Source organism: Chelmon rostratus, chromosome 9 (genome assembly GCF_017976325.1).
Source record: "Chelmon rostratus isolate fCheRos1 chromosome 9, fCheRos1.pri, whole genome shotgun sequence".
Taxonomy (NCBI): Eukaryota; Metazoa; Chordata; class Actinopteri; order Chaetodontiformes; family Chaetodontidae; genus Chelmon; species Chelmon rostratus.
Window position 1 is genome coordinate 24,348,250 of NC_055666.1, and position 72,089 is coordinate 24,420,338.

At 40.7% G+C, this 72,089-nt stretch overlaps 2 protein-coding genes across 4 annotated transcripts; both read right to left on the reverse strand.

Annotated features, from left to right (window-relative positions):
• Window positions 1–13,570: 13,570 nt before the first annotated feature.
• Window positions 13,571–33,330, reverse strand: npm1b (nucleophosmin 1b). Its single transcript, XM_041943965.1, has 11 exons — window positions 33,256–33,330; window positions 32,855–32,937; window positions 31,561–31,680; window positions 31,233–31,326; window positions 30,132–30,223; window positions 29,743–29,801; window positions 29,521–29,593; window positions 24,124–24,222; window positions 18,395–18,490; window positions 18,229–18,303; window positions 13,571–16,969 (listed from the first exon to the last, which is right to left on the reverse strand). The coding sequence occupies exons 1-11, from the start codon at window positions 33,302–33,304 to the stop codon at window positions 16,916–16,918; spliced, it is 894 nt and encodes a 297-aa protein (XP_041799899.1). The 5' UTR covers window positions 33,305–33,330; the 3' UTR covers window positions 13,571–16,915.
• Window positions 33,331–39,471: 6,141 nt separating this feature from the next.
• Window positions 39,472–51,905, reverse strand: tlx2 (T cell leukemia homeobox 2). 3 transcript variants are annotated; one of them, XM_041944147.1, is made up of 5 exons: window positions 50,776–51,905; window positions 44,338–44,550; window positions 43,352–43,589; window positions 40,315–40,495; window positions 39,472–39,850 (listed from the first exon to the last, which is right to left on the reverse strand). In XM_041944147.1, exons 1-5 carry the CDS (start codon window positions 51,275–51,277, stop codon window positions 39,839–39,841), a joined length of 1,146 nt encoding a protein of 381 aa, XP_041800081.1. In that variant the 5' UTR covers window positions 51,278–51,905; the 3' UTR covers window positions 39,472–39,838. The 3 variants fall into 3 exon arrangements, with proteins under 3 accessions (XP_041800081.1, XP_041800080.1, XP_041800082.1); XM_041944146.1 differs by lacking the exon at window positions 39,472–39,850 and having other exon boundaries at window positions 40,279–40,495; XM_041944148.1 differs by lacking the exons at window positions 39,472–39,850; window positions 44,338–44,550 and having other exon boundaries at window positions 40,279–40,495.
• Window positions 51,906–72,089: the final 20,184 nt, after the last annotated feature.

Sequence of the window (72,089 nt, forward strand, 5' to 3'; positions counted from 1 at the left end):
TAACATGGGTTTGGGTCGCAACGGGGTCGCGACACCTTGACATTGTGGAGGGTGACAGAGAGAGGAGCCAGAGGAGGGAGGGCGCAGCCATCCAGCTACCTCGGAGACCTTTCAAGTATCACCTGAAGGAGAGGGAGGAGGGGGAAAAAGCGGGAAGTGTTTTAGTAATTTGTCCCCCGTCACACGTTGTTTGCATGGAGTCATTAAGGGCCGCTTAGGTTTTGCCTTGAAGGGAAGAGGCCAGAGAATTTGGGTGCGGGTGCTCTTTTGGAGGAGAGGCAGTGGGAGTGAAGGGTGAGAATTAAAGCGACGCTCCTCAACAAATCATCTCTGAGCACCACGGGACATACAGAACATATTAATGTTTCCACTGACTTCAGTTGCCTGTTTGACATTAATGATGATTTGCTCCATCTCATCCAGTGGGGAGTCTGGAGTTGTCCAAAAACATAAACAAAAGTATGGGCTCTCCTGTTGCTAACACGTGGAATAACTTTATGTGACTACATGCATTTTGAAGACATCACTAAACTATTCTTGCTTGGAAGGATTCTTTGGCCGGTGCTCAGCACAGAGAAACTGCCAAAATGTGTCACAGTGCTACAACTGAATAACAATCAGCCGACAGACCCCATGTGTTCGAAGTTTTTGGCCAGTGTTTGACAGATAAATGTCAAGTCTCTTGGACGAGCAGAGGTAATGAAAAAGTCTTGTTTCTGTTCTCAGACTTTCGCTGAACAATATGAGTGCCTTAATGACATAATAAGCCGTCAGAGCTGGGTGGACTGGTGGTGAAAGTTTGGGAAGTAAAATGATGTAAGTGTTTTTTTGTCAGCTCTTTAATTTCTTTTTCCTCCCTGAATTGAACGACCCCATAATTGTTTTCTTGGATTGCCGTAATTACCAAATTAAGGGGCTGGTTGTTTGTAATGTGGCATAAAATTGCTATGAGACTCAAACTGGCCAGAAGGTTTGACTCATTCACAAAAAAAATATGTGATTATTTGACAATTGTTAAAAACACCTAGCCGCCCTGCTGTGTTTGAAATGCATCTTCAACCCTTGAAGAAATGGCAGTTTATAGATCTCGTTAATGACACAAAGTAAATTAAAAAGCAGCTTTGAAAAGGTGATGCTCTGGAATCAAAAGGATGTTGAAGCCCACCAAGAGTGTGACCTGGACTCACCCACATAGCTTGATGAGGACTTTGATTTTAAGTCATTACCTTCATGTTAGGGGCGAGAAGTACTAAGTGAGTGTTCAAAGCCGAAACCTGTCAGGCTAATGTTTATCTGATTACTGAGCTGTCTGAAAAGCACTTCCTCAGGTGCAACTGGTCTGTTGTTCCCTTGTTGTGGCAACACATGAGTTTGGTCTCATCTTGTGTAACTCTGGATCATTTTAATGATTAAAAAGTGCATCGTTCTAACTATTCATTATGTTTCAGATGAACCGTACCGTTCTCACCTTTTGTTAAAGTCAAAACCTGCTTTTTTTATTTGAAGAAAAACATTCTTGTACACACATTTCAGGCTAAAGTTGTGCTGGAAATTAGCAACGCTATATATTTCTGGCCCAGAATCTGCATCATAATGCAGTTTTTTGACAAAAACCTTGACAAAGTGTTTTCTTTTGGTTTCAATCCATCACTTCAACACGAAAAGTGTCCAACAGAGCCTCATAAGTTGGACAAATATGTCGTCTCATTAATTTGGGACGAACTGTTTTACTTTACAGCCAACTAATTTTTTTATTTTAAGTCAACTTGTTCTGCTTCATGGCTGTTTTAAGGTTATAATGGACATTTAAAGGAGCTTAATCCTAACACAGGTTTCAACAGCATCGGGACAGAGTGCCAACGCCAATCAAAGGCAATACAAGGGGTCAGTTAGTCCACCATCGAACTCCTGATGCTCTGCCTTACAATTTAAGTTCAACAATAAGTTGCACTGGAGTGCAGCTGCTGCACACTTTTCCCAGTCACGAAAGGTCCCACAGCAGTTGGAGTGGAGTCCCTCCTTGAGCTGCCTCTGCTCTGGTAAGCTAGCCTGAACCTGCAGTTCCACTCATCCTAATCGCTGAGCCCAATCCATTCCCCTGTCTAGCACCTCTTCAGAGGCCGCTCGCCCCTTTGTTCTGACAATACACAAACGACCATTGAAATGGAGGGACTCTGTAATCAGTGAAATACTAGCCTCTGGGCTTTGTAGGATAGAAAAAAAGGGAGAGAGAGAGAGAGAGAGAGAGCAACATAGAGTGAGAAGACAGAGAGAAAATCCATCCATGACCAATCAACTCTAACTACCTGTCTGGCTTTTTAGCTGCAGATGTTATTTGGGAAAGAGGGGAAAAAATGTGCCCGTTCCAGATGTAAGATGTACAAAGGGAAGGCAGGCTGGTACCTCCACCCACCAAGAAAAAGGCCGGACCCTTCCACACCCATCCAGCTTTGATATGGCTCATGTTGTTTTTGCTCTTGCCTACGCCATTGCCTTCAAAGAAATATGTGATGCATTGCGTCACCTGAAACTAAATTTAGACAGTGTGAAAGATAAAATGAAACATGACTGATGCAGTCTCACTGCTGACATCTTATTGGATCATCTGTTGCTGAATGTCACATGGGAATGTTTCTAGATCATTTATGAAAAAAACTTATAAATATTCATATGAATGGGTTTTCAGTGGGTATAATCCTTCTCTGGAACAGGCAAGATTTAAAAGGCTTTGTTTATTAGAAATTCAGGGCGATGTCTTTTAAGTTATAAACCCTGAATCAGGACTTTCTTACTGGATCAGAAGTCTTAAGACGACAAGTGGATACAAGTTTGCCAAGTCAAAAAGTACCAAGATATATATAAAAGGTTTGCTCTACATTGTTTATATGTGCTTTGCTTTACCCTTTGAGCTGCTGCAACAATAGAATAGAAAGCAAACTAGGCATTGTCTGAAATTCTGAGTGTTGTGCATTTTTTAAGTGTACAATGATGGTTGCTCTGAACCGGGACTAAGCCAGGACTTGTCAGTAAAAATGCACATGGTCAGTCATGCTGGTTGTTTATTGCACAGAGGTTTGGAGGTAACAGAATGCTGTCGTCTGCGCGGTGGCAGATTTTTGTTTCTAATCATAGTCTCGTCTTCACCTAGTAGGATGTTATGCTATGAATATAATATCAGTACAGTGGTATCAGTTATCATGATGGCATCATTCTTTTCTCATTTTAGACACCATACAAATTAACTGATTTGTGTTTTGTGACGTCACTGTGCTGAACAGTTCAATACGTCCATATAACCAATTATTGGATAACCTGTCTCAGTCAATACTGACGAAATCAGTTTACCTTGACATTGAGAATATGGTGAAATTAAGAACATACATGGTTCAAGTTGTGATTGTTAATCAAACCCTCAGACCCACCAGTGGCGATACACTGACATGTCGAAGGGTAAGAGAACAAATGCCACAAAATACTGAACACATTTTAATTTGAGGCAATAAAAAAGGAGCATCCAAGCTAAAATAGAAGCAGCTAAACCAGTAAATCAGGTTAAAGTCTGGTGGAGCATCAGTAAAAGTGTGTTGTAGGTCAAGTAATGCATTAGCTCAAGCCAGTAAAGTGTGGGGTGTTATGCATTGTCAGTTGTAAGTCATCCCTCCTCTATACTCCTGCTGTGAAAACCATTTTTAAATGAGAATCACAAGTCTGTAGCCCTGCAGCTTTGCCTTCCTGTGCAGGGGAGATACACGTTTAAGTTGGTGTGTGTTTGTGAGTGTGTGCTGGGATTTCAAGGTTTAGAGAGGCACTTAGAACTTCTATAGGTTCGAACACTTATCTCCTTGTATCCTACTCCTGGATTTTCCCCTACCTTTGCAGGGAAGGACTCATTGTATGTTTGGATAATTTGTAATGTTTCCTCACCTCTCTTTCTCTTCTGTTTCAGTAGCAGACGGAGAAAGCCAACCAATCATTGTAGCTGTTGTGATTTACTTTAATTACAAAATGGTGGCATAACCTTGTTAAAACCTTGTTGAGAATAAGCTGGAAAAGACATTGATTGCGACAACATGCAAGGTGCATAACGGCCTCACAGAGCTCGGGGGCTTAAGTCATTACAGATATCAGCTTTTTGAAGTTTGGGGACTGACAAATTACCTTCTTGTAGCACACTGGTTTGAGTGAAGCATGTCTGTCAAACATATGATAAAAGTGCTGCCTGAGGCTGCTGTTGATCTTGGACAGATAAATGTGCGTTCAGGAGAGTAAACTTGTGTTGTAGTGATAAATTAACGGGTAAGTTGAATGTAAACTTCTGGCTGTGGTCACTACAAGGTAACTGTCTCTAGTTTAAAGAATAAAAACTCTCAATCTTAATGGCTAATGCATAATCTTAGAGCATATTTGTTATCACAGATTTGATCATTATTTCTTTCCAGTAGATAACATGTTATTCACCACTTAATTGCTGTCATCTGGTGATGCGGTGACATCCGTTTGAATTTAGTCCTTTATGGCAGCACTATAACTGATATTTTCTATATAAGGAGAAACTGAGCAGAGTGTCCATGTCTTGGTCTGAGTCGTGGTGAAAGCAGGCTTAAATGGAAGAAGAACCCAGTGACTGCCTGCACCTCCTCCTGAAGGGCAGATCTAACGGGGTTCAGTTTAATAAAACCAGCAGAACTATATGATTAGTGAAAAGCAGGTTTGGATACATCCTGACAAAACCTTTCCAGAGGAGGCTGAGAAATGTGACACCCCAATAACTGGAACACCTACTTGTTTTATAAAGATACAAATCACCACCTCGGTCTAGCAGTCCATAGACCCTGTCCAGACTTCAGTACCCTCTCCTGACTTCAGTGCAACACTGGAAAGGCATGCTGAAGCTCATGACTTTCCTGGCTCTATCCCCACTACAGAGGCCTACTGGTCAGGTAATACTCTGAAGATATCAGCAGTCAAGGCAATTTGTTCTCCTCCACTGAGAACCACAACTCCACCCACCTCTGCAATAGAGGGTTTGAACTTGCAGTTGAAGCCCTTGTGAACGGGGGGCTCAGCCATGCACAGCGGCTTGAAAATGACCCAATCATTCTCCAGGGAAAACGTCATCACAGCAGTGCTGAAACAGGACCTCATCAGATCCATGTATGCCTGAAGATCTCATATTGGACAACTCCACAAAAGGAGAGAAGCCAGCCCCTTAACCAGGAGTTTTGTTGTGGAGCCTGTGGTGTTTCTCCATCTCTTGTACTAGCTTTGACTTGATCACTACCAGAAAAGTGACATACCTCCACTCCACTGTCTGGCTCCAGGAATGGGCCCAGGTTTCACTCTTAGACTGCATCCTTACAGGGGCCAGTTTACATGGGAAGACCCTATCAAGTGCTGTTGCCCTTGACAATACACCGCATGGCATCATACAGTATGATGAAAACAGGTGTAATCCAGCAATTGAGCCCAGACATCCTGAACCTGATCCAATCCAGTTGCCACAGTAAATATTGGCAATGTATGTTCTGTTTCTCAAACCACGGGTACTTTAAAATTTTACGTTCTTCTTTTTTACATTCAAAAAAGATCTTCGTTTGTCAGGTGTACATCTGACAAAACTTTTTCACTTCCATTTTATCCAGGCAGCTCTTCACACGTGCCTTGTGAACAGCTATAGCTTCTTAAATCGATGGGATTATGATGGCCTGATGGCCTCCTTTGTGGAAGTCTGAGAGCATTTTCTAGTTCAGTATCTAGTCTATCATTATGGATTTTCTAGGAGTCTGTTCTGTCTGACTTACACTCATAAAAATAACATTAATTTAGTCAGAAAGTGAAAATATTTAACAATAATAGCCTAATTAGGCCTTTAAAAAAATCATAGTCCAGCCTCCACAGTGTCTGATAGCAAATTCTGGCTCTTGGACAAGTCCAGTCGATGACATCTCAGATTCAGATTCAAGATTCCAAAAAACTTTATTGATCCCCTCTGGGAACTTGCTTTGTTGCTGAGCAAATTGCTCAACACACAGTTAGAAAGAAGGATGAAGTACTTGAAAAGGTGTTCTGGGCTACTGGAGACATGGTTGTGTAACATGGCAGGCTCTGTGGAAGAGGACCCACTCCCTCTATAGATAGAAAGCTAAGCTAACAAAAAAAACATAGATTAGCTTCAGGTGATTATACACAAATGAAAACATAATAATGAATACTATATTCTATTTCAGCCAATAGATCCCCCCAAATCCACACAGGTCCTTTAGAGCAGTGCATTGTGATGGTTACCAAACCAAAACCAAACATTGACTCATATAGATTTTGGCATGTCCCTGGAATTTTTTTTTTGGAATATCAGATAATCTTCTGAAAAAAAGATGAGCTGCATAAAGCCATTATTACTCTTAGTCATGCCCTATCTAGTTCAACCTTAACTGAACAGGTAACAGAAATTCCAACATATTGCTTCAGTACAACCAAAGACAGTTGTTGTCTCTGCCACTATCAAGTCAAATGTCAAGTAAAAAAGAATATTTTCCAAAACGCAATAATCTAGACAGATGACAATGTGGGAGATGAGGTCCATAACAAAGTCTAGGTGAGTTTTCTTTAGCCCTGCCTGAGCCCTCAAACTCCCCCAGATCTGAGCCTAACTCTCAGAAGCCTCTCCTCTGTGTTAGGGGAAAAAAGCTCTGAGTTTGTGGGCAGAGGAATGCAGCTCACATCTTTGCCATAGCAGCCGTAGAGGTAATGCGCTCGCGTGTTGGCGCTTGTCGAGGTGAGCGCACCTCCCTCTTCTGTATTAATAACCGCATGTCCTATTGCTGTACCAACTGGGCTGTGTTTTACTGGGCCAGGGTTTGCTTACGGGAAGATAGATGATGAACTCCCCCACCTCTTCCTCTAATTTACACAATTACTTCCCCTGATGTCTGTTTCGCTGAAGTGTTCCCAATCCCTGGATGAACATCCCCGCCCTGTCACATATTCCCAATGCCAAGAGCAGACTTCAGCAAATAAAATAAAAAATGAATGCAGCATTTATAAAAAGTGCACAACAGAGTGCAAGGACTTCATTTATGACTGGAATAGTCAAAAATAACTCTGGTTAGTATTAACACTATTCATGATGATGCCACAGAGTTCACAAATCCTGACAGGAAAAGAGCTGCCTTCTTCTTCTTCTTCTTCTTTTTGTGCGAGGAGAAATGTTTACATAAGTGCATCATCCGTGACAATTGACTTATACATAGAAGGAATTGTTATTAAGATACAGTCAACTGTCAAAATCTTGCTGTGAAAGAGAAAATCACTGGTGATGACAATGATGGCTTCCTTTCCGTCTAATATAAACATACCAGCATGATCACTTTTTTCCCCCAGGGCAAAGTCATTGTTCCATTTTGAAAGCTCTCTGTGAATGCTTGAAATGTTCCCTTGATATTTTTTCCCTCTGCTCGTTTATTTGCTTGTATCCAGGTGATGTGCCAACCTGTCACATCAAGCACAGACGGCCTTATTTCCTCAGAGCAAAGGTCAAAACAATTGTCACGGGAGGGAAGGGTGTGTGTGAGGGGGGATAAACCACACTCAGTAGTTTTAGTTTGATGCACAAAATCCCCGAGGACAGAGACATTGTAAACAAAATCACTCAAACATGTCACGTGACTGAGTTTTTGTCATTTTGGAAGGAATTTTTTAAAGAGATCTGTGATTTTTGTATGAAAATACAGCATTTGTATGAGTCTAAATCACACACTGTGGCCGCACAGGGACGAAGTTGATTCCTTTAGCAGACCGTGTTTTGTCATATTTGTGTAATAAATGGAATTCAGCTGGTTTGTAATCACAACATAGAAAAAAAATCTACTTTGTGCATCTGTCGAAATCACATTTTGTCACACTTCATTGCTAATGAAGGGTAATTAAGTCCAAAAATCTGAGTTTTCTTTCACTGCCACTTGGGGCCGCCAAAGAGCAAATCTGACAGCACAGCCTGAAACAGAAAGCTTCTTCTTCAACACATCTGCATGGCCCAGTTTGGAGGACAAATACCGAGCCGCTTTCCAACCTCACCCTTTCTTAATAACAACACTTATCACCAGTTACAGCACTGACCACATTCTAAACCACACAATTATTATATAGCATTAACATGTGTTAACAACACCTGTTGTCGCGAAGAGAGCTTTTTCAAACTAGACGCACAGATGTGTTTAAAATCGCACATCCCTTTGGGTCGTGAGAAAAAAGAGGGCGGAAATGTACATGCCTGCAGAGACATGACCTTACATTTCTTTCCACCAGAGATGAGCATGAAAATATTGTCCTCAATTAGATGTCCTGCAGGTAAACCCCAGAAAGTCAATTTGACTGATAATGCATGCTTTCACTGAACTTCTGCAGAACTACTAGACAAGACCAAACAAAAAGTTAGAGTTTATACTAAAATAGATATATAGCAGTACTATCCAAGGTGACGCTACTTTAAAAAGCCTAATAATTAGACGGTTTAGTTGCCACCCACCACAGCTTTCAGCTATCAAAACTGGAGCAGTAAAAATGCAGGCTGAGGCGTCGTGAGCGGACCGATGCAGTCAGTCTGACAGTAGTGTTAGCATTCCCTGAAGGCAGTTTAAAGAACAGTGTAGGATGAGGTTGCATAATCTGTGCCTGAGATTCATGGAAAAGAGTGCCTGGTCTTTGAGAAAGATATACTGACACTTCCAAGACGTCTGGAGAGAAGCATGTGGAGCAACACTCTTGGCAGGAACACACGTGATTGTATCAAATGGAAATTTGTAGCTTAATTGATGCTAGTCGCTACAAGTCGTACTAACAATGCAGGTGATGATGTGGTGACAACACACATCTGAATTTAATGTGAATTTGAGTTTGTTACCTCAAGATTATGCAAACAGATTTTTGATCATAAATGATGAAAACCGCAATGGGCTTTGACCTGGAAACAAACTTTATGTGACATTTTTCAACAGATGTCATCAATTTGTATTTTGTTGTTGCTGGTTTCACACGATTCTGCTGAGAGGCAGCTGTAAGATGCAAAGAAATGCACCAAGAAAGGCAATTCTGAAGCAGACTACAAGCCAGCAAGCATGGATGTAAACAATGCACGATTAAAAATATGATAAATATCGACTTTGCAAATGTTTTATGAGGAAGATAATGCATTCAGCATGTTTGTTAGACCTCAAAGTTACACAGAATGTATTCTGATGGGAAACCCTGAATGTAAACTGTTACATGTTTAGAAGAAAACTCCACAGGGCTCCTTTGATTTGAAATGGATTTTCAACTGGCAGGCTGCTGCACCTGCAAGCTGAAAGAGTTTGAACATTATTACTGCAGTTGAACAGGAACGGGTTAAACCGCAGTAAAGGACCCCGTGTCAGTATATAAGTCCCAGAAATATCCTGGAAGATATATAATTCTGGATTTCATCTGTCAAAAGCCTTTTGCAGCCTTGACATTTGCATATTTTGCGGCATCAGCGCTGAGTGTTTCGCAGAGTATTCTGCCACGGCTCATTGACCAGGTGAATCCAGGTGAAAGTTGTAACATGTTGTTTTCATTTATTAAATCCACTACAACCATCACGCAGAAGAAACTGGAAGTGCAACCACATATAGATAGATGGTGTAAAACAAGGTGCAGATGAATTTTAGCTTGAAGATGTTTTATTTTGAAAACACTCAAAACCAACATTCTTAAATCCAGATACTTTGATTTGGAGTATAACTGACATATTATACGCTCCTCTTATCCATTATGCTTCACAGTAACTTTGCTGCAACAACATAAATAGACTTTCCCTGGAAGCTGATTCTGATATTTTATTCACACTTTGTAAATTGGTCTGTTCTACTGTCAGTCACTTGCAGTGTTGGCAATAGAGCAGCTCACTCAAGTTTTTGTTGTAAGGTGTTTATTTTGTTTACTAAAACTACGACTATGACTTTTTTCCAGGACTAAGACGAGACGATGACGAGACGGCACCCTGGTCCCTTTGCTGCCATTAAAATAAAAACCCCAGACGCTTAGTCTTTGTTTGTTTCTTTTCTACTTCTTGGGCGTAGCTGAGTACTAGTGGAAGTTACCTAAACCTACGCTTGTGCCTGTGCACATGTGCAGCTCAGCTAACAAGATGGCGGAGAGGACAGCCTTTACGTTGTGGAAGTATTCGCACTATTTTGAACTTGTGAGTGAAAGGGACAAGAACATGACAGTGAAACGCAAACTGTTCCTGGGTGATAAGTGTCTGTCAGCCGCAAAGAGCTCCGCCTCAAATCTGAAGAAGCAGCTTCAAGCTAATCACAACACTCAGGTGCCCTCGGTTTCTAAACACTACACGTCATGTGAACTTGTTAGGCTACATGCATTAATCAAACCCAATCATCAATAAAGAGCTGTAAAGGGGACATTGCTTCTGTTATTCCTGTTATCATCTTGCACAGTTACAGATTATGGGCTGTAGACAAGGCTGTGCAGTCACGGTAGAGTCAGTACAGTCAAAGGTCGACGTGAAGAAGGCTACGCGCCCTCTGACAAGTTACTTTACTCAGTAGGCAAAACCATAACATAAGAAGTTACTTTTAAGTGGCAGTAATATTGTTATGTAATAAGTTACTTTCAAGAGTAACAACATGACGTGCTGGTTCTTATGAGAATCAAGCTCTTTTAAAAGTGTTTGAATGACTATAAAAACGTGTTTTTTGCTGCTTTTCCAACAGATTGTTTGAATGTACAAGAACAGCCTGAGCCTATTAGATGTTATCTACTGTACCTCCCCCCGGCCTGCATTTCACTAAGAATTGCTGTGAAAACTGTTTGTGTGTGATCATGTCTGGTTTGCAGTTGTTTGTGTCTTTAAAGTTACAATAAACACAACATCCCCGGAGCTGCGAGTTTTTCTATTTCAATGTCGGAAAAAAAAAATCAGACGCAAATTATGTTTTGTTTGTGCTAAAATACCCGTGAAGAGTACAAATGATTCACTGTGGATGAAAGATTATTTAATCTATCCCTCCCACACACACACGCACGTCGCACACGCTTCAGGCTTTTAATAAGGCAGATGGTTGAACAAGCTGCTTTTACACAGCACAAACTGGCCGCCCTGTGCTCCCCTCACACGTTCTTCACGGGGGGCACAAACACACTCACAAACAGAACACACCTGTTCCCCCTGTGAACACACACAGGTTGAAGAGACAGTCCTCACATGGAGGCACAGTTTATGACTGAGAACAGACTGCCATGACTGTACTGTGCCATTTCGTGTGACTGCTGGATTAGAGAAAAGGGCGATATTTCCCTAATGGCCTAATGTTGTGTTTGGCTGCCACACGTAGGGAAGTGATACCTGCAGCCTCACATGGACACGACAGCGCACCTGCCTTATCCCTGTGTGGTTTATAGTGAGGCGCTAGCCCTGCCAGAACAAGGAGTACCATTTAAGGGTCAGTTCACCCAAATCACAGAAGAAACATATTCTCACTTACCTCTTGTGGCATCCAGTCTTATATTTCTGCCTCCATCCAGAACAATAATAATGATAATTAACAGAAATCTCTGTTTTCTATACTTTCTACCAAATAAAGTAGTTCTAATGAGAAGTTAGCAATATCTTCTGTGGATTATCCAGAGAAAGTCGACATTTTTAAATGCAATGGCCAAAGACAGCCTTAGAATAAGTGAGCTGTTCTGTTGTGGTTGTTTGTTGGGTTTTTGGGTGAACCCATCTTTTTAGCAGCATGATCACACCTGCAGTTCAAAATCAGTGCAAATCTTACCATTATTGCATTTTGTTTGTATTTTGTTGCTTAAGTTCACACTGCCCAAAGACGGATGGAGCAAGACTATAAAGTTTTTTTTTTCCTTTTTCTCTATATAAACAAGATTGTAAGATTGCAGAAATAATGTAATGCAAATGTTTTCCCGCGTTACCTTTTGTGCCAAGGTTTTTGCTTACACCTCTTGCTGCATTTTGCCCATTACTACAATCACAGCTTCTTCTAACCTGCATCTACAGGGGACTTTTGCACGGTGTTGATGTAGCTTTTCTTCCTGTAGATACCCCTCCTCTCTGTTAACTCCCACCTGATTGATGCTTGTTTTATTAGATATTAGTCGTTCAAAAGGAATTAAATCTGCAAGCTTCACTGTTTTATCTCCACTGACGTACACAGGCAACTTGCATGCCTACCTTTATAAATATGTGTGTGTGTGTATGTGTGCTTTGAGATTTTGGTGTGTGTGTGTGTGTCAATACCTCCAGGCTGGTTCAGTCAAACCCTGGACTGGAATTCAAGTCAACCACAAAGGGGGGATTTCCACGTGCCTCTCAGTCGTCTTGTTTGGAACATAAAATTGTGCGTCATCCCGTGGCTGCATCCGCTAGTGCGCCTCACTTCCTCGTGGCTACGGGGCAAAAAGTGTTCAGCTGGCAGTGAAGTAATGCCTGACTCACACTTCAGGTAAAAGCTTAATCAATTTATATCATTATAAAGTCTCGCTTTGAAGTTAATGCCTGGACTTCAGTGCCACCCTGTGGTGACAGCAAAGATGGGTGGTTGTAGCAATTAAAGGAAAGGTTCACATTTTTTTCAACTATGTCTTAAACACTCACACGTCCACATGCAGCCTGAAAGCACTGCTGGTGGCTTTACTTGTTCCTCCTGTCATTGGTAGATGCAAAAAGATTCGTCTTACAGCATTTTAAACATATGACCAAATCCATAAAACAGGTTCAGTGCAAAGGTTAAGTTCAGCCGAAGCTAATATGAGTTTTTCAGCCAAATCAGGTCAGTCCTTACATTATTATCCCTCCGCCACAGCTCAGCCAGCAAACACTGACTGTGGAACACAAAAAAGGGAATTTGGCTCTAAAAACGCTGTAACTTTGGACAACAACCGCTTGATTCGCCAAACTCAGACTGGTGACGCCTCAAATTATCTTTATCTGAACTCTTAGTTATTTTAGCACAGAACAAGGGCTGTGGACCTTTTCCCGCTTCACTTAGATTGAATTTACATAATTAAGGAATCTCTTCACAGCCAACAATAACAGCAACCAGTAATGCTTTCAATGCACATATAGGCTTGCAAGCATTGTTTTAAGACAGACTTTTTCAAAGTGCAGAAAAATGTCCCCTTCGACTGTTATGAATTATTACATTATTATTACACATGCATTCATGTAAAGCAGGTTTTTGATGTTCTGTTTGGTTGAGCTAGAGCTCATGTTGAACTACAAACAGGACTGCAACTGGCAGTGGAGAAGTAGACAGTGGCATGAAAATACTCAACTCGAAATACCTCAAATTTGCTCTTAAGTACATTACTTGAGTAAATGTACTTCACTACATTTCAGCATGTAGCATCAGCTGTTGTTAAGATCTGCCTCTTTTCAAAGGGGAAAAAATAACTGCCTCTTAAATGCAAACATACTTCAAATCAAATATTATTTCACAAGTCTCTGTGTTGGACATTAATGCTCAAGCCGAATTCACAAGTGGCTGATCGACGGGTAAAAAACTTCAAACTGCGTGGCTCAAAACCAGCTGGGATTCACTTTATTCAGGCAACAATCACAGGTAGGATAAAAAAAAAATGGATGGATGTGTTCATCTCAACAAACATGAATGGATGAATATCCACCATGAGGAATCATGCATGAACTAATCAATAAAGTTTGACTAAATAGACAAAATGCACTTTTGACACATGTTGAGTCATTCCCGCCATCATTGACTCGAATCAGTTCAGATTTCACAGAAGCACAATGTATTACAGTTTGACTTGCATCAACATATCCAGCAAATACCTTGTTCCTGGTGAATTCTTACTGAGGATGGCTCTCACCACATTCTGATGTTCTGCAGCAGGTATTTCAGGTTACAGACACAAGGCAATATTATGGATAGAGGGAGTACAGAGAGAGTGGCTGGATCAGTCAGAGTTAATCTCAGAGCTACTTCAGTCTGATACAACGGTTGATTCTTACTACTTGATCTAAACTCAATGTTTTACCATGCTAGTAGCTTCATAACAAGGAGATAAACTACAGTGTTCGCTGCATATTCTATTTTGAAAGCCAAATTTCAATCATGTTGCTGTTATTACTAGCATGATTAAAAATAACAAAGATCATAATCATTTTTTTTTACTTGGACATGTTTAGGTACTGGTTGAAGAACTACAATCAAAGGAGGACAACTCGAAGATAACAAACAGGAATAAAAAGTCAAAAAATAGACGACAGTATTTTAAAAGGAGGGGTTATACTCAACATAAAACACGTCCAAACTAGAACAAAACATTTTAAACAAACACAATGACACCAGATCCAAGCTGCAAAACCAGCTACGAGCAAGGGCGGATTAAGCAAACACGAAAAATATAACTGTTCAGCTGCCGTACTTGTAAATAAAAGCAAGAGATTTATTTACAGAAAAAGGTTCATTAAGTTTGATACGAGTTAAGTATTAAAAATCATTAAAGAAGGACTCTGTCATGAATTTAACATGCACACCAAAAATAAACCCTAACAATGGCAACCTGCTACTTCTGAAGCCTTAATACAAAGAAGACATTACAGATATTTCAAATGTAATATTTATGTCAATTTTTAGGGTCACTTTAATGATATAAATGAGTTGAAGTAGTACAGTTCACAGCTGTGGAATTTCAAATATCCTCTACAGACAACAGGAAGGTTGGACTAAGCAATTTGATTGGTTAAAGATGGTATCCAACTGCCAACATTTGGCTCATAAAAAGGTATTATACAGGATCATAAACACATTATAAGCACAGAGCGGGTGTATGCTTGTTGTCACCCGAGCACCGACATACAAGAGTGCAAACAATTATGGGGTTGAGTTCTTTATGGGGTTTCTGTAAATGACGTCATGTTATTCTGATGTCATTTTCTGATATCTACCTAATGATTATGTTACAATAAATAAGATAATCTGAGTTAATCATAGGCTTGCAATCTGTTTTTAGTGCATTAGAGTACGTTGAAATACACTGAAAACAGTGTTAGTGCCATGCTGTAAATACGTACACTCCTGGAGCACGTTAATGTTGTTTTTAACTTGTCGAGCGCGACTTGTATTACTTTAAAGACTAAACATTTTAGTCAGGGCATCTGCTGTCGGTTTTATGGAGCTCACATTACTCTTAAGAATGCTTTCTGTAATGCTCTTATGATCACGTTTGCCACAGGTGAGTTTTGGCTTTAATGCCGTGCGTACCCCCCTCAAATAACGACAGATGTTAATAGCTTTATATGAATCCACACTCCAAAAAACGCCATCTTAAATGTGTCCAGGTTCTGCAAGTTTAGATGACCCCAATATAAACTTAACTCCATTTGTATTGAAAGTATTTAAAATAAAATTAAAAACATTATGAATGATACTGCTCTCATCCAGAAATGTCAGGTGTGTTGCTGGTAAAAACACACGATGAAACATTTCTTGTTTACTCAATAGAGTAGCTGGTCAAGATATGTAACAGTAGCAAGGTTAAGGGTTTATAAACTGTTGAATCTTGTTGCTGATTTGCTTTAATCACTGCAGGAAATAAATGGTAAACCTTGGTGCTGTTTGCCAAGTTGTTAAAAAATGCAGTTACTGCACGTTCTGCTGCAGGAGCTGCTGTGATCAAACTGAGTGACATAATTTAAGAAGAAAAAAAACCTTCTTATTCTCTACATACGCTGACGACTTTCTGTACAATATGTATGGAGCAGACAAATCCATAGTACAATCTGTAAGCGTGTTTCGCAAGCTAATAATGCTTCACAAAGCCAGACAGAACCTAAAATAACAAAACACTGTACTGTCACTGTCCCACTGTATCAGCCGTCTTTACCATCCTTGTTAACAGTGATCGAATTCACACACATTGGGACTCTGATTTATCTCAGTTTACAGTAGAGATATTTAAAGGCACATTCTGCAATATCTCCTATTGCATTGTTGACTTAACGAGGACACACAGTGTCATGGATGCGAAGCACCTGAAACCGAGCTCAGCCAATAGCATCAAATTGCAGTTTGAAACCAGCTTTTCAACGCAACACACGGTAACTACACATTAATGAAGTAAGTTGTAGGCAGCCGATCTCACCTTCTACAGGCAGGGAAAGAAACAGCTTCTGTAATTTGACAGTTGCACCACCTGCGGTTATTGCCGTTTTTACAGGCGTTGTTTGACCATTCATATTTTGCATGGATGAGCCCTTGTGTGTAGAATCTGAAAATGTATGTAGTATCAAAAAAAAGATACTGTAGCTAACATCACAGCAGTTTTTTTATGTGTAAAGACAGGTTATGACCCAGAGGCCATCCAAAAAAAAATCAGCAATGACTAACTTCACTCGGTTCTGTCTGGTCTCTCTTTGGCTCCAACTTTGTCATTACTTAATAGTTTACATATCTGTTCTTTATTGCAGCTATAAAAATCTGCAGGTGCAACATTTATTGCCTGCAGGTGGCGCAAATGTTAGAATTGCAGCAGCTATTTCTCTCCTGCAGGAAAGCAACACGGACATCTGCAGGTCCTACTTGATGTTGCTATTACTTTCCTTCCCCATAGGTGGTGCAGATTGGCACGCGATGGAAAATCTGCAGTCTGCCAGCGTGAATGAGTGAGTTTGTGAGTGAATTGCGAACTAGCTTCAGGAGGTGCTTCGCATCTAAAAAAAAATCTGTGACACCTGAATAATTAATGGCTTTACTAATTTTCAGCTCTCTGTCCTTCTGTTCACTCCAAGTCAGACTCAGCAATGATGACATCATAAGGCCAAGTAGGAAATCTCGCTGACTGTGCCTTTAAATGTCTTGCAGGATGCAAAACATAGAAATGCTTTAAAGTACAAGGTTTGTTACTTCTTTTCAGTCTTCAGTGTTCGTACAAAATTCCAAAGGTCCTTGACCACCTGAGGAAGGTACAGAGGGGGGAAGGAGGGGTAACAACAGAATAGAAGAAATAAATTATAAATCATCCAAATGAAGTGCTGTACAGCATTAGACACATGACTCACTTTTACTACAACATGCTCTTGTGCGTCTCGCCTGTGGGAACGCTGAGTTTAGATGGGGCTGTTGGGGAACGACGAGGGGTTGGGTGGGGGCAACAGTACATACCAGAGTATATGACTAGGTGCTCCAGGTCTGACAGATCTCAGCCTTGGCTGATGAAACCAAAGCACTTCCACAGATGTTTCTACACACGGGGATCGACAAGCTCCCCATAACCCAACTCCACCCCCACTCTTTTCCCTGTCCAACCGGCCCATGCATGGGTCTGAAGAGCTTTCACCTGCTCTCATAGCTGTACACTTAACATTGTAACACTATAATGCAATCACAAATGAATGTCCAAATAGACATTTTCAAGTGATTGCCTTCTTACAGATGCTTTGATACAGAAAAAGCAACTAATATAATTTAGTCTGTGGTGATAATGTAAAGGCTTTTGGGTGATTAATTCATGCTCTGCGATATAATGCGCAGGGGCTGTTGTTTTTCTTCTGAAATGACAAGCAGCATTAGAAAAGATTTAAGTCCTGCATTTAGAAAAAAAAAAAAACTTTTTTGGGCCTGGTCAAAGGCCTTGAATGTGAAAGAGACTGGTACCATCCACATACCGCCAGTCCCTTCATTAAGGCTACAAAAGACACACAATCCAGTAAATCACTGAGAAAGAGTTTGTCTTGGCAGGTATACTCCCATTCCATCTCGAAAGAGCTCGCTGACACAAAATGAATATAATTCAAAGAGAACACGCTGTGCTGGAAAGACGTCTGAGGCATAATGGACAGTGTAAGGTATGAGGACAGCGTGAGGAACAATAATGCATTCCTGGGTATCTATCATGGCAAAAAGCTCTTAAAGCTAAAATGAAGTTAGATGTAAATGTGCCCATGGCTACTAACACCCAGCAACTGGAATATTTCTAGAAAACAAACAACTCCCTGTGGCTAAGTGTTCATGAGAACAAATACAAAGACTGCAAAAGCAGAAAAAAAAAAAAAAAAAAAAAAAAAAAAGCAGGGAATTGATATAAATTGCACATGTGATGTAAGAGCTGAAAATGTAAAAACTAATAAACAAAGAGCTCATAATCATGGCTCTCAAACCCATGTGCAATCAATAAATATACACATAATATATCAAATGACTCATGATGACTTACTTTTTTGTCTGAGATCTTAAAAGAACTCCTCACGAAATTCTCAAACTTCTGCTCTGTCTTCGGTAGTGGTTTTCCCTGATGAAAAAGGCCATTAAATCATCAGCTTAACCATGCCTCAGACATTCAATTAAGAGTGGTAATTTGCAAAAGAGGATGACAGCCTTACCTCCTTGGCTGCCGTTGACAACTTGCTCTTAATCTCAGTCAGAGAGGGAGATTTAGACGGGCCAGCCTGGGCTTTGTCTCTTCCTGGGACAGGTGTCTTGAAAAAATATACCAGCAAGATAAGAAACACTGATTGATACATCAAATGGAGAGATCTACAGCTTTGTTATAAATAAAAGATAACTTCATAAATTACGACAGAATATCTCTTATTTTCAAGTTCAGCTCCTTGAGGTCACCTTGTATTTTCTGTGTCTTTGTTTGAACAGAACAAAAACATAGCTACTTCTAACTTATTGGTGATGAATCTACTTGCTGACCATCAGCAACAGCCGGTCTGGACTACAGACCTATCGTGACCCATTTTGTCTGGGTCTGAGTTTACAGGCTTGGCATGAGCAACCAGCTGGAAGAAGATAAAAGCATCAGAAAGGACAACAAATTCTAGCCTAATTACACAATCTTTTTGTCTTCTTTTTTTTTTTTTTTTTTTTTACAAATACATAAGGTACAAATTATGCTTTTATTGTTTGCAAGCAGGAGAGGGCAAGCCCTGACTCTCCAATGAGTAATAGAGATTGTTTGTGAATGTGTTTTTCCCTTGATGGTAAATCCCAAACGACTGAACTAAAGAAAAAAAGGTCAAAGTGCAGCCAATGTTCTTGTGCTTGGTTCTCAATAAAAGTTATACTGACAAATCAAATTAATGAGTTCCACAAGTAAAGATGGCTCTTCTGACTCTTCTGTTCAGCATTTATAGATGGTCAAGGCTCAAACAATACTGTCACAAGCAATCCATCTTTATCATGTTTGGTGCTATTTTAACACAGTTAGTTCCCTGTGTTTGTGAAGATGAGAGTAGTGTGAGCACTGAACTAGCCGGCCCACAGGTGTGTCCAGACCTGGGCAGTCGAGGCCCCAGAGGTCCTAAATTAGAAGTGTATGAATGTGACACAACAACAACACACACCATATGCCGTGACTGCATGTTACACAAGCCACAGAGCTTGTCCCTACATGCAAAGCTAGTGTGGAATCCAGTGAAATTGCAGGGTTTCATTGATAGCCAGAGACACATTTGAAAGAAGAGGGAAGCCATGTATAAAGCAAAGTTTTACCCTGTGAGTCAAACGACAGCGAAACCTCTCGAGCAAATGGACGGTTGTCCAGTAGTTGTTTCTGTCTGCGGTTGTAAGTAGGTTTGGGTATGTGTTTTTTGTTTCAGATTTTATTTATTTGGATTCAGGTTTCTACTTACTGGTCATAATACTTGAGTAGGACACTAAACCGAAACATGTTGAAAGCAAAAACTGTGTATTTTCAGCTAATTTCAGGCCCAATCAGACAGAGTGCTTTTTGCAGGTTGCAAAACATGAGCCACCAAATGACCTCATACATGAACAGGCAAAGGGCACTTGCTATGATTGAGGGTAAGAGGCTACTCCCACATAGTATGCTGGACACAGAGAAAGAGAGATTCCTTCTCCTTCTCTGTTTTCCTTGCTTTCTCTCAATTCATTTCTCTCCGATTGGACAAAAACAAAAATGACAAAGCAATGGTCTTCCTAGAGTTTTTTCTCAATGCCATGTGTTCAGAGCTCTCCTGCAAAAACATTAGGCACATAAGCAGCATGCAAAACGCTCACTGCCTATAGGAAACAAGTGGAAAGACGCCTCTTACTGCGCTCTGTCTGATCGGGCCCTTATGCTGCCGTAAACACTGATGTGTCATAAAGGACCTGATATTGTATGATTTATTTGAGTGGACCGCCCTTCTGCACAGCAGCTCCAGTACGCCACATACAGTACGCCTCAGACCACTGCACATGGTTTTGAGACTTGGTAACGCAGATGTAGGCAAAAGTGAAGTAGGTCAACATTTTGGATTCCAGAAGGGATAAGTGGACTAGAAAAGCAGGCTTCTAAACAATTTCCCACCTCTTACACAATTAGAATTGGTTGAAATTCAGAGCTAGTTCTCCATACCTGACCTTAATGGTACAGATCTTAAAAGCAATCAATAAATGCCATGTGTTGCTACTATACTTCAAACATTTTCAGCAACTCCAGGCTTTGACAAAAGACTTGTAATGGTAAAAAACAGGTGGAATGATCTTGAGAAAATAAATTCTCTCTCCAGGTTGAAAAATGCAATTATCTGTCCCTGTCCCCAAGAGATCTGCATTTTATGGCACAGATCAAAAGGTATAAAATGACACACATATGCTGCTGGCTCCTGGCCAGACAAATGCACTATGTATTTATTATTTATGGGCAGCTCTCTACTTCCAAAGGACAGCTGTGGCCCTGAAACAGCTGATAAACACACAAAGCCAGCAAGCTTTTTCATCTGGGCCAGACACTGATTACAGATGCCACGAGACATGGAACTTAATCACAAGCACGCTATCATTTGATGCAATCTCTTGTCTTCAATCCAGTGCAAACACATGGTTGTGACACCTTTGCTCGTCAGGTCTGTCCGGGGATGGTAATTGTCATTTTGTCGGAATGAGAGCCTTGGAGGTTCACGTCTGGGGAAACGTCAGGTCACAGGGAACCGTGACTCTAATCCTATGACTTGTATGTGTATATGTAAGCAAAGTCTTGAGGACATTTTTCATGCACAAAAGGTCTGATCTATAGTCATGGTTAGAAGCAAACATCCTTACACTCATGCTATAAAGAAATAAGCGCTAACAAGACAGGCACCTGCTGCATCAGTCGCAAAAACAATGACTCACACGCTTTTGGGAGAAGCCTGAGTGAAGTGGTTAACAACTTTACGACTGTGACGTGTGCTTGAAAGCATCAACGTCTCCAAACCCATCAATCAAAAGACACCAGCTGCAAGATAAAGTTACTTCAGATCAGCACAACTCGAGTTAGCTGGTTCTCGTTTCCAGCCTGTTACGCAAGAAGTTGCAGCTACATGCTGGGCTGCGAGAGGTGAGAACTGCGGTACTGGCAACAGATCTGACAAGCCAATCTAATGACCAGTCACCTGCGTTTAGTAAAGAAAAAACAGACATCCACGCCCGCTTCCTTGCTCCTCAGGGGCATCTGGAAGCGCAAGCTGCACCAGACATCAAACGCTGGTAATGAGAGCAATTGGGAGAAGGTGTGTCCAGGAAGTGAGGGGTGTGAAGAGGTTGTAGAGAGGGAACAGTTGTTGCGTATAAGTGGAGAGGGGATGGGGGCAGTTGAAGCTCCACGGGCTTGAAAGTTAAACTGGCGGGATGGTTTCGGCGGTTCAGCTGCCCGTCGGCTAATCCCCCAGAGCATTTCAAGAGCCACCGTGTTATGTCTGGACACGGCCACCACAGAATTAGCTGCACTCTCCCACACACCAAGAACGCTGGCCCTGGGGGGAATCTCTTTCTCGCCTCAGGAATTTAGCAATCTTGTGGCTCAGTGTTTAACATGATAAGAATTACACAGCGTTCTTTCAAGATGTCAGACAAGAAGTGACAATGTTCTTGTGTGCACTGGGTGCGCAGGTGAGTGAGACGGTTTGCCTTAAGCATAAGCCACATTTTATCATTATCATACATGCATGCATGCCAACAAATAATCCCGTATCTAGTCATTTTTATCACCACAGTACCATGCTTTGAGAAACTTGTAAACATGCAGAGAACCCTGCCAATTTCTACTACCTGATGTGTATGTGTGCTACAGGGGGTTGGGGGGGCATCAAAAGGTGGCTGCAACACAAGACGGCGGGGTCAGGCCAAGGGGTCGCGGGTTTAAACCTTGCCCCAGGAAACCCGTTTAGAGGTCAGGTGTGTTTGCTTAAAGAGCGGCAGAGTTCAAGCTTTGGGTTTTGAGAGGCGGCCGTCCAAGACATTCCATCCAAGAAATTAACTATCAGGTTGAGCTAATTGCAATGCGCATTTATCACATTCCTTGGCGGTGGAATGAGGCAGCTCTCCAGTTTTTTTTGTTTGTTTTTCTTGTTCTTTTTTTTTGGCATGTTTAATTGAGAATGCCAATAAATGTAAACAATCACCCCTGGTCATAGACAGCTTGTGTCTTCTCAGGCTGAGGATTGAGCAGAAATAATTTAACACAAAGAGATCAAGTTGTTTGTACAAGTTTTTTTTTTTATGAACTACATTGTGTAATGCATTTTGCTCGCAGGCCTCATCAGGCTTTGACTTCAGACGTACTGTAAGTATTGGGAGGTCCATGTCTGTGTGCAAAGGAGGTTTTTGTTGCTCTCCACTGCTTTAATCTATCCTGAGATCATTTATTTTCTGCATATATTGTGACAAATCACATTAAATGGCACAGTATCAAAGTTGCTTCTTAATGGCTTAGTAGGTAAATGTACACGTCCGTTTCTGTCTTGAAAACTCCCATTTTCATTATCCACCATTCTTTTGCATACCTTTGACAGTGACATTAGGAATAGAGTTGCTGGCTTAAACCCTGGCGTAACTTAATTAATCAGCTTTCAACACGAATCTAACTACAGCACATTATTTCTGAATAAATTTAACAATAATATATTCAAGGAAACAAAAAACCAAACCTATGACGGGGGTAAGAGGGGAATTTAATATGGAGAAAGGACCTGAAAAAACAAATAGCTGACCATTTTTTCTACCACATAATCACAGGTACACATACATTTTTTTAGTCAGGCACTCGGGTGAGTACCAGGAGATGGTGTTTGGTACTCAGTTCATATGTGGTGTGGTCCTAATAAACTTAATCATCCTTGCTGTCCTCCTCTCAGTTTAGCTGTCTCCATTCACAGGTAAACAACTGGCTTTGGGTCAATGTCTCTGTGGTCATCTTTGATGTGAATCAGGACTGAGAGACGAGGATGTGACAGTACTTGGTCCTTATTCTGTTGAGATGTGAGAGTCCCCTCTCACATGCTGCACTGCTCAAAGACAGTGTAAGAGACAATCAATAACCTTGTTGATGTTGGAGTAACAACCTGGACTGCTTGTATTTACTATTTGGACCAAGTCACACACAGAACATGCTGCCAAGCCTTTTCCTGCTTGCTTTAAGAGTCTCCACAGTGGACTCTCTGTCAAGTTGCACGGTGGCCTCATATTTCTGAAGAATGGTGCACATAATCGTGTTGCCAAAGCAGTGGAGGTCTTACATTTCATTCACTTGTATGCTGCTTCAATAAGCAAAATCTTCAGCATAGGAAGAGGATGTTTACCCTTAATGAAAAAAAAAACCATAGTTGTTCTTCATTTACCTTATTTCTCCATTTAGCAAGTGGGTGACTGGACTTTTCAGCTCGACTAGCTTGTTTGCTAGCATTAGCTTGTGCCTCTTACTCTTTTCATGCTTATCATATAGTGGATGATTGGAATTCTTTGAGCTTGTAAAACGCACCTGTTTTATCTGCTAGAAGTGGGTGCGAACGACATCTGTTCTGGTTCGGTTTGATGTTTCTTCGTAGGGGCAGAGCCCCAAAGCAGCCGCTGTCGCTTGTTTTTTGGACATCACTCACAGTAGGTGATTTCACTGGGTCAAATTTAAGTATGTAGATGAAAAATGTGTATTGATGACCAATGACTGTTGCTGCCTGGTATGCAACGACACATGCTAAACAACTGAAGTTGCAGATTTCTGATTTTTGTAACACATGTGTACCTCTGTACCAGTTATGTGCACCCGTAAGCATAATGGCTGTTAGCTAGTTAACTAAATAACCACAAGTAAGTAGAGCTGAGGAGGTGATAAAGCCTTTCCTACCTTAATCTGTGGTTTGACCGCTGATCCTGATGGTTTTCCTGCAGGGCCATTTTGTTTCACCGGAGTCTTGTTGAGCTTCTTTGCTGAAGACTCCAGGCTCTAAGAAAGAAACACAACCAAAACTGATATATGATAAGATGATTTAGATATCCCAAGTCTGACTTTTCAGTATTTTTAGGAAACACGTGGGCTTTAACCATCTGAATTTACCAGACTGCTTCACTGGCATGCTCAGATAACATGTTAAGAAAGACAACACTGTCTTTGCATTAAAAGCTCAGGCAAGCAGCTGAAAATTTTGTCAACACTTCATGAAAAAGTGCCCTGACTAACTCTGAAGTACCCGAATGACAAACTCAGAAACTGCTGCAATGTTGGCTCAGTTTAGATTGCTGGCCAGCTGCAGATACAACAATCCCTTTGTGTATTTTATATATTTATCATCTCACTGTTGGTTAATTTAAAACTGCGACAGTGGTTCCTTTCTGTCAATATGGACTTATCACCTGTTCCTCCTCATATTTTATGTGGTGAAAAAAATAGCCTATTTGGGGCTGTAGTAGTTGTTGTTGTCGTGTTGTTGATGTTGAAAACTCCCATATCAAAGCGCTAATTGCCAAGCCTCTTTTATAGCTGACAAATTATAATTGGCCTGTAACATAATGCGAACCACATTTGTAGAAGTACTTGCAATTGTGGTTAATTTTCTTCAGAGTCTTTTGCCATGAGGTGTTCACGTTGTTCTCTCTCCCCCCTGTATGGTCATGATAATATCAATGCCGCATGTGTAGGCTGTTTTTAAAAAAGCATTTTAACCCAAGAAGACAAAAAATGTACGATCTAAAACCAGAGAGGATAGCAGCATACTGCAATTCTGAGACCTAAAGAAGTAGTGGCAGTATCAATGTTACTTTATTTTGAGTAAAAATGTTTGTCCATCTACAGGTTGTACTAAAACCATGACTGTAACCAAATCAGGGATGACATGTAACCAAAACTGAAATTATCTCCAACCATCAGCACTACATGAAATTACAGAGGAAGGATAAGACATACTTGATAATTTGTCACTGATAAGACACTTAGTATCCCAATAACCTGTCATTGTTCTTCTCCACACTAGAGGCCTTCCCGTCAGGTTTCCATTGCTCTCAGCCACCTGTGTAATTACCTTGTAATAGCCGAGGCAAGTACCTGCATTTCCTGAGCACCAACCCTTTCTTTGCAATCACTGGTGTTCATCTCGGAATGGGCTCGAAGTGTAATTGCCTGTGTTGACATAACTGCTTCAAGGCAATTACACATGTTATTTCCTAGAGCAATGCCTGGTAATACAAGATGCTGTAAGGACGTTCCAGTGTGGTTGCAATGCTTTTTGTTTGAAATCAGAGAGCTATTAATGCACAAAGGGTGGAACTCAATCAAGTTGAGAAACACTGCGTTCTTCAAACCCTTCATGAATGCACCTGAGTGTACGTGATTGGTATTTTGAACTCACTATAAAAGAATGATAATAATAAGCCACAACGATCTGCCTGTGTCTGTCACAGTGAAGATCTGCTTGTTTGACTCCTTTATCAGATATCCACACTGAAATAATTAACATATAAGCTAAAGCCCTTTCACACATGTAGTGTATTCCTAAAATGTTCCAGAACATTTCCCACACGGGGTCGTGTGCGAATGGCAGCAGGCATTACCTAGTTACCACATATATTCTATTATCGAATCACACATGCTAGGCTGTTGTGCAAATAGCCTATGAAGTATCACTGTGCAGTGGCAGTAATTACAGTTACCTTATGTACTCTGCTAGCAGCTGCCTGGATTGAGCTCTTTGGGTCTGTCCGACAGGGTGACAGGTAAGTTTGATTTAGTGGGACACTTGAAATGAAACATTTCAAAGTGAGAAATAATAATAGAAAAGCTCTGACCTACCATGAAATACACTTCTTTACAAGAAGTACCATAACATAAATATATATTCAGAATTAACAGATAAAGAACAAGGTAAAACCTCAACAAGTACCGGCGTGCTAGCTACACATGTAAGTCCCGAGAAAGTCATTTTAAGTTTAAACTTTATGATGGACACATGGTTTTCATTACAACAGATTTTAAAGGATGCTATAGCCCCTTTAGCACCCCAAATTCCCACGTCCATTATGAGGTCATCCACTGAAGGCGTAATTAGCAGCAAGTGGCGGCATTCGTGGTGTGATGAGGTCGATCCAATGCGTTTCCTTGACAACAAAAACACAATTTTTCCTTTTTGATTCTTTCTTAAATTTGTGACTTTAATCTCATAGAATTTCTGATTTTTCTTCTCTTAAATTTGTAAGTTTTTTTTATCAGAACATTATTCCCCTCTCCAGGCTCCGTTTTTCCCCCCTACAATGGCAAATACGCAGTCGTACTCTCTTGTTCTCTCTCGTTTTTACTCAGTTATTTCCTTTTCTTAACTTTGGTTGTGCTTTGTTCTCAGTGCCAATACTGGCACTGCCAGACTGCTCTGTTGCCAAAATTAACGTAATTGTCTCGAGTGATGATGTAAGATTTACTTGTCGTGGCTCTGCTGTTAAATTACAATTCAAACATCTAAATGCAAGTCAAATGTAGGCCACATGCCTCAGGATCTTATTTTGTAACACACTAATAAAGTGTTTGCTCTTCAGAAAACATCAAAATCATGCTAGAAAAAAACAGCACAGGCCCACTTTCAGCTGAGTGAACCTAAAATCAAACTCCTATTAGGGCATGAAAAAATTAGTTGATACCAGTGTCAGCATGTAATCAGTTTCACTACCAATTACCGAAAAGACGCCTATTTACAGGAGCAATGTGTAGGATTCAGTTGCATCTTGAAGTGAGGTTGCAGATTGCAACCAACTTAACCCTCACCTCACTCATGCGTAACCTATGGTGGCTGCAAAATTGCAAAAAAATGTGAAAGGAGCTCTCTAGAGCCAGTGTTTGCTTTGTATGTTCTGGGCGACTGTAGAAACATGGCAGTGCAACATGGCAGACTCTGTGGAAGAGGACCTGCTCCCTCTGTAGATATAAAGAGCTCATTCTCAGGTGATTATACCCTAAAGAAAAGACACTAATCTTACTTCCTTTTATACTGAATAATGTTGTTTATCGCAAGTACATACTAGAACTCTGACAGTCTAAAATACAGCTAAACTAGTAGTAGTAAACTACATTATAGTATCTGTGTCAGACCAAGCATTGGTCTTATAGATGCATTTTGGTTGGTACTTAAAACAGTAATCAGGTTTGATACCACAAAAAAGGGGAAGAAATTATAACATGTTGCTTAATTAGCAGTCAAAAAAATAATAATTGCTCCCAGCCCTACTCTCTGGAGTTTTGTGCTTTCATTATTAAAGAATGAGACGGGATAGGCATGGAGCTAAAGAGAAGAAAGGTGAAGAAAAGGATTAAGGTCATGGAGGGGAGGGGTGTGGGGGGCAGGAGGTGGAGGAATTGGAGGAGAAGACAACAGAATAAATCAACAGGTGACAGAAATGCTCAGCTGTCATCTAACCCCGAGGCAAGAATCGGCGCTCACATCGCAGGTATGCGCATCTGCCCTGCTTTGATCTTTTGCCTGGCACAGTTTGCACTGGGATGGCGTGTTTAAAAAAAAAAAAAGTAAGAAAGAAAGAAATCACAAACAGACACCGACGTAAAAATGAGGCAGATACACACATGCACCCACACACTTGCAAATGATTGTGGTAACACGCAAAACAAGTGTTCAAAGGCAAAGGCCAGGTGCAAAGCTGAAATGGCATGAGAGACGATAAAAAGGAGCAATCATATTAACAGTGGGATGACAGAGGGACAAAGATATGCAGTGTTACAGAAAAATGGGAGGAAGATGTTTCCCATAACTGGTGTGTGTGTGTGTGTGTGTGTGTGTGTGTGTGTGTGTGTGTGTGTTTTGTGCATGTGAAATTGTATGTAGCATGTCCTTCTCTGCAGATGCACTGTAGATATGTGTTGCTAATGTTTGCAGACTGTGTGTATTTTTGCAAGTATGCATGTGTACTTACACATGTCTACATTACAGTGTGCATATACCTTTGAGTGTGTGTGTGTGTGTGTCTGTGTGCATGTCTGTGTGTGTATGTATGGATAACATAGTGCCGTCTTGTTGGTGAGACAGTGAGAATTCTAGCAGATTACAGAGGAGAAATCCGATCATTACGCCACACAGACCCTGTGTTTTACTCGTGGAAAACAGGTGGGTACATGAGCGAACAGGAAGAAAAAGTTCCACGTTTTGTCTCATACAAAAAAGTGGACGGTCAGTGAGTGCAGGAATGGGAAGGGCCTGCTGAAATGAAATGCTACTATAGGGTACAGTCTGTGGGAGTTTAAATGATGTGGTAGAAACAAAAGGGGAGCGGGCGGACTGCAGCAACGCAGAGAAATTCCTTTCACACAAAAAAACTGAGGGCTAGCCCTTGGCTACCCTGACACCTGGTGGACAACATGGGATTGGAAACACCCCAAAGACATTTAATTTACTGTACAAATTAAAGTTTGGAGGCCTAGGATGCCAGGAAGATGTCTCACTTGATAAGACTGAAGGTAGCTCTCTAAACACACATCTCAAAGGACAAATAACTAATCTCATTCTGGTTTATTTAACTTTATTCAAACACAGTCTAATACTATTAATGATCTTTAAATTCTTTGGTGTTTATAACCTACAAGAACAGATGAAGAAGTAGCTAAAAAGACTTTAGGCTCACTGCAGGCTTTTAAAACAAGTAGTGCCTATCAAATGTAAACTATCATCCTCTTATACTCATAATCATTTAATGTTCAAGTTTCATATTTTGTTCAACAAGAACAGAAACATGGTAAATACTAAATTGGTGCACAGAGGATTGGCATGTTGCATTTTCAATAAATTCCAGTTTCATGTCCTGGCAGTCACACTGGCTCTTGTAAGTGATAGATTGGTGATACTGCAGAAAGCAACGGGTGATGTTTGGTTTCAAGTTAATATATTGTATATGTATAATGCAGCGTGCAATGTAAATGAGAATGTATCCTGCAGTAAAATTATATGTTTCAGTTCCCAGATCCACTTCATCATTACACTACAGATATTTCATTTATTGAACCATAACTGCTGTTTTTTTTTTCATCTACAGTAGGGACTTTGTGGGCTCCCGCTGACAAAATCGAGACAACTGCACCTCCCCAAATTTTTTACTATGATCTCTACTCGCATTTATGGAATTGATATCCTTGGAAAGTGTAAGTTATGCTCAGTCTAAAAAAATGTGTACCAAGTCTGTGTGCCCCCTGGAGAGGTGCGTCTTCGCTACCTGTCTGAGGTTCAATTCAATTCAATGCAATCAAGTCCAGTCTTACTTTTTTGAGCTCTTTTCCAGCATTCTTCTGAGGCTTCACATCATTTTCATCACTGTCATCATCTTCATCATCACTGCAAAAGGGAGGACAAGAATGAACATTAACTCGGGTAAAAAAAAACAACAACAACATGACAGTTGTCTCTGAGCAAATGCTAGAAAGGAAATGTGGTGAATAAAATGGTGCGTTTTGTTATTTATGTATCTGATAAAAAAATCATACTCGTCATCGTCCTCGTCACTTTCGTCTTCATCATCGTCAGAATCCATCTTTAGTTTTTTCTACAAAGGAAATGAAGCATAATTTCATCAAACAAACAAATCAAGGCTTCACAGAGGGTCTGAATGATCATTATTTGTATGGGTATTAGTGTAGGGTGACTTTTTGCGATGGCATGTTATCTCATTCACTGAGTGTGAAAACAAGCTGTTTCCTCTGTATTTGTTCAGTAGGGCTGCGGACTTGAAATAAGGCCCACTGGTATATAGAAGTTTTTTTACTAGCCATATTTAATTATTAAAGGTTAAAACTCTTAATTTGAGATTATTTTTCCTCACAGTTGAATGCAGCTCTGTAGCTACATGAATTCACAAACACACTGAGGTAGCTACCAGTGGAGGCTTCTTCCCCGACATCAGGCTTGCAGGCCGCTTCACCGGTGATGTGTTGTTCTCCTCTTCTTCATCCTCTGAATCCTTCACACCTACACAACAAACGCTGGTTACTGGCACTGCACAGTGATGAATTCTGTTTAATTCAGATTTATGATTTACATTTATAGATCTGCCTTTGTATAGACTTTTAAAACATTATTGTAACAGAGTGGTATTGGTGGCACTGCATTATAATCCCACACAATTGTGGAGAAGATATTAAAACAGGGGCATGGTAACACTTCAGAAAACCACAGGTGGTAGACACACTTGGTTGCTGCATCTACTGTACATCTAAGAGTCCACCATGGAAGGCAAAAACCATATATCAACACTCGTGTTATAGAGTAACATTTGCATTTTGGAATATAAAACAACCTTAAAAGACTCAGACTCAGAAATGTGGCCAGTTGCTCTAGCTTTCAGAAAACATGGTGCAAAAGAGGTGTGTGTGTGTCTCTGTCCAGCCAGCAACACACTCTGCCGCACCTAGATTGCAAAATGTAGCTAAATGTTTTCATTCAGTGCCTTTATATTCTGCATAAAATCCTGTTCACGTGTGTATTGTTTCACAAGCATAATCTATGATGCATCACTCCACACAGACAGTAATATCGTAAAGTAGATTAATTTAAATTTTTAATTTAAAAAGCCAGTAACCAGTTATGTGTAATGTCTGACATTTTGAAAGCAGCTTTTTTTCTGGTCATAGCAAAAAGAGTGGCACGGTTTTCTCATTATTCATTTGTCCTTTCCCATGAAAACAAAACTGTAAAAAATTAAGTTCTTTAGAGCACATTCACCTCATAATGAAAATCTGAAGAAATATGATGAACATTTTATGTTTTATGAGTCTGTAAAATGATGAGGATCCATTAACTTCACTGTCAAGGAAGGTGGGGACAACTTGCTACTTGTGACTGAGATACTATAGTGTGGAGTAGATAAGTACTTCATATAAATGATGACAACATGAGTCATATTTTGTTTTTGCATGTTTGTAATTCTAGAAGAAGAAAAGGAAATGGCAGCACTGCCAACTGCTGCAATAATACTCACTGACAAAATGCTGCCCACTGATGTGAACTGGTCCAGAACCAGACTGAAGATGGAAGGTAACTGGAGGCGTAATCTCAAACCCACCTAAACTCATCTGGACAAGATAAAAAAACAATCAGGACAACAAATTAAACAATGCACAAACAATTAAAATAGATTTATTTCCTTTATGTTCCATGGTATGAAAGAGTTTTCTTTCACTTTTATTATCACTAGTTTAAAAAAGACAACAAAACTACATATTATTGATCATATATATCGTTTAATCTATATGTCTTCACTTAATTTCCATTGAGTAGCCCTTTAAACAGGTATGGTGTTCACTTACAGAGGGCAGGACGGACGGTTTCAGGACGACCAGTGGCATTTTGGTCCTTTTTCCATCATACGTGAGACCCTCGACTTCCACCATGTGGAACTTATCCTCAGCCTCGGCTCCCAGACACACCTGGAAAAGCAGCACAGCTGACTCAGTACAGCACCACCTCCCTGGCTTAGCATCATCATGCTAACGTTGCTCCTGATCCCCTTTGTCTGACTTTTTTCTATTACAATTCTCTCTAGTAAGATTACTGCCTCCATTGTGCTGAAACAATTAGCTGATTACTTTACCAAATGATAACTATTAGCTGCTAAAGTAATTTTTCCAGTACAGGTACCATGATTTCTCAGGGTCCAGCTGTTAATTCATGACTTCATCAGTCAGGATCTAATTTTAGGGTTAACAAGTCTTTGGTTTTCTCTGTTTGGCATTAAAAAATACCCCCTTTTCACTAAGGCAAACATATACTGCAGCAGCCACAATTACTTTGCAGCCCAGTGTAATGAAAAACTATACAGCAGGTTTTGATTTTCAAAAGAACTGAAAGAGGTTGCTGTAAAACATCATGGAAACCACCACAGAACATATTTACAACAACTATCACCTGTCCATTAAAACAAAGAGACAATACCTCTGTATGTGTCCACAAGGTTAAACTATTCAATCAATCTATTCTTCATACTTAGTTATGATAAACTTTGTTTTGTTTAAGGGAAGGACAAGAAAACCACAAGACTAGCAGCTGGGTTTGTTACCTGCTGCCACAAAGTAAGACAGAAAGATACCAAATACCTTGTCAACATACCCTGCCTTTAAAAACATATGCATGTGGATCATGTATTAAACGTGTGTAATGTATGAAATCAACATATATGATGACCTGTATAAGTACAATCAGCCTGGATGTTAATCTTAGGAGGATAACACACGAACACAGGGTGCACTGGATTTCTATTCAATGTCTTTAATGTTCACTGCTGGTAACTCTTCCCTTGTATAGCAGTCATTTCTTTTTTGTCCTCGATTTTCTATTCCATGCTTCGACAGCACAGATGCATTTAAGATACATTTCATGCGAGTAAAGCAAATTGGAATTGACAGACACAGACGGACAGATGTTCAACAAAAATAGGACGAAGTGCATAAACGTTTGCCCCAATGTGACCTAAACACTCCGTGCAAACAATCTGCAGCTTCCTGTATCTAACCCTTCTCATCTTTTCCTTTGAAACATGCGTTACAGTCACATTATTAAGCTGGAACGGGCTCTACAACGTGCAATAGAAAGCGTCTGCCTTACTGCTTTGAGTGACAGCTGTTGCTCCGTATCATCGTCGTCTACGTCAACTTTGAACTCCCGTTTGTCCGATTTGAGGGTACAACCTAGGGAAAATGATACGAGTAGCATGTAACCAACCTTCTGCTTGCACTGGTCTTCAACAACAAACACAGATGCATTAAACTGTTTGAGGTGCGGGGGTTTACTCTTTGCTATAACTATGTATCTCCATGCCTTGCTCGGCTAACAGTTAGCTAACAAAAGAGCTGAATTGGCGCGAGTAGGGGCAGGCAGGTTAGCCAGCTAACTAGCTAATATCCTCCAGCTAAATATGTTAAATGGCAATGTGTGCCTGATAACATGACATTAAAGCTGATTGTGCGACTAAAAAATATTAGGTTTGTCAGAATAAGCGAGCTCACCAAACAAGTACATTTGTGGTCTGCTCAAATCTGAGATATCGTCCTCCATCTTTGTAGTGGGTGGTTACACTTCCGTAAACCGGTGTGACAGACACATCACAGAGCCAATGGTGAGGCAGAACGTTCCCGACATTTTTAAAAAAGTGAGCCAATGGAATTGGATACTGGGCGGGGCGAATGAAACAGAACGTTCTAAGAGATGAACACTAGATAGAGCTGTCGTGTTATACATTGAGGTCAACCTACAAGTAAATATTCAACTGTAAACATAAATATCAAGAAATTAAAACCACCATCACGATCACAATTTTAAAAATTGAAGTTATGCGTAATCTTTTAACAGGGCTTAGTATTAGAGCATTATCATTATATAGATAGAAAGCCTACAAACATAGATACGTGCACCAGTAAGTAATAAAATACATGGTAGTTAGTACAATCTATACTCAAAAAAGAATATTAAAAAATGTACAAGAAGTTAAAAACATAAACTCATCAAGACAGAGAACGAGATGGCAGCTGAGAAGGCAAATAATCTTCACATGTTTAATTGTCTTCCTACTTCGTAATGGATTCCTACAAAAGGCGTTACAGCTTTTATATTAAGATTGGGATATTCTCCCTTATGTCTGTTGCTTAATGTGCTGTTTGGACTAAATAAAAGAGGCCTTTGGCCAGTGATATTAAAAGTCCAGCCCAGGGGGCAGTTGCAGCCTTTGAAGAGTCTTCTGTGGTTGTTAAAAATATTGATAATAAAATGGAGAGCCATTGCAGTCTCAGTTATTACAGAGAAGAGAAATTAACCAAAAATGAAACTTTCCAAACAGCACAACAGCAGTAATTTTATATAATTTATCAATACCACAGTCTATTTTAGGCAAAAAGACAATTTTAAATGCATATAATCAATCATCTTCTAAGGACCATAATATAAATCAGATGACTAATTATATAAGTTTCTCAAAGGTCAATGATGTTGCAATATTCCAGTTATATCATAAGCATGTATTTTTATTTTTGACACCCTGGATTCCTTGTCTTACTCTCACCATCAAAAAGTGAGGTGAGGACTCACAGTTTTGTTGAAGGGCACGGCAGACAGGCTCTTGCAGTCACAGGGGCCTGAATTAAGCCTGCACTGTGTGCTGCAGGCCTCTGACCTTCCAGCTCAACACCAGTAGAGCTTTTCCTGTGCATAAAAACAGCTTTTCACCTTCACTCCCTGGCAGCTGGGCTTTAGTTCACGTCTGTTGTAATAGAAAAAATCTCAGGGCGCACAGGCATCTAGAATAAAATGCCTGAAATCTCTTTCTAACCTTAAACAACGCCTCATAGTGTGTTTGCGGCCGGCCCGTATTGAGCAGGTGTTGAGTCACTGAGCCGCAGTACCAGTATCACCAAAAAGGAATGAGTCGTCTTCATGCATGCCTGAAAGCTTGAGAAGGCTTTAATGTGTCACGGACTGCCAGGACACGTGTGCAGAGCTGTTCTCATGGTTGATATGTCGTCGTGACCTGTGGACTTACTCAGCTCATTTCACTTACAGATTCCTGAAGATGTGTGGATATAAAAAAATTGCCTAATTATATGACTAGTCATCTTTGATCATCTGTTTAAAATAAGGTTTACATTTTAATATTCTTTATCAAAATGTGTTCCTGTTTGTTTGTTGTTTCCTGTTACACTAGAAAGTTTTAACACCACATAAAATTTACTGCCAGCATCAGAGCAAACAGACTCATTATTATTGGCTCACCATTTACAGTACTTACACTCTTCTTTGCACTAGTCTTAATAGCAAAATGGTCAAATTTGCGTGTGCATGTGTGCTTTTTCTTGTGTGTTTGTGTGTGAGCATGTGCATACTTTCTTTTTGTCCCTGCGTGTACTCTTTTTTGCAAAAATGCACATGTGCAACCGTGTATGTGAGTGCGTACGTGCATACAGTACGGGGGTGTGTGTACATGCGTGTAGGCGAAAGAAGGAGAGGATCGTGAAAGTGTGTCATGTCAGCAGGTTGAGTTCGCAGTGAAGTCTCTGTCATGCTGTCAGACTGCAGAAAGAGTTCTTCATTCTTCACTTGACTCAGCTGGAAGTGACTCGATGCTGCAGGATTTTCCTGCTGCAGCAGGCAACAGTTGTTTAATAACCATCAGTTCAAAATATGATGACTTACAGAATGAAAAGAAAGCCTTGTCAACATTGTTGCCCTCCCCTTCTCTGTCATGCAGACTCGATGTAGATGCATATGAACATTTTGTTAAATGTCCTCTTTGAGTTCAAATTGTCTTGTGTCTTGTTTGTGGATATTTGCATAAGAAGCGGCCTGAATTAAATTTCTCTTGAGAAGTTTAATGTAAAGTTAAAGGCATTAAAAACATTTTTACAGGCAGGTCCAGTCACTCAGATTTCTGTCTTAATCTCCTTCAATCAAAAACAAAAAAGTGAATCTGTCAAGCCAAACCAGTTACCATCATTTCAACCACTCAAGAGGTTTACCTCAGTTCAATTAAAAGACACCACAGGACGTCACCAAGCAGCGATGCATTCAAAACAACAAAATAAAATAATATGGAACTATTCCATCTATCACCGGATTACTAATATTGTTATTAATGTTGATTCAGTGAAAAAGATCAAAGATAAATGGCTGTGGGAAAATCACTTGTGAAATACCCGTGATGTACACGGTTTTTATTTAGCTGAGTGAATACAAAGCTGACGTGAGTCTGGTTCAAACTTTCCATCAGAGCTGAAACCAGTTCAGAAAGTCAATGTGTTCAGTTTTCCACATCTAGTGGAGCAAAACTAGTTTGTGATTTTCATTCGTGCCCACTTCGAGGTTTTCCCAACCCTGGTTTCACACACATGCAAAAACCTGTTTGTGAGTCTTTATTGCAAGAATACTTCATTCTTGACCAAACATTAGAGGCAAACTGTGCAGATCAACGCACATCATGATGTTGTGTTATTACTGTAGAATTCTTCATTTAGAGCCGACAACACAGTACTGGTTCCTCCACAACAGATTTCATCTGCAATGAGCAAACGTTATTTTGCCAAGCAACTCAAGCTAACGGACCGTGGCAGTATTTTAAAGTCAGGAACCATAAAAGCCTTTTGTCAACAAAGCCTCACATGTCAGCACATTAGCAGCAATCTAATAGACTTTGGCAGTCTGAGTCGGCCGTTGCTTTCCCACAAAATCTTGTGGCTACAGCAGCTGTCATGGCCTGAAAATGGCTGTTAGGACTGCGGAATGATATTATTACATCTGGTACCAAGCTAAAAAAAAACAAAAAAAAAAAAAACCAGAAAAAACCAAAATGAATTTGTTATCACACACACTCGTGCTCGTATTAGTCATGTGTTTGTGTTGCACAGTTGTGGATGTGCTGCACAGAGTCCCACTAAATCTAAGCCACCAAGATGCAGTTAAATAAACGTGTTAAATAAACAAGACTCTTCAATAAGTGCAACTAATCTTTGTGCTAACAGTTTTATCCTCCTGCTCTTTGCTGTGTAAAGCAACAAATGTGTCACTAAAGCAGATACAATGAACACTGAAAATCTGGTTTGACTTGTTTATCGTATATAAACCATCTTTGCTGTAGACGTCTCAGCTGAACTCTCATAACATAAACTGAATATATGTCACAAAGGCAGGACCGTGAAATAAGAAGTTCATGGTTTCTGTAACAGAATGCAGCAAATGACAAATTATTGAACACCATAGTTGTTGTTACCTGAAAATCTGAGATATTTCTGGATAAACTGTACTCTGTTGCAAAGCAGGGCTGCAACTAACAACTATTTTCACTTTTCATTTAATCTGTGGATTATTTTCTTCGTTACTTCATCAGTTGTTTGGGCTTCAAAATGTCAGAAAATGGTGAAAAACATCAATCTGTGTTTCCCAAAGGCCGAGATGACGTCTGCAAATGTCTTGTTCTGTCCACAACCCAAAGATATTGCATAATACATCATATATTATATTACTGTCACAGAGGAGTGAAGAAACCAGAGAATATTCACATTTAAGAGGCTGGAATCAGAGAAATCATTCAAACTGATTAAGTGATCATCTAAACTGTTGGTAATGTAAAGAAAGAGCAAAGAGTTTACAGCTACTTGATTCCTTGATGCATCGTTGCAGCTCTATTGCAAAGTGACAATTTAATGTAAAATATGACATTTGGTGGGGGTCCGCCAGCCTCCCACACCAGGCAGCGGTCGCCTCACTGAAGCTACAACCGCTGCCTGACAATGACTTAAGTGTTTACTGCGTTTCTCGAGGATGGAAACAACTGATGGGAGCAGGCGGAGCGTGACTCAGAGCACCACACAGCTTATGTGATGAATAGTTTTTTTTTTTTTTTGGTGCCTCTGTTCAAAACGGAGTGCTTGATAGGAAGTCTGATATACCCTGAGCCTCTTGCTCTTGTTCATCTTGTGTGGTGACATTTTATTGGATAAGGACAGGGCTGTTTGGCGGCGAGAGAGAGGGGGTGAGAAAAAAGAAAAAAAAAAAACAGGGCCATGACAAGAGAGGAGAAAAATCTTTAAGCACCTGTAGTAAAACACAATGCACGGTTTAGAAAACAGTAAAGGTAGGAATTTCTCTCGAATGGGCCAAGTCACGTCTTCAAGGCATCCGAGACAGAGAGATGAAAGCTCCAGGGAGCGGAGGAAATGGGGGTTGAGGAGGCGTCACCTGGAGGACTGCCTGATGCTGACAGGATCCCAACCAGGCAAGACGCCCTAAAAACTGACTAAACATAGGTGCTGTGTTTCCAGAGAAAGCGCAGGGTTTTTGGGGGTGGATGCAGTTGCAGACAGCTGTTTCGAACCAGATCATCAACCTGCTCTGAGCAAGAGCGTAGAAGCTCGAGCTGCCAGATGCTGTTCCCAACAAAAGGTGCAAGATGTTGACCCTGGAGTTTGTTATAAAGGTTTGTGATAGGTTTGTCAGCAGCAGGCATGGCCGAGATTAACAAGAGGCTGACATTACGCTCGCAGCGCAAAGAAACGAAGCGATTCGCTGTCGAGGAGGAGGGGAGGTGGGCTCAGCAAGAGCCATTTCCTGTGACATTCATGGTGGTGGAGGATCATTTACGGGCAAGGAACCCGAGCGATGTGTTTACTGTGCTTGCAGATGGGTCGTTTTTGTTATGACTTGCATGATAAGCATTTGCATGATAGGGTGGGTACGGTGATAACGAGTGTTTATGACTGTCTGGTGTCTATGTGGCCGTGATTCACAGAGACAACAATGGAGGCCAGTTCCAAAAATGGTGTGCAAGCTAGCATCCAGAACACACAATGCTGGCGTCATTTCGGATTGTAGCCAGTGTGCACACTTGGCTGACATTTTCCCTACTTTATTTTTGCATCTTTTCAAAACTGACTCCCAACTGAAAAACATCCGCCCAAACAAAAGACATATAGATGTGTTGATAAAGTTTGTCCGGTGACAGGTATCTGACGGATTGTTTGAGGGTGGAGATTTCCATTCCTCCTGTCGGTGTCAGCCGATTGACTGGAAGCAGAGCGCAACGTAATGCAGAAAACAAATGAGCTTCAGACCGCGACTGATCATCTCACTCTTGCGAAAGGTGTTTTTCACACTTTGCAAGAGCGAAAGCAGCAAAGGCCTTCTTGAGTGTGCGAACTCCCGAAAGGTGAAGGACAAGTGACGCAGACTTCAAAGCACGCCATCCTTCACGGTGCTTTTCGGTTTCCTGCTGCACTAAAATCGCTCGAGTGAAACAAACATAAACACAAACCTGACAGCTGCATTTCAAATGTTCACTTGGCAGCAAACACAACTTGTGCTTTCTCCTGCACTCTCATTCTAATTTGAGCTGGCATCGGTTTTCAGACCTTTATTTATCCAGGGAGGGTTTTGCTGAGCACGCTCGCTGTTTTTCGGCAACGCCCTCCTTCACATTCACACCTGGGAGCTGTAGTCATCAGTTTTTATGGATAAAAAAAAGGTATTGCGCTGTCCTTCCGATACAGTTCGATGGTATCTTACCTTTGGGTGGTTTGAAACTTTAATGTGTAATCACGGCTAGATCCCGAGAGGCTAACTGGCTCGCTAAAATCATAAAGTATTATTGCATGATTTTCATTATGGTGACAAACAACAAACAGGCAGTGAGTGAAAGAACCCGACGCGACAAAGGGAGGGAAGAAAAACAGAGAGGTTTGTCATCTTTTCAAAAAGTCACAATATCATTTAATATAAAACACCTTTAAATTGAACATAATGAGGAATTCGCCAGCAGGAGTTCCACCAATCCACTACCACTTGAACACCGCAGTCCACCTGGACGGCAGCTGACTTCAATGGTACTTCCGAGTTCACACAGAAAAGGGTTGAAACATGCATTTACTACATTGTACAAAGTCAAAAGCGAAAAAACAGGAGGTCTTTTTTTTTTTGCCGTTTTTGGCAGAGAGTCTCTGCTGCCTCGTGAGGGATCCAGAGGCAAAAGGGGGGGACAGTCTTGATAGTTGGGCATGTACAGAGGTGTCCATTTGTTTCCCGGCACTTACGGATAGAGTGCCCTCCTCTCTTTTAGACCGTCAGCTGAAGGGAAAGCGGAAACTTGGTGTAAGGCAGGAAAATGACTCAACACACTTCAGATATTTAAGATAACAGTTGCAGACTCGCTTAATTTTTGACAAAGAGCAATGTCAGTCCGCACACAGTGCTTTGTAGGTCTTGGCAGTAACAGAGAGCTGTCTCTCTCTACACAGGCTCCCCCACCACGTTGCTGGTAACGATCAATGAGTGAGGAAGCACAGTGTCCATTCAATGGACTCAGTGGTGCTGCGTTTTTGAACGTCAGACACGTCAAAAATAGACTGAAGAGATTCCTTCCTTTTGTCCATTCTGACGACACTTTGATAAGCACATTTCATTCCCAGCTTTGTCCCTCCCTCTGTCTCTCCCTCCCTCTCCTCTACACACACACACACACACACACACACACACAAACACACACACAGGCACACTCACACTACAGATGCCACGGAGGTGACGGAGGTCACCTTATTGTCTTCTGCCCAGGGCTGCAGGTTCTGCAGGGCGTACAGGGAGGAGTTGTGCAGGCAGAGCGGGTCCGGCTGTAGAGGCTGGCTCAACGTCTTCTGGAAAGCTTCCTGCTGAAGCTGCAGCATCAGCCGGTTGGCCTGCTGCCTCTCAGCTTCTCTCTCCTCTGCAGTCTGTCTCCTGGGTGGATGGAGGAGACAAGGGGGACAGAGGAGGATATAAGATCTATAGAATGTTTAAATTTTATGGAGCACTTAGACAAGATTGACTAATTTTGCACATCATAGCAGTGTTCCCAATGAACTGTACCATATCCTAAAAAGGAAGCAATGTAACTTTCTTTCACAAATACTCAGGATTTTATTTGAGCAGTTACCCAGTTAACTCTGAGGGGTTGTGATATAATGCATATTTTTCAGATTTTCCATGCGTTTTTTTCTGTGTTTTTTTCTGGATAATTTTATTTCCTCGAACCTCTAAAGAATATCTTCACGCAACACAGAAAAACATTGTCATGTCTCATTGTGTTTCTTGAGGTTTTGGTCACTGGCGTCATGTTGTGTCTTGCACTTCCTGTTTTATAGTGAAACCTTCCCTCTCATTTCAGGTCCCTGACCCTGGTGTGTTTCCCGCCTGTCTGATTGTCTGCCCCGCCCTGATTGTCTCCACCTGTTGCTTGTTACCTCGTGTATATATTGTCTGCGTTTCCCTTTGTCCTGTGCCACAATGTCTTGTACGACCCATGGTTCACATCAGTCTTGTCTTTGTCTCCTTGCCTTGTACCTTGCCTTACTAGAGTCCAGCCACCTTGTGCCTGAGCGCTCTGACAAACATCACTTTTTGGTTTAACTGGTCACAACAATATGCAGCCAGTGACAAGAGCAACACAATTCATTATAAAGCACTGCATGACAGGACATTAGACTAATTCTGTGCTGTAGCACCTCTTAAAAAAACTCTCGAAATAAATGATTGCCGGCAAAATAACAACACAATAAGAAAAGCAGCAACATGCAACCTGTCAGAAATAGACTGAACCCAGCCTAAAATTGGATTTTCAGTGTTGTTTGTGATGTTTTAGTGGGTTTTTCTTTGGCAGGGAAGTCAAAGAAAAGGGGTGAAAAGAAAACCAGTTCAGTTGTACGTGTCTCAGAAAATTTCCAAATGAAACCTGTTCATTTGCTTTCAACATTGCTTTCGCTGTATGTTTATTCAACACCTGTGCCAGCAACTGCAGCTTCAGGCCAGATGACAGCTGATCAGGGTGAGTGACAGGTGTTAGACAGGGAACGTGACTAACCCAGCGGGAGGAGGCACAGTACACTTCCTGCCTGAAGGTGAAACATTACATCTATGTCTTCCTGTGATGTGTGTTTCCCTGGCACACACGCAAACAATATGTTTAAAATGATGCATCCTCTTAACGGAAGGGTTGTTGCAGAGTTTATGCTGAAAAGTAACTCTGCAGGATAACAAAAGTAGAGCTGAGGAGATGAGTGCAGCGAAAAGTAGGAAAATGTATTAAGAATTTGTGAAACCAAAGTCCCAAACTGTGCTCCCACGCTGATTCAGAGTAGATAAAATGCTGCTTTTCTTGATCATATTTTTCTTCTCCTGAGCTGAAGTTTCTTTCATATTCAAATCAACTCTCCTACGTTTTAATTAGGACATTTTCTCCTCTGCGTGTGCTAATTTAGCCAAAAAATGGTCTGAACGGTCCTCATCAGCAGCACAGATTAATGCACGATGAAGAATTTTCTAGGCTCTTTTGAAATTATGGAGGTGTTGCTAACATCACAAAGCATAATGAGCAAATGATCGGCATCAGAATCAACAACAAAATGCAAATGGTGGAAATCGCAGGCGGAAACACACCTCTAAAACACTCTTTCATGCACACCAACCTCCATCCATTAGCCACACATTATTGTTAACAGCATTATGATAATATGATTCCCCAGCTGTTGATTTGATCATCCTCTTGTTACTAGCGTAGTCGTCACGCAAAGACATCCCTCATGCTCATCCTATCAGGTGCACACTACAGGGAAATGGCATAAATCTCTGCAAAACTAGGAAATCAGAAGAACGAGCTCAGCCAACTCCCTCGTTAGTCGTGACGTGCCGTTTGTTTTAAGTAAATTAATAAGTAAAAACATTTTTATTCCATCCTGTTGTGAAGAGTGTGTCCTGGTTTTTCACTGCTGCTGGATGTGACTGTTTTAAAATAAATGCACCTTTTTTTCTGTTTTTAAAAGGGAACAAACCTTCAATATCAAATATGATGTCTGAGACAGACAACTGGAATTTTTTTAAGTGTCTTCTGTGTAGCTATTGAATCTAAAAAGCTTTTAAGCATTAAAACCCTAAGAGGTCATTTAGTTGTTTGTAATGCGCTTTTGAAATATGTGTCCTGTCCCTTTAACTACAGGCAGGGCTTCATAATTTGATTTCCTACTCATTTACCTCCAAATGGCTATAAACAACAGTTAGAATGAAGTGAAGAAGTGTGTGTGTGTGTGTGTGTATGTGTGTGTGTGTGTGTGTGTGTTTCTGGCAGCCGGTTCCTCCTGTGAGTGTTTCAGTATTGCTTTGGACAGCAGGTTTCTAAAAGGCCTTTCAGGAGGCTCAGGAGTAATTGTGCTTGGTCAAGCGAACTGGCCTCGACTGGCAGCTAGGCTAAGCAAAATAGGTGTTGTGTTGTACGACGCCTCCAACGCTTCAGCTGCGGGCCATTCTGCTCGTGTAAAACACCAGGAAGCATCTCGGATCCAAGAGCAAAACACGTTTTGGTGCTGTTGATTTATTGCACTAGAAGAATTGGAAGGAGTGGCTCCTCTGCCCTCATAAAGACAAACAGCTTGTGAAAAAATCCACCACGGACTCTTTGTTTTGCTTAAGTAGGACATGAGGGAGAAGAAGTGAGCCGAATACAGCAGAGGAAGAGATTATCACTCTCTGCTTTCACACCAGTAAAGGACAATGAGCTGCACCAGATAGCACTCAAGGTGGAGAAGCACCCTGCTGTGGGCTTACCGCCATTTTGTCCGTCTGTTCTGGAACCAGGTCTTGACTTGTGCGTCTGTCATCTTCAGGGCCTTGGCCAAGGTGGCACGCTCGGCCGACGCCAGGTACTTCTGCCGATGAAAACGTTTCTCCAGCTCACAGATCTGCACCCGGCTGAAGGAGGTGCGAGGCTTTTTCCTCTTGGGCGGCGTCCGGTTCTGGTAAGGGTGGCCGATACGACGGGTCACAGAGAAGGGCGAGAGGGCGGCTGAAAATGACAAAATAAATAAATAAATAAATAAAATTATTTCACTTTGTTTAATGATTCTCAAGCATTTTTACTTTCACTGAGGTTATTGTAAGAAATGTAAGTGTTCAGACTTAAAGGGTTCAAGATTAATATTTGTTAGTGTGAGCAGTTATTTCCATTTCTGAACTAGAATGATCTGTGCTTCTGAAATTTAAACTTATTTCCCTTGAGGTTTTCTTTGTATACGCTCATGTTACAAACACAATTTTGTTTTCCAGTCCTTGAGTAGATAAAATTATTGTCCATTTCGTCTTAACTCTGGAAAAGCCAGTGTGTTTGGGGAGTCTAAGAGAAGGCCCAGAAGCTGCCAATTGCAGAAGATAAATGTAATTACAACTAATATTCCCCTGCCAGATTCTGAGAACCAAACAGCATGCTGGTTTGTACAGAAAGGAAGTCCAAGAAGTCATAGAGAAGACGTTTAGAAAGCTGGGATATGCAGCAGCAGTTCCGAAAACTATTCAAGAAAATATATCACTTGCAGCTGGCAGTAAATTTGCCTCCTGCAGTAAAATTATGGAAAAAAAATCTGTACAAATCAAGATTTAAGCTTCTGCTTAAGCATCACTTTTCATTTTTTCACAAATAAATACACAAAAAACTTTCATTATCTCAGCAGCACACATGAGGGATGCAGTTAAAAATCAGCTGTGTCACACATGGGTGAGGTAGGGGAGGTGGTTGGTGGGCGGAGGGGGTGACTCACCTGGGCAAGCCCCCTTTGGGAAAGGATAGTCTGCTAGAAGGCCATTGCCGTCTCGCAGGTGAGCGAGCTCGGGGTAATAGCATTTGGCTAATGTCTCCACAGTGCTCCAGACGGGGACCCTGCTGATGTCTCCCTTGGGGAGAGGACAGAGGGACCCGGCGGGCCCCGGCCCCCCTGTGGCCTCTCCGACTCGGCTCTCCTCTGCCTGCTCCCCTAAAGGAAAGGGAGACACAGTGAGGTCCCACATCTGGAGCACAGCAGCAGCGGCGGCCGCTGTGCAGGCGCCGACGCACAGCAGCTAATCACATGAAGGCAGCCTGAATGATGAGCAGGGTCTACTTTAACATCATTTACTGCTGCTTTCTTAAGTTAGCGTTTGGAAAGGTTTTGCTCCAAAATGAGATATCTGCCATTTAGAAATATAAGTGACAACTAGCGGGTTTACAAAGATAAATCAAGCACATACAGGTTAGCCAATCAGGGTTATCCACTGACACTGTAAAGGTCGCCACTTGCTGTCTAAGTACCAATCACACAGTTTCAACCTACAGTACAATTTTTGTAACATGGGGGGATTTTTTACCATCAGACAAATTAAATTCAAAGATATGAAATTTTTGCACAAAAGATCTTCCATACACCAGTAAGCATCTGTCAATGAAACTCCTAACAATAACATTACATGGGTTGATCATGCACAATAACACAACTTTTCATCATTTTTGCAGAATAGACCACCTTTGTTTTACAGCTATTGATAATAAAATTGAAGCAATGATTTGTTCTTTTAAATAAACGACACCGTCCATGCATCGTCCGGACTGTTCTGGAACTGTGTCTCTTCAGAAATGTGAATTATGAGCCTGCACTGTGTTTTAGTTCCTTCTGTGATGGCTCACTTTCCCATATCGCCGAATCCGGGCATTAATAACAACTTATCTTCAGCATCATAAAATATCTATGAATCCTGTCTATTTTGTCAGCCATGGGTAAACAGAAGATCGATAAATGTAATGAGATCGTTTTTGGCCATAGATCCACTCCCCAGCCACATTCTCATTTTGAGGCAGAATAGAAATCAAGAGAAAACAAATGATTTCTGTCTCTCTGCGTCTTTATGTCATTCCTCCCCAGCAAGCTGTTTTGCCTCCTGTCTTACAGGGTGTTTATGTGTTTTTGTTTTGTCCGGAAAGCTCACCAGAAGCCAAAATGAATATGAAAACATCTGCATAGGTGTCCCCGGAGGGCCACGTGCTGCTGCTGCTGCTGCTGCTGCTCGCAGACTTTCAGCGACCTGAAAATTCATTTGCCACACAGATGATGACAATTTGGATGGAAAATGGAACATGAAGCTATTATGTGCTCGGCAGTCGTTTCCAGGGAGCTGCCGACGTCCCCTGATGGTGCTGAACACGAGTGGCAAATAGAGGCGTACATGAGCAAATGATTTGTAAAGTAAAGATGAATAGCTGCGATGTGCTGTTACAGTAGGTCACATGAAGTTAACATTACCTGAGTGGAAATTAGCAATGCAAATTTAGTGTCTGAAATGAAAACTTGCTACCTTTTATTGTCTTTTCTGCTGGATTTATAATGACCATGTCTTCTTTTTCTTCCTCTAATTATTACTTTTAATCTCCTATGGTAATATTGCTATAATATTATTATCAGGTTTCACATAATGTGTTGCTCTGATGCTCAGTAGTAGTATAAATGGTAATTGTATCCCTCTAAAATTCCTTTTGGGACTTAGACAGGCATCTGTGGTATTTAATCATGAGTTTATAGTGACAAATTTCCCATGATGTTTCTGATATTTCTATAAGGTACTCACAGGAAGACTGCAGCACCTCTGTGGCCCTTAACAGTGAGTTTATAGTGACATTATTGCATTAATCATATGTTTTTAAAGCCTACATGATTCCCAGTCTTATTCTTATGGCGACTTTTCTATGATTTTCTCATATAGATGCATTTAAACATTGCAATTGGTCCTTCTCAGTCTGCGTCTCGTTGGCCAAAAGTAGCCTTACGGGTCACATGCTGAGAGCGAGCAGGCCTGTTGTTGCTCCCAGCGGCAGGTCTGGCTAAATAATACTGCATTAGATGGCTATTTCAGGCCATCTGTGGGCTAACTAATGGACCAGGCACATACAAGCACGTTCAGAGGCAACCCAAGTGGAACACAACATGCAGCAGGAGCCTTTGGATCTGCCAACTGCAGAAAAGCTCTCCCTCACAGTGTGCAAAATGCTGATAAATACACGATACAGTGATACTATGGATTCTGCATCAGTCATGTTTAATGTTTTGACTGGAGGTGTAAGGCGGAGACAGTTCAGGAATCAGATACTCTTTCAGATTCATCCACTGCTATTATTATCAGGACTGTAAGGTAGAAATGCTTGAATCTGTGAGCCTGTGTGATCCTAAAAGCACAATCGAAATGGAAAGGCTCCTGCTCAGCTGCATCAGTCTGAATTAAATTCATGAATGAAAATTAACCACAATATTCCCTCTATTCTTGTATCTACGGCACTCAAATCTGTTCACTGAGCCCTTACGTTAAGCCAGTTTTGCTTTAAAGCAGGGAGTTTAAAATGACCCTACAGTATCATACAAGGTAAAGGTCAACCTACAGAAAAGGAATAAGGAAACATGATAAAACCTACATATATGTTTTTAGAAAAAATATTTTTTTTGACACTAATGGAGGAATAAAAGCCAACATATTAAAGACAGCTAATTGTAGCTCATGGAGCATTTCTAACAATATAATATTGGAGATTCAGTGCCCACTGAATAAACTGTGATGGCAGTGAAAAATGTAAAGGCATCCATTAACCCTAACAGGTTTAGATTATTAGTATTAATTGTGTTCAGAAAGACAATAATTAGCCAATAACAGCCTGGTATAACAGCCATATTTAAAATGGTATTGCAACGTCTATGTGAAGAAGGTGGAAAATTCTTTACTTTAAAAAGGGAGAAAATCTTGTTCCTATAATAATAAAAATAAATCCTGAAAAAAAAGAGAAATATTACTACATAATTTGACTTTTTCTTTCCCTTCGTCAATTGAAAAAGAAAATATGGGAGAATACCAAATCTGCTGCCTGGGTAATACAATTTAGCATAAGCACATCAAAAAATAAAATGCTACCATGGAGAATATGTTTCCCATAATAAAACCATCTATACTTAATAACACTTCTCGGTGACAGCGCCTCCCTTCCCCACTGCGGATATTACCTTTGTAGCAATCTAATAAATATATCCGTGAAGGATTCTAAAGGGGATATTGAAATATAACATGAACATATATTGCTATTTATTACAGTATACGGGACAAAAGGCAGGGACACTGTCTTCTGTCGCACCGAGAAGTACGAGGACGTTAGCAGGTTCAACACGGAAATAAAACCACATTTTTCTTCTCTGCTGCCATTAACTCACAGACAGAGATTCAGAGGAGAGAGAAAAGGGTTTAATTAGGTTTTTTTTTTATTACTGCTGCGCGGCCTATAGAGCCACACATGCTGCATGATGGTTCAGTTTAGTGTCATTATTATTATTATTATTATTATTATTATTATTATTATTATTATTATTATTATTATTATTATTATTATTATTATTATTTTTGTTGTTGTTATAATTATATTATTATTGTTGTTGTTGTAGCAGTGCACGTTTATAACAGCTGCTTTTGGATTGTTGGCCATCATATATTTGCACATTTATACGAATTTAAACAGTCCATGACTTTACGGTTTTATGCATCCTGTTTTGTAAAACCCTCAAAAAAATATTATTGATTAAATAAATGTTTTATTCTCTATTATGATAAAAGCTGCAACTTAAGTTTTATGTTTTGGAGTTTTTAGTTCTTTTTTTTTATTATTTGTCTTAAGGTTTCATAATAAAAATCGTTGCCGAACGTTGACCTAAATTAAATCAAAATAAAATAAGGCAGCCAATATACTACTATTACCACTTCTACAGCTACTACCACTACTACTACTACTACTACTACTACTACTAATAATAATAATAATAATAATAATAATAATAATGATGATGATGATGATGATGATAGCACCGTCAAATGTGCGATGAAATTTGAGATAAAATAATTAAAGAAGTAATTAAAATGAAATGAACTTTCTGCCCCTGGTGATCAACATAGACCCACTGGTATATAAACAGGTCTTATTTGCTTAATCCTCTGCGTCAGCCTGAAACAACTTCTCATGATTTATACCACAAATTTAGGCCATAAGGACGCACGCCGGGCTGAAAAATGCGAGAAGTCTGTCGTGCAATTTAACAGGATTCGTTTACATCCCTGCAAAAATAAAAAAATAAAAAAAAGCCTCCCCCGGCTGCCAGAGCTGGAGTCTTTGGCAACATGTTTAGCTGTTTAAAGCTGCACGAGGCCGTTTTTCTCCTCCGGTTTCAAGCTGAGAAGCCAACAGAAAAACGAGAGACGGAGAGAAACATTTAAAATGCTGCTCTGCCCATCAGGATAGATGATAGTCCGTTTGATTTACGGCCTTTTATAGGAAGCAGAGCAGGCTAAATCTGGATGGTGTGTGTGTTTGTGCGTGTGGGTGTGGGTGTGGGTGTGTGCGCGCGCCCTGCTGATCTTTGGCTGATCAATACAGTGGAAAGATATAAGCAGCGAAATAATTACAGCGACACAAAGCTGAGAGAAATTAAACGAGAGGCCCTCGGTGACTATGAGTAGAATTGATAAGCCTATTTACACTGGATCTTTTTGCAGCTGACATATCGTCCCCCAGTATTTAATAATTGATCAGGTAGAAAGGACGGAATAGTGAATATTTAATGCGTGGAGAGGTGGGGGTTGCGAGGGCGCGCAAACCCGTGATCATTTTCATCTTCATCACGATGAGGTCATGAGAAAACAACAACAAAAAAAAGACCCTCCGAAAACTAAATTAATAATAAGAGAATAAAATAACGCGCATAAAATATGATGATGTAAAGCCTAATAAGCAAAGCAGAGATAATCCCTCAGGTTGAGATATTCACTCAAGATCTATTTTTTAAAGCTGCATCTTAATTTATGATAATGCAACACAGTCTGTGTTTATTTGAATTTACTCATACAAAGACAAAATTCACCATCTGACCAGCAGTTGATTAAAAATTAAACATGGCCGTAAAAAAAACGTGATTACTTGTTGTTGCAGGTAAAACACAAAAGCACTATGAATAATAAGAGTGCATTAAAAATACTGTAGCCTTAGTATGAAGCTCGGTGCTACATCAGAATGATATCTTCTGAGCAGGAAGCAATAGCAATTAATTTGGGATTATGTAACGCAGATTATTTGCTCTGAAGACATGAGATCTGCTTGTGAAAAAGCGCCAATTTCTGTTAATTTGAAAGAAGAAATTGGTTATTTGACACGCTTTTGCTTTTATTATCCAAGAAATTCTGAAGGTTATTAAGTTAAAAATAAACTTTGAGTCTCTCTAGTCTTCATTGCTTATTAATTGGCTATTATTGCTGTGTCATTACTTACTGCAGTCAGTTGTTAATTTTTGCTTTTCCTCCAGATTCAGTCTTGCACAGAAATAAACGGAGCATCCAAATTAATACTAATAAGAACCTGGCTTGTCAAAGACCTCAGTCTGGGCTCCGTGAATGAACCAAATTAAGAGTTTATATGAATTATGCAGATATATTTTGACACATTTGCTGCACATAACGGAGACGTTGCATTAAGGTGATGAGAGTCTGTAAAGTAAAATAAAAATGTATTATTCGTAGTGGCAAATATTATGAATGCACAATAATAATGATGATAATAATAATACCTGACCTGTTCTCGTCCACTGTTACAATAGATTTTAAGATGCCATATGTTATTACTATTATGAGTCATCTTCCTGCTTTCTCAATTGGCTCACAGACGAGAAAAAAAAATTCATTCATCCTCATGAAAAGACGGGGAACGTCGTTATCCGTCATCCGCTGCAAATGGAGAGTGATGGTCCAATACTGATTCATCAGCATGTCCATGTCAATTTCTCCTCTCGTTTATCAGACTGCCCTTCCAGCATAATAAAAGCGACTCTGTGCGCGCATATACGATTCGTTATAGATTACAACCTAAAGATGAAATCAGCTCCACTTTGTCGAGCCTATTAGGCCCGATTGAGCCTCGGCGTTCAGGGCCTGTTTTTAAGCACAAATGTCAGGATATTTACAACTCACACCTGTGAGACCACGAGGCAGTCACACAGTAATACTGCCACTCTGCGCAGGAGTCTGGGCTCATTTATTGTGGTGTGAAATGCAGGTGAACGTGCATGAAGATCATAGAGTCATCCGGTTTGCAGCTGTTTAAATGAAACACAAGTCAGACTACAGGTGTTGCGGGATCACTAAGAAACTCTTTTTACCTGTTAATCTGTCCTTGGCAAACCTCCTACTGCTCTCCATCCACGGGAAGGTGAAGTTTGCCGCATTTCCCATCCCCATCCCGGGCACCGAGGGGATGCCCGGTCCGATGCCCGGCGGATGCGTCGAAGGGGGCGGATGCGGCGCAGCAGCGGCGGGCGGAGGCGGCATGGGTCTGTGCGCGGGCACCCGGATCACACCGCCGGCGCCGCCTGAGTTCACGTTAACGTTCATGTTCATACTGACGTTCATGTTCATGTTGACGTTGTAGGAGCCGGCCAGACCCGCCGCCGCCGCCATGGAGCAGGCCGGGTTGTAGACGCTGTTGTACCCGTTGCTGTAGACATTGGAGGACAGCGCGTAATCCGGGTCGCTGGTCCGGTTGGGCAGCATGCAGCCGCTGGATTGGTCCGAGCTGTTGAGGATCTGGTCGATCCCGAAGCTGATGGGCTCATGCTGCTGCTGGTGCGTCTGGTTCACCTCCTCGATCCCGGTGTGCTCCATAGTTTCTTGTTTTTGTCGGTGATGTTTGTCAGTATGTTCTAGCAGTGCTCGGCTTTATTTTTGTCATACAGTAATTCACGCCTTGGGAAATGAAATGTTTGTATGTGCGCTGCAGTACTGAGCTGTTTTTCTCTTCTCAAGCATCGACACAGGCCTGCTCTAATCCCAGGAAACCAACAACGTGTCCGGCGCTATCCAAAATCTTGCCATTATTTTTGCCCGGCACTTGGATCGGGTGTTCCCTAAATTAAACGCCTATCCATCGGGCTAAGAAAAAGCGTATCCATCTTTAACAGCGCGTTCTTTCCCAGTGAACTACACCCAAGGCAGCCTAACGACAAGAAAAACGGCCGCAGATGGTTATCCTGAGTACTTACAGACAAAAATCCTGGATTTTGGGGGAAAGGCAGTTCTCTGGAGAGGCTTGATGAGCTTTGTTCGCCTATTCTGGCTGAGACGATCCATACGCAGAGGGCATGGTAGGGTACCCAAGCTCGTCGCATCAGAATAAAGCAACAGACAAAACAAAACAAACCCAAAGAGGCGAAAAGGAAGCGCTGACCTCGCAGGCGTGGATATTAATTGGAGGTGAGAGCGAAAGGTAGCTCTGTTGTGCTGAATGGTGAAGTGCGTTTCAGCAGGTGAGACAACCCTCTGCGTAAAAGCTGCCATTCGGTCATCCAGCCAAACCTCCCTCCCTCTCTCTCTCCCTCCCACCCGTCCTCCTCCCTCCTCCTCCTCCTCCTCCCCCTCCTGTGTAGGGCAGTTGTTTTGCTACGATGTCTTAAAGAAGCCGCAGCTTTCTTTATTTCCTGCAGCTTTTTTTGTAATAAACAGGAGGTTTTGTGCCTTTTAGTGGTGCGAGAGGTCCGGGTCAAGTGGTTTCCAAACTGCTTTGCGTCAGCGCGCGATTACATGTTTAATATATATATATATATAGAAGTTAATCATTTCATTCAGTCATTCAAGATCAATCATTGAGAGCATGAGGTCAGAAAAATAAAAATGTCTCTCCTCATGTCAGAAAAGACACAGTTTAACTTAAAAAAAGAGACTTTTCAGATTTGTTTTCTCTTTCATGGTGCGTCTGTGTGAGTCTGTCACTGCTCAGCTTCATTTCACATTTTCCTGTCCATCTTTTCTCTGACACTCCTCATACTAGCTTTGCTCTTTCGTTGACTGAAAATGTTTAAATGGAAGCCCAAAGTGATGCGCTGGGTCGCAGCCGTCCAGGCCCCTGGAGAATCCTCTTGGACAGGCTTTTTTTGGGGGGACGTGATTTGGTACAGAACTTGACAGCAGGTCCGCAGCACTTTGTTTTCGAGGCAGCAATGAAACCTGGCTGTCTTGTGCGTGTGCAATTAAACCAGCCACATATTTAACCATGGACCCATATAACTCGTCTAAGGACCCCTAGAGTTTCCCGCAGCACCAGTTTTGGGACCACCAATATTCGGATCAATGAGCAATGAGCGACTGAGCGAATATAAGACGAGGGTTGCAGATCACGATAATGAGCCTTATGAGCCTTACTCCAAAAGGCAGGTTACATCAGCACATTATGTCCTACAAGAGACAACAAATACTGGACCATATCTGTGCGTGTATGCGGGGGGAGGGGCCGCACAGTTATACACAATGAAGTCATAAATCCACTGTTATTGACGGGAAGTGTGCAGAGTATAGGCCTGATTTGAAGGCACTGATAGGGCCATTCCAGCGTACATTATCACAAAGTAATGAAATGTAAACCAACCGTAAGCCATATTTATCCTGTATGAGAAATAACATATAGGCCCAAGAGTCGAGTAAAGCCTTTACATCTCCAACATGAAGAGGATAGATAGATAGATAGATAGATATAGATAGATAGATAGATAGATAGATAGACAATTAAACAAATAAATAAATAAAAGCAGCTGGAGTCACATCATGAAGCCAAACGTGAAACGCGGCATTGCTGATTTGCACAAATTATTTAACCTTTCTCCGCCCGCAGCGACGACGCGGATCGCCGGGGTCTCAATTCAATAAAGATGAAAAATGACTCATAATAAAAGCGCGACACGGGGAAAAACGAATTTAATATATCACCGTTTTATTACGCACTTATTTCACTTTCCGTGCGAATAAAGATATCTCTCAACTGCACAAGGTGGCTAGAGGGAAGCATAAAAATCAATTGTGTGAATTCGAGGCCATATCAATAACGGTGCGGGGACGAGAGCAGCGCGAGTGGAGCGGCTATTAGGCCTGTTTATATTTGCGCGTTACAATCAAATGAATAGGGACGAGAGGATGCGCTGCGCCTCAGATCAGCTTACTGACAAGGTAATTGGCCGTTTATGCAAAAGCAGGAAGATCTATGGGCCGGAAGGCGGAAAATAATGTTTGAAAGGCTCGTTGGGGCAACACATCTCTCCCTGGCTGTTGGTGATGTCAGCAGCGGAGACGTGATGTCTGGCTGTGCGTCAGCTTCAGCGCCACAAACCGAACGGTTCACCTTCACCGAAACAGGTGAGTCCAAAAGGTGCAGGTGTTTCAGCTTTGAGGTTTAGAACTGTCATATTAGTACATCAGTAAATATTCAGTGATCAGCCAGCTTAGTTCACAGCGTGGAGCGCTGCCATGGCGCACACCAAATCTATTCACAGTATAGTAGAATTTATATCACATTTTTATTTCTTTTTAGTTGTTCACCTAATTTTACACTTTTCTCTGGTTTGGTTGGAAAGGTTGGATGCCACGCGCACATTTCTGTCATAAAATGGTGTGTAAGTCAAATCACCTGTATATAAATGAATTAATATATTTATATATTCTGAATAATTAACAGACTTCTGGTTGAGTTTTTGGGTTAATCTGGCTCCTTTTTATCATTCTTTATTAATTTGTTGCTTTGCTATTTATTACCAATGATCAAATAATATAAAAACTTGCAACTTCTTTCCAACATTGTATTTAAAATGTCAAAATATTCCCATCTGACTGATTGTAGCTCACATATAGGAGGCAGGGAGTTCTAAAACCTTCTCAGCACATGTGGTGTTCTTACGAGTCGAGGCCCTGCATGCGCATGAACGAAGCTCTCTGCCAACATGTCGCACCCGATGGTAAAACTGCAAACCTGGACTCATCAGGAGCAATATCAGAGTCCTCTTTATTGAGCCTGACAAGCAGAGCTTACTCAACAAGACAGCAAGTGTCCTGTTTCATTATTCTCAACAATTTAGGCCATTCACTGCGATTCGCTCCCATGAGCTGCTGTTATAATGAAGCATAAGGAAATTAAAATGATTTTAAAGGGTTATCTGATTTCTAATGTGCAGTTTGGGACTCATCAGATTGATACATCGCCATTAACTCCATGAAAGTTATCATGAACAGATCTGTTTTCAGTTTACATCCGAGCAGAGCGAAAATAATTAGTAAATGAGTCTGTGTTTCTGGGTAAGCTGCAAAGGAAAAATCCTGTTCAATTATGTCTTTTGGGTTTATAAAGTTTTTTTTAAATATCATGTTTTGAACACCAGACATAGCTCAAAAAGCCAAAAATGTTATTTAAACACCTTTCACATCAAACTGCGTACATATTTCTCCATAGATACAGATGAAGGTCTGACGTCCTGCAATGGAAAACACAGATTGTGGGTATGTATGAACTGCTTATCCTCCCTGTTTTCCTGCTTCAGTATCTTCATGAGGCCACTTTAGCTCTATTCTTAGACATCTCTCTATCTGCTGCAGCAATGACCCAGTTTTCCCACAAGGATCATTAAAAATTTATCTAATAAGCTATAGCAGCAAAACGTGAGGGAATTGAAATTATTATTATTTTTTAAATAAAGATCCCTGACTTATTATGGGCTGCCACTATAAAACTCGTTATAAAATAGACCAATAGGAGGTCTACCTATAGCTTTTAAATGCAAACGTGACATGATGCTGTGCAGGATTGTAATCAGCAATTTTACTAATGCAATAAAACCCCATTGCCAATTAAGACATACCCCCCACCCCACCCCCCTCGCTCACACACACGCACACACGCACACACACACACACACACACACACACACACACACACACACACACACACACACACCCTCTCTCTCAATATGAGAGCCCCTCGCTGACTTTGCCCAAAGGCGTTGTCTACGGTTGCCGGCTGTGCGTGATGAATCGTTATCTCCAGGCCATGCTGCTCGTCTGGGTAATAAAGTACCAGCAAAGCGGAGACAAAAGGAATTTGTCACAGTTGCCTCCCCGATATATTAGCGACCTACCGGTCGGTTTAGCTTTCGTTTGGGGGTCCAGGGGCCTGCACACCAAATTAAAATGAACAGGAAAAAGTCAGAGGCAGAGAAGGGAAAGTTGCGCCTGTAAAGTTAAGTAATGAGCCAGTGGAGGCTGGTTTAGAGGCTGGAAGAGGCCGTTTAAAACCAAAAAGGTGTGGGTAGACCTGCTGATAGGACCCGCAAATATTACTTCTTGCTTCCTTGGAGGCGACCTATCACTTAATGCTTTTTCTAGTTAATGAACGTTAAGGGTACGCTGTACCTGAGTCAGCTTTACGCACAGTCGCAGGTGCGCAGCCCTCAGCCAATCAGAGCTCTGAAATCTAAGACTAGTTTTAAAGCATTAAAGATGTCGCTCTTACAGATAATCAAACATTTAAAATAGACATTATGTTTTTTAGACTGGATTATATATGCCTGTGCTATCAGAATATTAATGAATATGAATATATTGAATATATTTTATTATTAAATGTATATTAAGAAATAAATTAGAAATTAAAGACTAAAGTGTTGCAGTTTATGCATTGAACAGATTGAAATCAAGATTATACACACAAACTGTTACTATTTAGTTTTTTAACATGTAGCCTCGTACAGTGATGGAAGAGGTTCACACTGTTTACTCAACAGTAGAAATACCTAAAAAAAATTACTTAATTATTAAAAAATGCAAAAAGTATGACGAGCAAAATACACTTATCGAAAGTTAAAGCAAAAACATTCCCTCTCAAACTATTATGATAACATATATATATAATTGTATTATCCTTGTTTTTGATGCAGCCTTATAATTGGACCATTTTGTAGCGATACTGTGGGGTACTTTAATGTCTTCATACCTTTTAAGATGATCATTTGCTTACTATGAATGCTCTCATTCAGCAAAGTAATGAGTTGTCATATAAATGAAGTAGAAGAAGAATATAGAGGAATTCAAATGCAAAAACTACAAGTAGCTCAAACTTCCTGAAGTACATTTATTGAGTAACTATACTTCCCACCACTGGGCTCGTGCCTCAGTATTATCATTATGGAGATGATTAAGCCTGTAACTGCTGTTGTTAATATTGTTAAACGTTGTTTTGTGTCATTACTTTATGTAAAGCCTCTTTGTTATTGGTCATTGGGGTTTTTTCCCACAGTACATCATGGAAAACGCTTCCTTGTACTTGGTGTTCACTAATTGTTTCTGTGAAGAGAAATGATGAGGGATCTCTTTCCTGTGTAATGTGTGCAGTAACGAAGGTGTGGATGCGCAATTCAGCCTCATCATAATCAAAAAATATGAATGTGTCTCTTCAAAAAACATGCAGGGCTCGACTCCTTCTTCACATGCGGTCAACTGGTTGTTTGAGGAGTCGTGTCCAAAAAAAAAAAAGAAAAAAAAAAAAAAAGCACACCAGACAGCAGGGGCGTCCGATAATGGATGTCTAGCCGCTAAGTTGTCCGATAACGGACGCATTTAAATTGACAGCTGAAATGATCCCAGACCTGGGGAGGAGAAAAAAACGCTGCCTCTGCGATCAAGGATGTCGGAGATTAGTGTGACGAAGCCTGTCATCCTCCTCCCTCCCAGGCCCTGTTTGGCTCTCTGCAGCTATTAGGTTGAATTTCAGAGGATACACCCAGAAAAAACAGGGTTCAGTGGTGAATGAAGGGGGCTCATTCGGCCTGTAAACTCCAGGAACCGCCTTTGTGACAAAAAAAATGTTTGTTCTCAATATTTATTTTTACTCTTTATTGTGATATATTTATTTATTCTTCACAATTCTTCAATGGCTGACTTTTATCTTCTGTAAAGGTCTACATGCTATTTCAAAGGCTCCAAACATTATCATGCAAAAAGATTCTGGTGGAGAACTACTGTCTCATTTGTTATTGCTGACCTATGGAGTCCACAAATACTGGACTCAGACTGTAAAGTTGTATTGTGGGGGGTAACTCACCCCAGACTTACTGCAGGACAATGTGTTTACTAAGAAACACATTGCCCTGTATTGCAAAGGTCCTGATTTTGTGGTAACAGTTCACCAAGTTTCACAGAATCAGATGACTCTGCAGTCATTCTGCCTCCTATGATACAAGAACCATTTTGTGGTTCTACAGCTCACCTTTTTATTGAGAGTGTGGAATCATTGTAAACAAACATAAGTAATTCTCTTGTTGCACAGCTGTGCTCAGAAATGCCCACATTTACCCCCAAAGCTGCTAACAGATGGCAGAGTAGCCAAGCACATTTAAGGAAGTATGAGGGAATAGTTCTATGTATTTCTTTCATCTTCTTGCCTCTAAATGTTTGCACTTTGCTGTTTGCGCACACAGAATTTCACATTTACTGAAACAGCTTGAATCTGAATGAGGTGCAGTCGTTTTAAGAAGCTTTTGGTGGTTAAAGTGTGGCCAATAATAATAATAATAATAATAATAATCCAAGACAATCAAATTAAGAGCTGTGGTATCATTATTTATTTTAACATTAAAAGTCAACATAAAAAATATTAACCCAAAATGCTCATTAAACTTCCAGTAGATACTGCAGAGCTGCTTTAAAAACCCTCACCTGCTTTATTTATTTTATTTAAGGTGCAGTATTATGAGTACTATATTATAGTATTATAAATAGTATTATAATTCTTATATAATTATAATTATATTTCTCTATATATATTGATAGAGAGAAAAAAAACAAAGACTATAGAAAATGTGCTTTTCCTTGAACTCCTTGGAGCCTCTGCAAACATGATTTATGCAGTCGCAGCCTGTGAGACCTTTTTTCTTGAGAGTGTACAGCAGCCAGGGTTCAGTGAGGCAAAGAGCTGTCTGTAGCCTCCAGAATCCCGGGTGCTGCTGCAAACCACAAACCCTTACAGAACCATTCTGCACCGTGGAACCCTCTTTACTGAGAGTGTAGAATTACATTATTCTGCATTTGAAGGGTTCAGTCCTTGACTCTTCGCCTCCCCTCAGGGGAAAACCTGGCGCCTCCTGCCCGGATCAGACGACTCGAAACTGGACGGAGTGGAAAGGAGGAGAGGGGTGGAGAGGAGGAGGAGGAGGAGGAGGAGGGGGAGAAGGGGAGTAAAAACAGTGAAAAAAGAGAGGAGAAATCGCTGAAATGCAGGCTTGGGACTGGGAGGATGGAGGGATGTCATGTTGCTGCAGTGAGCGTTACAGGCCTCAAAGGCTGCAAGAAAAACAGGTAGGCCTAATTAAAAAATACATATTCATCTGATTACTATAATTACTGCTGCTGTTGTTTGGACTTAATCTATATTAGTATGAAAAGAAAAGAAAAGAAATCATCCCTTACTTCCCCCCTGAGTTCAGCCTATTTGGACAAAAATCGACACAAAAAGGTGAAATAAAACCCGTCATTTCATTACTCGACGTCAGATTTCTCAACTTCATCTTTTCCTCTTTTCCTTTTCGATGCAAACCGATTCATTTCGCTCTGCCCAGCTGTTTTCCTCAGATAAACCTATCGATTAGACATCAGTTAGATTCCTAGCCAGGGCTTTATTGAGTAAGTTGGTGAACCTTAAAGTGAATTACAGGAACTGCTCTGCCCCTCCGGTGAACTATTTAGTTGAATCTAATTTACTTTGATAAAGACCATCTATTTTATTTACTCTGATCGCCATTTTCATCGGGGGTTTATTGTGAGACTGTGAGGGCAGAGTTTGTGCAGGATTTTTGGAGAGAAAAGGAGACTGGGATGACGGATTTAACTTCTTTTGTGGATTTAAAGCGACGACTGTAATCTGTGCATTTTTTTGTATAGAAAATATACATTATTATTATTATTATTATTATTATTATTATTATGTTTAGTAGTAGTAGTAGTAGTAGTAGTAGTATTAATAGCAGAGTAGTAGTGTAGTTGTTATTGCTGCTGTTGTTGTTATATATGTAGTAGACATATCTCTAAATTCCACCTATAATTTAGCAGACGTTTATAAAACCATAATTCATATTTTCTCAACCAATTGTCTTTAACCAGTCAAACCAGCCTTCACAGATTTTAATGTGCATTTGTCTTTTTTTTCTGCAGGAATCACAAAATCAATCAACTATTTCTTCCAGAGCTGCACAGCTGCTGCAAGATCTACCTGCATTTGGGTCAAACAGGAACATCAGACTACTTCCTGCTCTCTTATACTACAATATACTGCACTTTAGGTCTTTTAAAGAACCGCTTGTGCTTTAAGACTGACTCTTAAAATACATATTTTGACTCCTTCACCCCAGTATTTATAAATTAGTTTTTTCATCTGCATGCTTTCATATAGCCCATAATCTAAACCTTTGATTTATCCTAATACAGCCAATGTCCGGAAAAGGTCTCATTATATTCATGTTTTTATTTCCTTTTTCATTTAGAAACATATTCGCTCTCGAGACAGTTCCATTTGTGTACAAATAACTCGGACAAATTGAACTAGCTGATTGCATGAAACTGTGATAAATCTCCACAGCACGAATAAAAACACAAATAGTCTGGACAGCCTGTTTATCCTCCTCTCCATCCCTGATCCCGCAGTCTGGAGCCGGGCCGCTCGGAGAGCCTGTTGTACACATGCGTCGTATTTAAGTGTAATTGGCCGTATCATTGGCTTTTGTCTTGTTTACAAAGCGGGCAACAGGAGCGGTAATTTAATTTCCTCCGCCGCATTGAAGAGCCACCAGCCGCCTGTCAGGCCGAGCTCAGCCTCCCCAACCCCGGGCAGCGGGCAGGAGTCTGGCCCCGGGGCGATTCTGGAGAGGGAGGAGGAGGAGGGTGGAGGAGGCTGACATCTGCCTCCAAATAAAAGTGTGCATGAATGATATCCTGGGATGTAATGGAGGGTAAATCCACCTCCTGTCTCTGCGTTAGCTGACATAAATCTATAATTTAATAGTAATAAATATCATTAATGAAGATGATTTTTTTTCCATTCATTAGCATCCTCTTCGACTCATGCATTTTATTAATACTTCCATTAATTTTTTGTGTTTGTGTTCAGTTTTACTATTTTTATGTGTTTTAATTCTGACCAACAATGCTGCCACAATTCTATATTTATTTACATATATTTTTGCACTGCTTTTTGTTTTTTTACTACCTTTGTTTACTTTGTGTTTTTGTATTTTCCTCATGCATTCATTTTAATTTGTTGCAGCAACAATCTCTTTTCTCCATGGGGATTTTCTTTTTTCTATTGGAAACAAACAAATTATTTTCTGAAAATAGTTTAGGTAAGGTTAATTCATGCATCATACTCAGGTAGCCACATTATATGAAGGAGCAGCACATCATCACAGGGATTATGGGGTTTGTGAAGATGGAGAAAAGACATTAATTAATTAAAAAATACTGAACATTTTTCAGGTGGAGGGACTGCATGAGAAGAATACAGAGAGAGAGATGGGGAGAGGGTTGAACACAAAATGACAGCAGTGTTTAAGCAGAGGCAGCGTTATAATGAAAGCACTGCTGACAGTGTGTTAACAGTGGGTCATTTATTCTTTAGGAGGCAGAACTGCATTCAGTCTGCAGGCTTTGTGGCTTCTCATTTGATGCAGTGAGAAAGATGGAAAACATGAGCACTGGCAGCAGGGCTGTAGCGGTCTGACCTGAAGATGGCAACCATTGTAAGACAAAGGGGCAATTATATGGGAAAGCTTGATAATATTTTCAGAAAACTATGAATTTTGGCTTTGCCTACTTTGTTATTGGTGCAAGTATGCTTCACTATAGCTGCAATCCTGGTTATGTCCAAAATAAATTAACCACAGTTTGAAAAAAGGATCTACACAACATTCAGAAGAAGAAGAAATTCTGCTTATGTTTACGTCATTTAATTCCTTGATTGAAAAAAAAAAACAGGAAATCCCTTTTATTGACGGATCCTTGATTATGTTCCAGAGTTCAAATAACAAGTTTAAGGTTGAATTTATTTGCAGCACGAAGGAAAAACAGGCTTTTGTAAATGAACTCTTTATTGGCATCGTACACGTCTGAGAGGAAGAATGAAACATGCACTGTGCTGCATGTGTGTGTGTGTGTGTTTGTGTTTACTAGCGCAGAGCAAAGGGAGAGAGCGAGAGATGCACATTTGGCCTGAGGGCGCATCATTATTAGAGAGCCTGGCTTCCTTCCCTCCCTCTCTCTCTCTCTCTCCACCTCTCCCTCTCTGTCTCTCTACCAGGCTCTCTCTCATCCAATCACAGGGGCGGTCGAAGACAAACAGAGGGCCGGCCGTTGTACGGGGCAGCGCAGTTCCTGCTCTCTAATTACGCCATGATACAATGCAATATTCCTCTGCAAATATTCCCACATAAATTCATTTCACAACCCATTAAAGATACAGCGGGTGAGATCATTTACATCACCGCGTCCCAGTACAATACAGCGCGATGCCGGCTTTTACAACGCCGCCAAATGTGCCAAGTCCCCCCGGTTGAACGGCAACCTGGTAGGCATTAACTCAACATAATGTCTCACAAATTAAAGTATTGCTGGGGCTACCACCGCGGCGTCAGATAAATGTGCTCTATTAGGAGGCCCCAAGCTGTGCGCAAAACAATTGATTGCTTGTTTGTGTTTTCATATGGCGTCCGCGAACACGCAGAGTGATGGATGAGAGCCCACCATCTCAAGTTGCTGTTAGTCGATTGCTGTTGGTGTTTTTCTTCCCTTCCTCCAATAGGAGGGTTGGTCAGCCTATGCACGAACACACACGCAGACACACACACACGCTTGATATTTTCTTTATTGAGGCTATAGCAAAGGTGCAGAGGGGGCTGATGGGGGTTGAATGCGGGCCAATAAGGGCAGATGTGATGGCGGTGCCAGCGAGGTGTTAACTGCAGTAATGTTCGCGCCGCAGGACTTCGTGCTCACCTTCTGATCGCTGCTTGTGTCAAGTTTTATTTCTACTTTGCTGTTTGCTCTGATCTATTTTTGGATGCAACCTGTTTCTGATTCCAGTACGAGCGGACAATGTCAAAAAGACGCCGTGGAGCAGAGTGAACAGCAACAGGAGGTGTCACATGTGTTTTGGTATCAAACACATTTCAGCCAAAGTGACTAAGCTGGGTCTCCCTGAACACTGATCACTATGAGAAAAGCTCTTTGGGTTCCTTGTGTGTCTTTGTCCAACACGCTGACCCTGGCTCAGTGAAACTGCCCTAACAAAAAATTTAAAAAAATCACACTGATTCCACAGGAACTTGTGTTTTAATTTGTTGACACATATCTAACACAGGAATTATAACAACACAATATGTGTTTTACAACTGTTTGTGCTGAGGAACTGAATGCTTTCAACCGCAGTTTCCACAGACAAGAACACAAACTTAGCACAATTTAGTCATTTTATCCAAATGAGTTTTTGTCTAGCCCTAAACAAACTTCTTTAACCACACCACAGATGTCATGCATGGCTACTTCAAAGTGAGAATTAAAAAAAAAAAAAAAACTTAAAAAATCTTTGACATTGAATGCAATCAGAGCTCTGCAGAATCGACCATCTTCAATGTCCATGTCTCACAAAAGCACCCACATATGGCTTCTGATTGGATGCCTCTATCAGCAGCACATCATGTTCAATAAGTCCTCAGACCTGGATGATACGACCAATATATGATATATCTGATAATCGGGATACCAGGGTTCATGTCCTGAAACCAGAAGTGAACACTGATTTCTTTCTTTTAACTAACATCACGCATGTAAGTAACACACTTATTTAATCCAAACCAGGATCTTTTCCTAAACCAAACCATGTAGTTTTGTTGTCTAAACCTAACCAAAGAGAGAGAGCGCTTCACAACTTTAACCCTGTGTTCATTATTCATCACAGCAAGCTTTATTTTGAAAGTCTAACCAGACGCTACATATTTTTTCAACTGCATGTTGCGCATGTTGCTTTAGGAGTACTGTGCCTTAAAAAGTGACGCCAAGGAGTCCTGACCAAACGGGTTGGCCTGCACCACGTCCACCATTATCCTCTTTCTGCAGCCATGTTAGTTAGCAACATCCAACTGGACTTGGAATAAAGCGCATTTCAGGCGACGGTCGCAGTTTGGTTGAGTTTAGGCACCAAAACTACTTGGTTAGGTTGAGGAAAATAAAACAATCAAAGATGACTTTTGGTTTCACGTAGGAATTGAATTCTGGTCTCCTGAGTGGAGGCTTTATGTCTGCCCAGCGTACCACTCTATTATGACTTTCTTGTTCTTTATACTACATTTGTCCCAGTATTAGTTTAAAGTTGTGTGAGTGTCATGAAAAAAGTGGAACATTTTTGTCCATGAACACAAATTGTTAAATTTCGTGTCTATCTCATGAACAACATTTAAAAAAGGTTAAGGTTTGGATACATTTAGGCAACAAAGTACTCTGTCCAGGTTAGGCCAACATTGTGGTCATTATTTTAAGACATCACTGTTGACAGTTGGTAGGAGGAGAAGGCAGCCATCTTTGATGTAAAATGCTTTGTAAGGCCAAAACATCCACCTTAGCTCTAAAGCCTTGTGGGTCAGGAGGTTTTGCTGTTCTAGACCAACAGCGTGCTCTCCTGCCTTTCCTTCTGAGAGACAACAGCAATTATTTGCATGAACTCAGGTGGTCACTTGTCAGGAAAAAACAAATATATGTTGCTTTAAGTCTTTCCACATTGACAAATTGTGCCGCTTTTCTGTTCAAGACGGTCTCATAAAAGATTATGTTGGATCAACTTGTGGTTATAGTCTCTCCTTTTCTGAACGGAGGTCATGAGAAGGATCAGCGTTGTGACTTTCAGTCTGTGATCTTGTAATGAAAACCTGCTTGAAACTGTAATCATCCACTTAAACCATTTGGATTCACCAGCTCCAACATGAAATCTGATTATGCTCATTTTCCAGTGGACTGCAATGTCTTTAAACTAGTTTAGTTTGAAGACAATTTAGCAGGTAAATGAAGTAATTTGACCATTGTTATTCAAACTGAGAGGTTTGTTCAAAAATGGCCGCTCTGTCTTTCTTTCAGCCTGTAATGCCAGGTCAGCTTAATCTCCAAAGTATGTATTTTCTCTAAGTAGATTATGTTAAACATCACTTTTTATTTCATAACCCTGCAACAAGGATGTTTGTTGTTGAATTGACATCACATTTGTTGTTCAAGTGGCCGTTAACATGCATTTGACCTTTATTAATTATCTAGAAAACAATAAAGAAATGAATAAACCAAAAGATGTTTTGTTAGCTGTCCATTTTTTTGTGTTTTGGACAAATTTTTGGTACAACACCTGAAAAGAGGTTCCTCTCCACCCTCATGCCTGCAGATTAGCATCAAGCTATGAAGTAAATGAAATCTGCTATCATATTAGTCATCATCATAGCACGTTTTGTGCAGCACTCTGGATACGAGAAACGGCTAAATGCGAGGGGAGCAAAGCACGGCACTAAAACACCATCTTCCATCAGTATCTCTTGGTTGATTACAGTCATCAGTGTAATCTGAAGGCTGCTGCTGCTGCTGTGAGTCCAGGTGAGAGCGAGCCAGGTCTCCGCGAGGATACCACTGCATTAATTGATGTTTAGCTCGATCAGTCTCATAGGCGCTGATTGCAGGTGCAGCAACAGAAATGATGAGAATGCCCTCCCATTGCTCTTCGACATTACTCACTTCCACCACCAACCCTCTCCCCACCCCTCACACACCTCTGCCCAGTAGTAAATACAAATATGGGTAAACTGTGACCTCCAGTGTTTGATCATCATTAGGCACACAACCACAGATATGAACAAAAATCAATCATATTTTAAAGAAAAGTGTCTCAAATAAATCTGCTGTTTTGTCGTTCTTCCTATCTCTTTATTTCGAAAATTTATATCATGATGGTTCATGTCAGCTTAAAATCAGAAGTACATCCAATTTCCCATCTTGAGCAGAGAAAAAAGTATGTTGGGAAAGTATAAATAAAGGGGTGCATATGATGTGGAACACCCATGCTCCGTCTCCCGTTGTAAACTGAGTGTTTTATCTTGGGGAAGCGAGCAGCCAAGAGGAGGCCTGGCTGCAACGCCAGCCAAGGCGGCTAATTACATTTTCCATCTCGACAAGAATGGAGGATTCCTTCCTATGTTATTAATCATAATGAGGGGAATATAATAAGCTACCATACATCATGCCGTTGACGGTCGTAGTTTGCCATTTGCAAGCCCAAGCATTCTTCTTCTTTTAATGGCCATAAACTGAATTAATGTACAGTGAGTTCGATGCCCATAATCAATTGTGGATGAGATTTAAGGCCTTTTAGCTTCACCCTCCAAGATTTTGGATCGACATCAAGAATGTTACTGTCCAGGAAATCATTATAGGTGTTTATACTAAGGGCTGTATGGATGTCCATATAAACTGCAGATTTTTTTTTATCAATAAAATAATCATGTTAAATAGATAGCTAGATTTTCACTGTCAGTGTTTTTTCATTCACTCATCAAGTGGCCCTTAAAGATGAATCCAGTGAGATGATAACGTAATAATCTCCAAGAAAGCAGCTTAGAAAAACATGATTGGCGATGCAACAATAGTCTAGTTAAGGATAGACAACCAGACCACTTGTGCTGTGGAAAGATTGCGGTTAAATATTGAAAAAGTCACACTGCACGGCACCCACCTCCCTGATCACCTCACCTTTCCCTGCACTTTGTGACTACGTCGTGCATTGGCTTTAAATGCAAAGCCGTTTCATATGATCTTAATTTGTAGGGGATTTCTGTGTGCATGCATGTGTGGGTGTTCACCTGTGTCTGCAAGAGTGTTTTTGTCTTCGACCTGATGTTGGAGGCGACAGTAAACTGCAAACAGCAAGCCGTATTTCTTCTTCTGCTGTCAACCCTGACATTTCTGAATCAACTAGGGGAAGCCGATTCTATCGCTGTGTTTAATAACGGCACGAAAAATGAAAAGATCCTGAAGGTAGCTATACCTCCTGAACGGTTATCTGGAGAGAGAAACAGCACTGCAATGTAATTTATCATGACTGAGCTTCCAGCCCCCGGGCTTCTCCTTCAAAGGAAAAAAAATCTCAAAAACTAACAAATAGGAAATAAAGGCATTTCTCCTCTTAATCCTCCTCACCTTAAGGGTGAAAGACACAGGTTAAAGACTTCACAGCCGTATACAAGTGAGATAAGGTCCGAGTCAGTCTGGTCAGTATTTCGATAACTTCATCAATCCTGGAAAATGCAATCAGATACAGTCCAACTCTAAGCTGCCGCTGCCCTCTGGGAGGCTGAGAGAGACATTCATTTTGGCGAGGAGGGCACACAATCTCCCTTTTGTAATTAAGAGTACCCAAATAAACTGTGTGTGTTACCCCTGAAGTGGAACAGTTAGAAACAAATAAAAGGCTAATGAAGAAATGATTGCTCTTTTACAGGAAGAGGGAAGAGGAGGAATCTTAAGGCAGTGAGCTGCTTGCATGCAGCACTCCGAAGTAGCTTTGCACACGGTAGAAATCAGCTGTAAACAGGCAAGGACGGGTGTGTGCATGTGATTGTGACCTATTTAAGGTGTGTCAGTACCTCCTACATTAACTTGCTCTAAAGTGACTAATGATTGCTGGAATCTCTCTCATTTTACATATGAGGCACTACTCATCCTGTAAAAAAAATGTTGGTTTCTGTGGCTCTGGAGGAGCTTTGTCAAGTCTTGAAAAATAATGTAAACAATGTCATCAGGGTTATCTCGGCTTGATCTTGGTGACTTTTAAACTCAAATCATGCCTTACAAATTGGGAGTGTGAAGAGCAATTGACCAGGCAGTCTGCCTACCTGCATCACAGGATAAAGTGTTTTTGGTGCTTGATACACCAGGGACAGGATATCAAACGACGGGATACCTCAGCCTCTGCTGCATTGATTTTGACCAGTCTTTCAAAATCAGTCTCTCCCACATCCCACAAATTTATGGAAACACAACACCGAATGTCTGGAGAACTTTGCAGTCTAGACAACTGGAGCTACACGGTTCTGGAAAGATGGTCTTCAGAGTAAAAGAAACCATCTTTGATGATTGGTAGTAGACAGAACGCACACTGCTATAACTGATGTCAAATTATTGTCACAGTTGGGCTTTGCATGGCCGACTATCCATCCTGACCTCCTTTTAAGAGGTTTTGGTGTGTTAAAAAAAGTGTTGAAAGCTCAAAATAGCTTTAAGCTTTCTCTTCCCAAAGGTCAAAATAAACTCATAGTTTTGCTCAAGTTGTTTTTAAAGATTGAATATTCGATTTAAGTGACTGTTATTCCAGTTTAGTTGATAGAACTGACTTTGGTGAGCACATATAAGACAAAAACAAATGCCTGAGGACATCGCATACAGGAACAACATCCGGCATACAGCGACTCTAAGACAAGTCCTAAAAACACAAGAGCCAGCAGCATGTATCTGACAGCAATGGTTCCCTTGCAGATTAAACATTTTTATATATAGTGCGTATATATTTAAGTAGTTGAATCAGTTTCACTTCAATAACTCAATAACAAAACTGTAATAATAATTCAGGAATGCTTCTAAAATAAAAACTAAAAAGAATTCTCATCGTACCGTTTTAATCCACATTGCAGCCAAATCCTGCATGCATTCCTCTAATGCCGGTTTGTGCATATTCAACACCATAGGAACCTTTTGCATGTACTGGTTTCTTTTCGGACCGGTCAAAGTGAAAACTACATCTGTTGTGTTGTTGTTACAATGTAATGGTTGTAAGCCAATTTTGTGGCTTTTATGATGCACATTTATGAATTTTGAAAAAAAAAGTATTTTTTTGCAAATTAGCGACAACAGGCGTTAATGCTTAAATACAAGCATTAACGCCTGTTGTCACTAATTTGCATCATACCTAAATTTATATCTATTGTATGTGCTACAGAAAAATTAACAAACTCCTCTTAATTTAGGATCAATTTGAAAGCAAAAACACAAAGAATTATTTTTTTATATATAATTCTAAATAAATTCAGGGGTCAAGGGGTTAAATAATAGTTAATTTGTCTGATAATACACATGGATTCTGACGTTAGTTAAGTTTTGAATGCAGCATCTGAATCTGGACCTGAAACTGAGCAGTTGTTCTTGTGTTGTTGCTATCACCGTTTGTGTGTTCTGACGGGCTGGAGCTGTGAATCACTTGAACACCTTAAACATCCGTGAGCTTCTTATAATTAAAATGCTTCTCAGCGTCTCTGTTACTCTATATTTCTCTGAGTGTGGGCAGTGTTTACTTCTCCTGTCAGATAACTGACTGCAGATCAAGATGCTTGGCCATTTGCGATGAAAGGTTTTGACTGCAGAGATGAAAGTTTGTGAATTCCAAAGTACAACTATGTCTCCGGTTACAAAGCGAGGTCAATCCACTTGCGGTGACTGGATTTTAGCGGTGAGGGCGCCATAGGTGGATGAAAACACGCAGCCACAGCAGACACCTCAGCTATTTCAAGATTTCAGCTGTCTCGCCATGTCTCGCCATTTAAAGATCAATTTTTTTTGGAGGCCCGGAGAAGAAGATGAAATTTGTTAATGTGTCATCAAAAACTTGATCATCCGTGGAAAGAGTTCCACATACCGACACACCGAGCTGTTGCAGAGGCTTGTTGGGGCTTTCTCGGTGTATCAGCACTCATCTGAAATGTGATCTTTCACATCTGTCTTTCCACCGCGGCCAAATTCCTGGCTACTGTAACTAAGGGGATTGTTTTGTTCCATGGCAGTGCAACTCCTCCCCTCCTTTGACTGTCCACCCATAAAAGTGTCAAGATTGAAATATCTGGATTAAGAATGAGTGAAGCGGCTGCAATTTTCCAGCAGCTCGTGTGAAACGTCTCTGTCGTCGGCAGCACGGCCTTCCAGCAGGAGGAAAAGGCATTAGTCCCGACTGATCGTGGTCCTCCGGAAACCAGATATGGTGCTTTTATTAAGAAGGACACAAGTTAATTTATGTCAGAGCTTAAAATGAGGCTGTTGCTGCTTCTTGTGTTAATATTGAAGCAGGTGTTGTGGGGTTTAACCTCAGAACAACAACTGGCTCTGTCTCAACGTTGCGTCTGGATCCAAATGTTTTCATTTCCAAAGATTATTAGCGGTTTGTAAAGTTGGTATCAGTCAGAGTAATGATGTTTTATTGGAACAGCCCCTGAGGATCTTTAGTAAAACAAATACAAGGACATGCAGGCACAAGTTTTCGCCGCTTACAAGGGTTACTTAAGAGGTTCAGAGAAGGAAACCGTACACAAACGTCACACAGCGGCAGTCAGAGAAGGAGCGTGACACTGCTGAACTTTGCATGGCGAGTCCGTGCACGCAGAGGGCCTCCTCTAATATCGACGCATTCCCATCTGCCATTGTCTTGCCAAAGCAGAAGCCTGAAGATCACAGCTTGGAAAACAGCAGCCTAACATCTCCCTCCCTCCCCCTCATCCGCAACCAGTGAGCAACACACTGACTCATGGAACGAACACTTGAACTGAGGCTGAAAAGAGGCATCTGGATAGCATCTCTTGCCTGGATCCTCTGAACTGCAGAGCCTCTTGAAACGTTTTGTCGCCATGTTGTCCGGGCTGGGCCATTTTCATTCCAGTGCAGCCGCTCTGCTCTTCCACCTGTCATCTGCACTCTGAGCTCCCTGCGGTCGACCTGCTGACAGCAGAACGTGAGGGGAGTCACAACAGCAGTGCTGGGGGAGAGGTGCTCTGATGTAGCCTACATACTGTGTTTAGCTGTCATTACGCTCCTCTGCTGATTGAGTGTTCTTTATTCTTGTGCAATTAAAACTAACCTTTGAGGGCAACTTCGTTTACAAGAACAGAATACTATCAAGTAGAATATTAACAATAATTAAACGGATAGCTCAGGTTTTTTTTAAGTGAGGTTGTACTCAGCAGGAGTACCAGTGCAGGAAGCTAAGCAATGTACTGCTGTGAACAGGAGCAGTAGAAAAACACATTTTAGCCTCCTAAAAAACACAGTTTAAGTGTACACTATATTTAGGATATTTTTACCGCTTTACTTTGCCATCAGACAACCCGTTCCTGATGGAAACTGAAGCCAGTTACATTGCTTGCTTCAGAAGCCACCAGACTCCTTTGACAAAAACAGTCATTTTGCATTGCAGAACACAGGACTTGCTGGTCTACTGCTGCCTTGATCTGTTCATTTGTTTGCATTATTGTATGACTTCCTTGAATCTGAACTAACACTTTAAAAATACAGCAGTCACACAGTAACAAAAACACAGTAACCAATCGAGGAAGGGGTAAATCAGCAACCAGTGCGTTCTGCAAGGTAAAATGACTGTTTTGTCAAAGGAGTCTGGTGGCATTGAAGAGATCATAGTTGGATACAACAGCTTCATTCCCATTGTAAAGAGCTGTCCGATGAAAAGATGAAGAGGTGAAAGGATTTTAAATATAGTGTGCATTTGAACTGATATTGATTGTTTTGACATTTTTTTGGTAGATAGAATATGTTGTGCTGCTGCATCTGTCCACAACAGTACATGCCTTAGCGTCTGTGTCAGTCTGCTCCTTTGATCTGGGGGCATACCGACCGCCATCTGCTGTAGGTAGTATGCTGACTACATTAAGTAGTAAATACGCTAAGTACCTCATACAACCTCACACAACCCCACCTCAAAAAACCTGAACTGTCACTTAAAAGTTTAAGTCCCAGATGTCAACGAGAGGTAATAGTTTGAGAAATTAGAGGCTGAATTAGTAAAAATAATACAGTCTGGAGCACTGCAACAACTCTTTTGCCTTTTTTCCTTGGTCCATTTTTGCTGTCTAACTCACATCTTTTATCTACTTCAAGAGTAAAAAATACAGAAACGGAAACGTGTAAAATATGTAATTTGGTGCATTATGTATGCTACTGTACACTTTTGCAGTATTTTATCTTTACTTGATTATTTGTATTTTATGCTAGGTTTTCCATTTTTGGTGGCAAATATTAGAGTTTTTCCTCCAGTACAGCTATTTGACAGCTAATATACAGAGTAGTTAAGATTTGCTTCACGTCAATCAGCTCCAAGTGTTAGCAATCCAATATTATGATAGTACACCACTTGCAGGGCCCATTTTTTCTGCTGATGATACTGCTGTAGTTTTACTTAGTGAGATGGTGTTTCTCTTGTGTTTTGTCATTTCTACATTGTGGTTTTACTTTAATGTACAACCACAACCGCCATGGTACAAATAGTCTGAAATCTCAAAAGACAGAGTAAGCCTTTGAATATGTATCACGCAGAGATGTGATGGTGAACAAGAGAATGATTTAAAACACAAAGACATGTGTTCAAGCAAACAAGCCCCATGTAGATGGTGGAAAACTGACATAATGCGTGTCAGACGGGCCAGGAAGGTGGTATTCACTATAATTTAATCTAAGAATTATTTTTCAGTTGGATTATAAATAAAATAAAAAGATTCCAGGATGTGTGTGTGTTTTTTTTTTTTTTTTATACATATACCAGGTTTTCCAG

Bases quoted from the DNA above. Each gene is read 5' to 3' on its own strand.
- npm1b (XM_041943965.1), bottom strand. From the start codon at position 33,304: ATGGAGGACGATATCTCAGATTTGAGCAGACCACAAATGTACTTGTTT. The intron at 32,938-33,255 runs GTGAGCTCGCTT...CATTTTCCCTAG, and splicing joins ACCACAAATGTACTTGTTTG to GTTGTACCCTCAAATCGGAC. The intron at 31,681-32,854 runs GTAAGGCAGACG...CTGCTTTTCCAG, and splicing joins AACAGCTGTCACTCAAAGCA to GTGTGTCTGGGAGCCGAGGC.
- tlx2 (XM_041944146.1), bottom strand. From the start codon at position 51,277: ATGGAGCACACCGGGATCGAGGAGGTGAACCAGACGCACCAGCAGCAG. The intron at 43,590-44,337 runs GTGAGTCACCCC...TGTCATTTTCAG, and splicing joins CCCAAAGGGGGCTTGCCCAG to CCGCCCTCTCGCCCTTCTCT. The intron at 40,496-43,351 runs GTAAGCCCACAG...CCATCCACCCAG, and splicing joins AACAGACGGACAAAATGGCG to GAGACAGACTGCAGAGGAGA.